The following is a 52,055-nucleotide window of genomic DNA, read 5'->3' on the forward strand; positions in this document are numbered from 1 at the left end:
GTCTCTGGGAAGCAGGCGTCACACAGTTCTGGTAACTTGTCAGACTTGCCTTGACTGGGGCAGAGCTAGTGATGATGGGCAGGACCCTTAGGACCAGGACTGTTTAACTGTACATGTTTCTTGCCTTCTATTTAAATCTGGATGGGCTGGGGGTGAGGGTAGGGTAGGAGTCCTCTTTTTCCCTCTCCCCAGTGTGGTCACATTGAATACATCTCCTTTCCCTTCTTTCTTTTTTTTGGGGGGGGCAGTGAGTGACACAGGGTCTCACTGTGTCTTAACTGGCCTGGAACTCAGACGTCTGCCTACCTCTGTCTCCCGAGTGCTGTGACACAGGTGTGCTCCACCATGCCTGGCTGTTTTCTTTTACTAAGTATTACTTTGTCTCTTAAGTTCAGGGCCTGGGCTCTGACCCTAACAACCACAGTGACTTTTGTAAATATTACGCAGTCAGACTGCTAATGTGTTTCTTTATCTTAAAGTGCATATATACTTCTAAATGTTTGTTTCAAGCCATAGAGATTTGGGGGTTTATTGTCATAGTATAATCCAGCAAAAACTGATGAATACAAGTGGCTAACGCTGCAGAGTCCCGTGAGACACCAGCCTGGGAGCCGAGCCAGCATGAAGAAATCAAGCACAAAGAATGATGGGACACTAACTCAAGTCCTATGATGATGCCTTGAAGCTACTGATTTAACCAGCCCTGACTCTGCTTGGCTTCTGAGTGTCTCATTCCATTACATAATAAATTCCTTGCAGTTTTAATGGTAATACTTGGGTTCAACTGAAGATTTCATAAAATCAAAAGTGTCTCTACAGACGGATGGCCCAGACAAAAGCAAAATCCTGACACATGGTACAGCATGCATAAGCCTAGAAGACATCATGCTGCATAATGAGAGCCCATTATTGCAGCACAAGTGCCTCAAGCTTTTGCTCAAAGATAGATAGATAGATAGACAGATAGACAAAATAATAATTATGGGGTGGAGGATTGCACTGGAGAGATGGCTCAGAGGTTAAGAGCATTAAACAATGCTCTTCCAAAGGACCCGGGTTCAATTCTCAGTTCACAACAGCAATTCAAAACTGTCTATTACTCCAGTTCCAGGAGATCTGACACCTCACACAAACATCCAGGCAGGCAAAGAACACCGATGCACATACAATAAGAATAAGTAAGTCATTAAAATGTTAAATAATGAAATGGTGTATATATGCAATATCTCTAGTATATACCATTTATATATAAATGTTTCTATATATGTTCATATTATGTCATTTCTGCTTGGATGTTGTCTGATGTCCATGTGTGTGGAAAGTTGGTCCTTAAAGGAGTACTACATATAGGCAAGCATGTATGTGAAGAAAGAAGCAGACATTGGATACAGTATGATTTTCTATCATTAAAGTCTTGGTCACATATATTCATCTCCCGTTTCATCCACAAGGGTGAATTTGCAGTATCTCCTGCTGCTTGCAGCATCATATGCAAATATGCCTGTCTAATCCAGAAGCTTCGAACATAGAAACAGTGCTATGTACTCTCTATCTAGTCCTATTGTGAAGTTTCTCAACTAAGATTGAGTGCCAGACTTGGTAGCGCATGCCTATAGGCCAGTGCCTTCCAGTACTTAGGAAGTAGAAACAGGAGGATCAGAAGTTCAAGGTTATTCTCTGCCACTTACTGATCTGAGGCCAGCCTGAGCGACATTTGTGCTTGGTGAGGAAGTATTGATCGATGGATTCAGTCTCCCCTTAGCTGGCCTCTGGTATCATTTTTTTTCAAGGCTCTTTACTTTCTCATCCTGAAGGGTTCTTTTATTCCAACCATGAACCTTGGCAATATCTGGAAAATCCTTGGAAGCCGAGTTATTGTCAGCCTTTTTCCTGCCCACAGAGACTTGAGAACACAAAGACTGTTCTTCAACAGCCATGGTGCCCCTTCACCCAGACCGGTGCTAGTTGATTGTACAACACTCTTGAGACCATGGATAGCCTCTGTGGTTCCAGGCAGCCCCACATGCCAGTCACCATATCTGTAATTCTGTTCTCTTCAGACATAATTAGTAAGGAAAGACCTACATTTCCTAAATTATTTTCTCCATGGGTCTGTCCTAAGACTAACTTTTACCTAGTTATGCATGCCTGTTACCCAATGCATTTCTCAATTTCCAGCCTTTCTTTGTCATAACCAAGCAATAGTTGAGTCTCCTAACCACAGACTTTTGGACTCTTTCTCTTCCCATCCCCTACTTATTTAGCCAGTTCTTTTTCAAGCTCATTTCTTGCTTATATTAAGAATCCTACTCAGTATAGTGACCCATGCCTCTCTAATCCCAGCACTCAGGAGGGAAAGGCAGAGGATCTCTGTGAGTTCCAAGCTAGCCAGAACTACAAAGACACTGTGTCAAAAATAAATAAACAAATCTTGTCACATGTATCTAAAAGTAGCCAAGAAAGACATAGTAACAAAATATCCTTGCCTTAAACTGTAAGCTACTTGGTGATTAATCTGACTTCTAATTGGCTGAAGGACTCAACAGCAGGTCCCAAAAGGAATGACACAATGTGTTGCTCCTAATACTATTACTTAGTCCATCTATTTTTCTTTTTTGTTCTTTTTTTTTAATGAATTTAAAAAATTTTGGAACTAAGATCTGGAACCGAGTCTGGCTGTGAACTCACTACATGAGTCAGAGAAGGGACTTGAACTCTGCTCCTCCCACCTCCAGTAAAACCACAGATGTGTACCACCGCGCCCATTTGTGCTTGTTTTGCATGCTAGAAAAACTCTTCACCAACCAAACCATGTCCATAGCCCATATTAGTCTGTTTTTAAAAATGTGTTGTAAGAGATACATTGTTCTTGTAACCAGGAGGCTGAGGCAGGTAATTTAAAAGTCTGTATATGAGTGTCTATGGGGGGTGTATGTGTGAGTGCAGCTGCTCACTAATGCCAGAAGAAGATACTGGATTTCCTGGAGCTGCTGGAGGGGATGCTGGGAAATGAACTTGAGTCCTCTGTAAGAATAATAGGTACTCTTAGCTGGGCAGTGGTAGTGCAAGACTTTAATCCCAGAACTCAGGAGGCAGAGGCTGGTGGATCTCTGTGAGTTTGAGGCCAGCCTGGTCTACAGAGTGAATTCCAGGATGGCTAAAGCTGCAGAGAGACCATGTCATGAAAAACAACAAACAGAATAGTAGGTATTCTTAACTGTAGAGCTGGGTCCCTTTAGTCTAGGCTTGCCTCAAACTCTATGTAGTTGAGGATGACCTTGAACCTCCATCCTCCAGTGTTCACATCCCCAGTAATGAGATGGTGAGTGAGCACCACCACTCCTGACTTCAGGCAAAGTTTTACTTTTAAATATTTTAATGATTATTGCTACATCATTATTTATGTATATACCTATGTGTCTTGTGAGTATAGGATGGCTGTGTGGGTGATAGAAGAGGCCAGAAGAGGGAATGAGATCCCCATCCCAACAGCTGGAGTTAGAGGCAGTTGTGCATCTCCTGAAATGGGTTGCTGGGAATTGAACTCAGGTCCTCTGGAAGAACATCAGGTGTTCTTAACCACCAAGCCACCCTCTAGCCCCTAGGCAATCTTTCAGATGATCTTTGCAGTATTCATGGTGTCTAATGACATAGCAGGCACATCAGGAAGTCAAGGCCTCCTTGGAATCAAGAAGCCTTAACTAGACACTAGATTCTTGAGAAGAGATCTGATGTACCCAGAGAGGATGGGAAACTGGAAAAAACAAAAAAAAATTAAGAGAGAGCTAGCCAATAAGAAGCCTGAGCCATCAGTCAAACAATTTATAATTAATATAAGCCTCTATGTGTTTATTTGGGACTAAAGGGCTGTGGGACTAGATGGAACAGAAACTTCATCTATAGAAAGTTTTTGCCACAATGTACTCTGAGAACACATTTCCTTGACTTTTATGTTTGACTGTGCCACCACACCTGACTAGTCTGCTGTTCTTCACACAACATCAAATCACCTGAATAATTACCTGTCTATGAGTAGACAGGCATAGTGGTTTGAATGAGAATGGCCCCCAAAGGCACATATATTTGAATGCTTAATCTCAAGTTGGTGCAACTGTTTGGGAAGGATTAGAAGCTATGGCCTTGTTGGAAGAAGTTTGTCACTAGGGGTGGGCTTTGAGATTTCAAAAGCAGATACCTATTCTAGTAGTCTAGTCTCTCTTCTCTCTCTCTTCTCTCTCTGTCTCTCTGTCTCTCTGTCTGTCTCTCTCTCTCTCTCTCTCTCTCTCTCTCTCTCTCTCTCTCTCTCTCTCTCTCTCTCTCTCTCTCTCTCTCCCCCTGTTACCTAGGGATCAGGATGTAAAACTCTCAGTTTCTGCCCAAGCTCCATGTCTTTTTGCCCCCCACCATGATGATCATGTACTAAACCTGAAAGCAAGTCCCCAGTTAGATGCTTTTCTTTGTAACAGTTGCCTTGGTCATGGTGTCTCCCTGCTGCAATAGAACAGAGACTGAGACAACAAGACAGCTTAGATAAAAATACTAGCAGGGGTGCCGGGCGTTGGTGGAGCATGCCTTTAATCCCAGCACTTGAGAGGCAGAGGCAGGCGGATCTCTGTGAGTTCGAGGCCAGCCTGGTCTACAGAGTGAGTTCCAGGACAGCCTCCAAAGCCACAGAGAAACCCTGTCTCAAAAAACCAAAAAAAAAAAAAATACTAGCAGGGTTCACCCAAAACTTAGTATCTGTTGAGTATTGATGGGGGTTGTGGGGGTGGGTGGTGGGTGGTGGGGGTGGGTGGGTGAGGATCATGAACTTCCCTACTTTCCAGTGGCAAAGGCAAAGGAGGAAAAAAAATCACAATATGGTGCAATCCTTCCCGTAGCAGGGTCCCATATGGTTAGTCAAAGAGGTTACGGGACAGCTTGAGGGGTATCAGAAATGGATTCCCGGAAACAGCCTAAAGTTAGTCTGAAGGGTTGAGTTAGACAACACATGGAGAGGAGGGTATGAGGCAGGGAGGTAAAAGCTCACAGTGGCATCAGGGACAGTGGGCTGCAGGGTGATGAAACTCATAGTCACTGGAGGAGGAGGCATCTGCAGGATCCAGATGAGAACTAAGGAGGTTGGCCAAGGCAATCAGGATGAGGAAGGTAAGTGCAGGAGACCTTGGAGAGAGAGAGAGCCAGTGCACCCTGAACTGGGCAGCTGGGGAGGGTGGGTCATTGGTAATGCTCCCAGTCACCTGCAACAGGAACCAAAGGCTTACTGGTGTAATGGAGCATGCAATTGATGTTGGATCCAAGCAGTCAGTCAGCCTGGAAGTCGGGCTGTGTCCACACCTCTGTTGTCTGCTGTACCAGTGTCACCCTGTTTTCCCAAGCGGTGGAGAATATGGCCACTGGCTGTTAGGACACAGGCCTACCCCTTTGAAAGCCCTGGTCACCTCTGAAAGACCACATCCTACAGCCTGGTTATATCAGGCCATGTCTGCATGGGTCTCTGTGGGACCAAGAATTAAGAAGCTATCTGTGTGGTGGCCTGGCAGTTGAAATTTCTGCTCTATTGACCTAACAAGCATCTGCCTGGCTCCTCTGTGCTCTCTGTCATATATGCTGTGTTGAACTCAATTGTGTGATGTGAAACTTCCTGCCAGCCTCCCCTCTCCCAACTTAGACAACTCTGATATTTCCTTTGTTTGGGAGATGGCTTCAGGATTTGCTCTGGAGAGGCTTCCCTGGCTCTTCCAGCCATCCCTCTCATAGCAACACTCTCTCCCTTTGATTCTCACTCTTAATGAAGCTTTTCTCCAGGTTTGGAAAGTTAAGCCTCTCTTTCCCATGAAGGCCATTTTTGTTTTTCATATATTATACCACTTTCTGTCTAATGCTTTCTTCCTCCCATCCCAAGGCTCAATCATTGCCATGAGGACTTTTAATAAACTTCATTTCTGAAGGGAATTATTTGTCATCTCTCTTTTCCTAGAATGCCCTCCGTTCCTTAATTATTTGTCATTATATTTAACAACAGTAATATCAGAATAATGTATTTGCTTGTGTGTACGTGTGCAGAAAGATACAGAGAAAATGAGTGTAGATACATCTCTCTTGTCATGACTTTCCCTAAGAGTGGGACATAGCCTGCCCTTATTGGCCCAAATGGAGTTAGATACCCATTTTGGAGCTATTCTGGGAATGCCATGATATCTATTCCTTTCTACAAGAGACCTTCCCTTCTTCACCTTTGGTTCATGGTCAATCTAGAATGGGAGAACAGGGCTGATTTAGCCAAACAGAGGCTCCTCCTGGAGTCCTACATCACACCCAGCCTCTGATCTATTCATCTGGGGAAGGAGGAAGCAGGCTGTGGAGAAGATGTACCCATGAGCATCATCAGGGTCAAGGTTTCACTTTGCATTTCCACTGTAGGTGTTACTGATGGTACCCACGGGCTCCTCATCTTCAGGGCGAAAGGTCATTGTTAGTAAAATTCCATAGCCATGCCTGAGTGAAGAAGAGAGGACCTTTTCTAGCATGACTTTCACAGAAGCAAGAGAATTTTCCCAGAAGCCTCCCTCACAACTCCCTTTGAGTCACATAACCACAGCCAAACTAGACATTAGCAAGAGGAATAGAGACATTGTGATTAAACTAGACTAATTAGGATTGTCCCCTGGACTTGGCACCGAGTTCCCAGAAGCACAAAGACGTGTGCAGGGGCAGGTGGATGCATCTCTAAAGAACAACAGTCCTGTTAGGAAGGAGGGGGAATGGTGAATGGGTGTTGGAGAGGGTGGGCTACCAGGATGAACCCAGAGAAAGGCAGGTGCAGCCTTGCCAAGGAGGAGGCTTTAAAGGAGACGTGGCGAGCGCACTCTTAGACTTACTAAAGATAAGATGCTCGCGAGCCTCCCAAGCAGGGAAGCCAGCTGTGCAGAGGGGTGACTGTCCCATTCTAAAATATGCACATCTCTTGGTTTAGCTCTTCCCTCTAGAGCACCCCTCAGATCCTTCTGTGGACATCTCTCCTCATGGCCTTCCAGAATACAGGGTCTCTTCAGGATTCTGTCCCCTGACCTCTGCCCTTCTCATTCTGTGCTGTTCCTATAAGTCAGTGGTTCTCAACCTGTGGGTGGCGACCCCTTTGGGAGTAAAATGACCCTTTCACAGGGGTCGCCTAAGACCATTAGAAAACACAGATATGTATATTACAATACATAACAGTAGCAAAATTACAGTTAAGAAGTAGCAATGAAAATAATTTTATGGTTGAGGAACTGTATAAAGAGCCTTGGCATTGAGAGGGTTGGGAATCTCTGGTCTCGGGGGCCTCACCTTCAGTTTCCACTGCCAAGGCAATGGCTCCAGCTTTGCTCTTCTGAGACCCAGGTCTCTAACCATTCAGCTTGGAACTTTGGGCCCTCCACATGCCTTTCTCTCTATAAAATCCTGGCCATAGTCATTGTAATCCTGGATCACTTTCTGTTTTATAACAACGGACTATAAAAATGCAACTTCATTTCTTTCTCTTTCCTCCCTTTACCGAATAAACTTCCTTCCCATGTTAAAAAAATGCAATTTCAAGTTGCCTTCTCTGACTCTACTGCTGTCCTGAGTCTGTTGTGTCTGATTCTATCCTCCCCTATATTTATGTGAGTATATATGTACATATGAAAGCATGTATGTACGTGTGCATGCATGTATGTACATGTGCATGCATGTATGTATGTGTGCATGCATGTATGGGGAGAGATATCCCTGTAGAATAGCTTTCTTGGACCCAGTGTGGTTTCCAGTGACATTTTAAATCTCCTCAATTGGGAGGCAGAGGCAGGCAGATCTCTGAGAGTTTAAGGCCAGGCCAGTCTACATGGTGAGTATCAGGCCAGCCCTGTCTCAAGCTTTCTCAAGGTCCTGTCAAAAGTAGCCAAGATTGGCCCGGTGTTGGTGGCACACGCCTTTAATCCCAGCACTCGGGAGGCAGAGGCAGGTGGATCTCTGTGAGTTCGAGGCCAGCCTGGTCTACAGAGTGAGTGCCAGGACAGGCTCCAAAGCAATACAGAGAAACCCTGTCTTGAAAAACAAAACAGATAAACAAAAAAAGCCAAGATTATGTTATTTCCCAGCATTCATGCTTGTTCCTGTATCAGCAGTGCGCATCCATCATTGCCCTACAGTTTTACAGTATCTTCTGCATCCATCATTGCCCTACAGTTTTACAGTATCTTCTGCATCCATCATTGCCCTACAGTTTTACAGTATCTTCTGCACATGGCTATGTTTCCCTGCTACTTTGACATTGAATCTGAGTGTGTGAATGGAAAGTGGGCACTTACCAATGTAGCTGGAAGCATTAAGAGCCACTATGTGCCCACTTGTGGAGGTGTAGCCTTTAATCTCAGCACTCTAGAGGCAGAGGCAGATGGATCTCTGTGAATTTAAGGCCAACTAAGGCTACATATATACATACATATATATACAATATATCATATAATCTATACACATTATATGTAGTATTTATATTGTATATATTATACTATAGTATACATATATAATATATATGAATTTGTATATGTATTATATGTGTATATTACATGTACACATTTGTATATATAATATATTATATATAGTATACACAATAAATATGCGATTATATATTGGAAAATATACAATTATATATAATATAATGTAATAATTATATACATTACAATATAATCAATATATAATATACAAAATATAATACACAAAATATAAGATATATATTTTGTATATTATATATTTTTGTATATAATACATACAATGTTTATATTACATACATAATGTAATAATTTATATATATATGTACTCTGATCACTTTGTTTTCTGCGACAAAATTAAGAGTGTGGTGAGTTTGCCAGGAGGAAGGTTGTTACAAGAACAATGTATCTCTTACAGCATTAGTGAGCAGCTGCACTCACACATACACCCTCCACAGACACACATATATACATACTTTTAAATCACCTGCCTCAGCCTCCTGGATGCTGGGAGTAAATGTGTGCATCGCCACACCCTGCCCCCACTTTCTAATCTTAAAAAAAATATCAAAGCAAACATGAGCCCACTGGACAGCAGTCTACAAATCCTGCCATTTTATTTGGGTTTCTGCTCTTAGGTGCTATGTGAACTTCCCAGCAATGCCCACACTCCACACCACTCAAGCTGGTTCCATCAAAATGGGCAACCTGCAGTTGTCTTAGAGGCCCCATTGCCTATTCTCCATCTTCTTGAAGGAGCTGACAGTTTTGCCTGAAAACTTTTCTCCGTGATGGAGACACAAAAGGAGAAAAACCACTGGTGGCACGGAACTAAAAAACAAGGCCTTCAGACCTTTTCACAACAAGTTTATTTTCTGTAAGTTATGGCAGAGGCGTCAGGATTATTTTCCAAAGGCCTGGTAAGGAGAACATAAAGGAGGTGATTATGCTGGTTGCAGAAGGGCTTGGTGGACCACCAGACAAACAAGGGGTCCTTCCCTGGGAGCCAGAACAGCAAAGAAGGTGTCTCAGTGTTTGGTAACTCTGACCTCTGCACAGAAGGGAAGGCAGCAGGGTATTGGGGATAGCAAACACTGCTCAAACACAGGATGATTTAATACTTCCATTGGCCATGCCGCAGATAAACTCCCTTCTCCAAATCACTAAGCTTGGGTTTTTCCACCTATATTTATTTTGTTGCCTGTACATGACAACGGCAACATTTGTTGGTGGCCAGATTCGAAGACCAGGCCATGGCAGCTAGCAAGGGAACACAAACAACAGGGCAGGATGTGACAGCCAGGCCAGGAGACTTCGCTCCTTCCGTGACCACTGGGCAAGGGAGCCGGGGCTCCCTGGAGGGCTTGCTGTGGTGTTGGATTGGATCAGGCTGTATTTGTACCTTGGACTGCTGGTGTTCCTCCCATCTCAAATCTTTGGGAGCCTTTGAGTGTGATGGCAACGTGGCTTGGGACCAAAGCAGCAGCCTGGAGCCTGTGGCTGGCTGGGGTTATTTTTAGGAATCAAAGCAAACCTCCATCAAGCCTCTTGTTTTAATTCTGAACCTCACTTTCTCAAATGTAGAGAAGGCAGGTCATGGCAGCCCAGGGGAGAAAGACCACGACTTGAGTCTCAGCTCTCTTTCCAGCGTTAAAGTTTAGCAACAGACACAGAGAGCACTTGGTACTTTGCATGCGGACATTTGTGGGTGCATGCAGGCAAGTGTGGTGTGTGTGTGTGTGTGTGTGTGTGGTGTGTGTATGTAGGTGTGTGTGTGTGTGTTTAGGTACATGTGTGCAACAGTGTACTTGTGGAGGTCAGAGGGCAACTTTGTGGAATCACTTATCTCCTTCTATGGTAGTTTCAGGACTTAAACTCAGGTCACCAGACGTGTGTAACAAGCCCCTTTACCCAGCAAGCCTTCTCACTGGCCCACACCTGCAATTGAAGAGGCACCAAATAAATGTTTTGAGTAGACCAGAAATGTAATTGCTAAAAGTCAGTGGCATTTGCTATATATTACCCCCTTATTCCCTTATTCTTCCCTCTCCTGTCTCATGGCCTGAAAACTATGAGCCAGAAAAACCGTTCCCTTCCTTCAGGTGCCTTGGTCAGATATTTTGTTAACAACAAGAAGTAACTTGTACAATATTTGGTTAGAATAAAAGAAATAAGGATGGCCAGTAGGCACATAAAAGGATACCCAACGTCACTAGTCATCAGGAGAACTTTAAGAACAGTAATCTTAACTGTTGGCAAAAGCACAGAACAATGGCAACTCATGTACACACTGTTGGTGAGAACAGAAAATGATAGCATGCCACCACTAGAAGACAGAAGTGTCATCTCCATGCATATCTCAGCACCCTCACTCCCTGTCCACCAAGAGAGCTGAAAGCATTTATGCATGGAAGGGTTTGTGTAGGAATGACCGCAATAGCATCTCTCATGATAGTCAACAACCCAAATGATGGTCATCTGATAAAGAGACAGATTGTGTTACTACACATACCACAATGGAGTACTACTCAGCAACAAAGTAAGTGCTACTCAGGAACAAATTAAGAAATGCCACGATGTGAGCAAACCTCAAAATCATCCTGTCAAATGAAAGAAGACATGCTGTTCACGGTCTTATTCCATATACATGACATTCTGAAATCAGATGGCTGGTTTTCTGGAACTGGAGGAGAAGGGCATGCATTGACTTATGGAGGGTTTTGGAAGGATGAAAGTATCTTCGGTGAAACAAATACACAACTGCTAAGATTCATCAAATGTTCATGGAAGAAGGGTGGATTTTAGCATATGTTATCCCTCCATAAGGGTGCTATGCTCACAAACCGAATGTGTGTCTCTCATAAAGTTGAAGTGCTTTGCCTTTTCTCTCTCTCTCTCTCTTTGCTTATCTATGGTTTGTGAAATTTCCACCATGCTTATACAGGGGCGCGTCTGTAAAGAAAGAAGCAGCCAACAATAATTGGGTTATTCAGCAAGGAATCTGTTTTGCTTCAACATTGTTTGCTTGTGATGAAGCTGCTGGTCACCTCTTTCTCATCTATCTTTTCTCAGTGGCACTTCTGAGAGGTGAGCTAAGGAAAAGGATGCAAAGAGGCCCAGAACTTAATAGCAATGCTTTGTCCTTCCAGCCCCGGGCCTGGCTCCCACCTGGATTCGGGATGAATGCACACTAGGTTAATGATAGGGGGCTCCTGGCTTCCTCTGCCAGCTCCACCTTCCATTCCAACCCAAGTCAGCCATGAACCCTCCAGGCCCCTAGAGAAAGTTGGCGGTCCAAGGCCAGCCAGTCTGTGGTTTGTGGGCCCTGGTGGGCACCGCCTTCCCTCACATTGGTCAGGTGTGTCTGCATGGTCTTCGGGAAGTCAAGAGCCCATTCATCCATTAAGACCAGCTTGGAGAATGACCACTCTGTAGCACATGGTACTGAAGGACACAGTGTCCCTCCGAGAGCCCCTCTGGGTAGAGTTCTCAATGTCCACAGGCCTCTGGCTCTCTTCCCCATCACAGGCTCTGTTCATCTCCAAACTTTCCACCCATGAAAGGGCGAGTCACCTCAGGAGACCTGACAAGTCACAAATAGAACATGGCTGCTCCAAGAGAGGTCTTCCTTGATTGTACTTGAGTGCTGTGGTCACACAAGATATACTCAGACCCAAGTGTCTGGACACAGAGATCTCATGACAAAGCTATGACTTACAAAAGCAGCATCATATAAATATCTTGTGAACAGAACATAGAATTTTTACTCACCCTAGCCAAGAAGTAACACAGGCGAGGGAAACTCAAAACAGCTGGTTGAGCACAGGGGGACAGAGATCTCAGCTGTCCTCTGCTCTGTCACTGCTAAGTGACAAGTTGAGAGAAGTGTTGGGGTCTCCGCCTTGGGGTTCACATAGGTACTATTTTCAGAATCTAGTTTTATTATCTAACACCCCCATGCATACACATGACTTATTATAACTGAACCAGCAACAAGAAGACACTGATGGAGAAGCAAGACATCATATAAATATACAATGGAATTGTAGTTGGCCACACAAGGAAATTCTGACCCATGTGACAACATGGATGAACCTTGAAAAGAGTTATATGATGTAAAAGTCACAAAAGGAAAAACAGAGTCGTTTCATTTGTAGGGAACCATAGAAATGTCAAATTCAGAGAGAAAGAACTGTGGCTTCTAGGAGTTGGGCAGAGCCAGGGATGGGGAGTTGGCGTCAATGGGTTTACACAGTTTCCATTTAGGATAATACAGTGCTGAAAAGAGTAGGTGGATAGTTACACAGCAACATGAATACTGAGTGCCACTGATCTGTACACTGGGGAAATTTGTACATTGGGTATATTTTAACACATGTACAAAGAAACAAGCTCCCTGCCTGCCACCCTGCCTGCTTGTCTATATCAAGTTGTGCCTATTAGCATTGAACCAAGTCTGGGGGACAGGCAGGTGTTGTCTCTGCTCTTACTTGAGTAATGACAAGAACAATAGAACAATGGAACACAGGGAATGCTACCTGTGGCAAGCATGCCATTTGGGCAGTCATGGACTCTCAAAGCAGGGAGTCTGAAGAAAATAAAGCAGAGGGCTTAGTGGACATGATTACTGAGGGGAGGCTGTATTTTTTGCCTCTGGGAGGCCATGCTGAAGAAGAAATACTCCAGGGTAGAGAGCCGACTGCAATTCACACGTCGGGACAGAGCTGACATGGCCCTTGGTCTGGTTTATTTTTAGAGCCTAGAGTCACAAGTCTTCCCAGTAAACAGCCAGCAATTCTCAGGCCAATGCACCAGCAATTTTCAGGCCACTGCGTCATTTGTGTGACACTAATACAACACCAACCAGCAAAAGCGTGGTGACTGGGTAGTGGTAGTGAGTGCCTTTAATCCCAGCAGTCAGAAGGCAGAGTCAGTGGGATGTCTGAGTTTGAGGCCAGCCTGGTCTATAAAGCAAGTTCTAGGACAGCCAGGGCTGTTATACAGAGAAACCCTGTGCTGAAAAATCAAAAACAAAAAATGCAGAGTGTCAGCTCAGGCGACCACACCTTATCTGCCTTTCCCACACACCGCTTCCCCAGACTCCCAGACCAGGCAGTGTTATGAAGGAGCTTGGCAGCCTCCTAAGCCTGGGGTTACAGATATTTGTTCAGAACAACTCTGGCCAGAAGTCAGAGGACAAGCACAATGGAGACATTTCCCTGCTCCAACCTGGATTCATTCCATGGGTGTTCCTTTTTGTCACCAGGCAGGGAGTTTCTAGCTCTCCGGAGATCCTGCTGCCATGCCCACCTTCTCCAGAAGGCAAGATGTGATCCAAGCTGTCTGAAGACAAGCCTTTCCAAATGCTGCTGTCTGTGGCCCCGTGACCCTGGCCCTAATGGGCCTCAGTCACTTTGTGAAATGGCAAGAACATTTAATGTTTCAGATGACAGTGTCCAGAGACATGCTGGGCCATGTACAACTATGAAGCAGTTTCTTCTGCCATTGTGGCCATTGCCTATGACGGACCTCAGAACAGTTAAGTGGCCAGTCAGTGTGTGTTAAGAGCTCAGAGCTCTGGATCCTGGAAATGGCCACTCAGTGTGTGTTAAGAACACAGTAAGAGCTCAGAGTCCTGGGTCCTGGAAATGGCCAATCAGTGTGTGATAAGAGCTCAACGCCCTGGATGCTGGGAATGTTTCTTCTTTTTATCCCTTAAATTTGTTTTAGCAAATGTGGAAATGGAGGAAAAGTGTCTGCTTAAGTGCAGATTATTGAAGATGCAGGAGAAATCAGCAGAGACAACCCATTTCCTCAGTTCCTGGGGAGAAGTGTCACTCTGTCAAGGTGATTGCATATATACTGGGTGACAGCTGGGGTGCGTACAGGGTTTCCTGGTCTCCTTTGCTTTTAGGGTTCATGAGTCACATACTGTGGAAGGGTTTGCATTTGTCTTTCAGGGGCTCTGCCCACCCCGACTGACCAACTTCTCCTTCCCATTAGGCATGGAAGAGAGGCCAGGAGAAAGGTATCAGGCTCACAGACCCAGTAAGATATTTCCACAGGGGAGAGTAGGCATTGTGCTGTCTTCCTCTCTGCATTGCCTGTCACCCATGAGCTGTCGGTCTTGTTGGACACTCTGCCTGGCTCTGGGTGATGGAGGTAGGGAGGGGTGCCTCCCTTAGGCTTAACCCAAAGTGTCCTGCAGGTTAAACAGATTCCCTAAGGCTCCTCTTGCAGCTGCCCAGTTGTGACATCCTGACGTGGAAATGGACTTGGACACTTCTTACAATAAAACAAACACATTGCAGCTGGCAGGAGGAGAGCATGGACTTCTCCCAGAAAGGGCCAAGGGGAGCTGTTTCAGCAACACAACACGAAGGACTCAATCACAGGGACTCTATGTAAGCGCAGAGGTCACCTCTTCCCAACTACCTAGGTAAAGGGACATATTTTCCTGAGCTCCATCCCAGAAGGCCTTGCGGGGGAGACCACTGGAAATGTAGATATCATAAAGACACACTGGAGTCTGGGTCAAGTGGGATTTCCAATGGAGAGACCCTGTCACTTCTCCCCCGGCCTCGGTGCCTCTGAGGGTAAGGGTTCTGAGATGTGGACAAGACAGACTCATCTGGATATGGCTCCAGAGCAGAGGGGGTTTGCGAGGTTGGAGGCTTCCTCTTATTTGCCATCAACCGATGCAGCAGGCCTGTTGAGAAACTGGAAATCAACACTGCTACCCAGTCTCGTTTTTTTATCAAGGATGCTCCTTGGCACCCTCTTCTAATACTATTCTTACATTCAGGCATCGCGGTTCAGAGTCACGCCCATGGGCCCACTGGATCTGCCCTCTTTGGACCACCTCAGATGTTCCAGGCTGGGATGGTGAGGGGCACATGGTTGCAGCTAGGTCCTTCCTGAGGGCCACCCTGGTTGGCCACACGCCCATTGCGCAACGGCAGGCGACCTGGCCCTAGGGCCCCGCTGCTGGGGCCAGACTCGGATGGCAGGCCCGAGTCGCTGGGCTGCACGTCCACCACCACCCGCCTGCGCAGGAGGCGGCCCGGCCTCTCGGAGTAGGCTTGTTTGTGGGCACCCCAGGGTGGCCGGCAGAGCTGTGCACGGAAGGCAGCCTGGAAGCCCCGACGGAAGTTCTCGTTGAAGTAGCCGTAGATGATGGGGTTGGCGCTGCTGTGGAAGAAGGCCAGCCAGTGTGCCAGGGGGAAGGCATAGACGGACAGCAGGTGCAGCTGCGGCTCGCTCAGCTGCCCGTAGTCGATGAGCAGCAGCAGCGCCCAGAGCGGCAGCCAGGACAACGTGAAGAAGAGCGCGACCATGACCAGCATGTGCACCACGCGAGCCCTGCGGCGCGACGCGCGGCCACCCTCAGCCACCGCCTCCTCCGTGTCGCGCGCTGGACCCGGGGCCTGGCACAGCTTGCGCGCAATGCGCGCGTACATTACCACGATGAGCGCCAGCGGCGCCAGGTAGATGTGAGCAAAGAGCACGGCGGTGTAGACTTTCCGCATGCCCTTCTCCGGCCAGGCCTCCCAGCACGAGTAGAGCGGGTAGGAGCGGTTGCGGGCGTCCAGCATGAAGTGATGTTCCTCGCGCGTGACTGTCAGAGTGACCGCCGAGGGACACATGATGAGCAGCGCCAGTGCCCAGATCACTGCGATGGTGAGCAACGCCTTCCGGAGAGTCAGCTTCTCGCGGAAAGGGTGAACGATGCAGCGGAACCTGCAGCCCCGGGGCGGGAGGAGAGGCAGAAGGGGTTGGAAAAGTTCCTGGAGGCCTAGTGGTTAGGGGCTGCTGTAAGAGGACACCTGACTTTCATCACCATGCTTGAGGCAGCATCCGGTGCTGCTGGAAGATACCTGGCATTCATCACTACACTTAAGGCAGCATCCGGTGACAGTTCAGGCACTAATCAGGTTAATTTACAAGTAAATTGGTTTGTCATTCACGAGAGTGGCAGCTCACTCAGCTAAATCTGTTCTGGAGCCCAGGCTGGATTTAAAGTAGGTGAGGAGGATTCAGTTTCCCACTAGATTTAGATCTTTATTTCGGGAAGGGTTAGCTGGTAGCAGGCATCACAGTCAGTCTGTGCTGAACATTCTGTGCTTGGGAAACCTGACTAGGTAAATACACAAATGTTTTTGAAAAAACATTTATCTTGTGCTCAGTTCTCCCTCTCTGTCTCCTTCTCTTCCTCTCCACACAAAAGAAAATTTATACCCTGTGGTCCTAGGTCTCCTTCTACCGTGTGGTCCTAGGGATTGAACTCAGGTCAACAGGAGGCTTGGTGAAACCACCTTTACCCATTGAAACATTTCCCTAGCACAATGTAACAATGTAACTAACAAATGTAACAAATGTAATTTCTAGCTCTTTACATATTCCCCCTGAAAACCCTAGGAGCTGGGTGGGTCAGTGGTAGGCCATCCCTGGGTCATCTTAACCACTATTTTGAAGTGAGAAAAACACAATTGCTAAATCCTGACCTGTCTTGGGCTAAAACTGAGGTCAGCCCAGCCCTCAGGCACTTACAGTACTACCTTTGCTAAGCTGCATTGTTCTGTTTCTGAATTTGCAAGACTTTCTGCTCCCTGATCAAATGAAAATACCATGGTGACACAAGTGTGCCCTGTTCTTGCTAAAATCTCATATCTTGTCCTGCTTGCTAGCGGCTATCACAGCTACACCAACGAGATGAACCACACTTGTGGTCCTTACTTTTATAAACCCCCTGCTCACTCAGCTAGAGGCTGCCTCTTTAGAGTCACAGGAGTGAGAGCTCCGAGCTGGGTCTGTGTGGCTCAATAGAAACTTCAGATTCATAAAGCGCTTCCCCATTCTGGTCTCCTCTTGGGTGACAACAGTCACAAGTATGACTTTCCTTGTTAGACCCACTCAGCAATGACTCCAGTTAAGCTCTTTTTTAAATTTATTTATCATTTTTGAGACACGGTTTCTATGCTGCACAGGCCTCAAACTCCCTATGTTACAGAGGGAGGCCTTGAACTGCCAACCCTTCTGTCCTGCTTTCACCCTGATTTATTTGAGGAAAGGCTCTCCACAGTGTGAAGCAACTGGCACAAGGTCGCACAGTCATCGAGGAGATGGCTTGTCATTTAAACCAGTAGCTGCAAAGCCCTCACTTTGTATAGACTCTCCTGAAATATAAAAGAAAAAAGAAGCCCCCTCCACTCTGAGGTTATGGGGGTGTATCGTCTTCTTTTCTGCATAGGTTGGGCTGACAGAGGTGAAGGAGGTGGAAGGTTCAAAGGTTGTTGCTCAACTGCATGCTCTCCAGCGTGAGCATCAAACAGGTTTATCAGTACAGAATGGATGACTAGAAGACCCAGTTGTTCAAAGATCTCCCTGGACCTTGGTTTCCTTATCTTAAAAATGGGGCCCCTAGCCTGGCAGTGGTGGCACATGCCTCTAATCTCAGCAATCAGGAGGCAGAGGAAGGCAGATCTCTGAGCCAATCTGGTCTACAGAGTGAATTCCAGGACAGACAGGGCTACACAAAGAAACCCTGTCTCTAAAAAGACACACACACACACACACACACACACACACACACAAAACAAAAATGGTACAGAGAAACCCTGTCTTGAAAAACCAAAACCAAACAAAACCAAACAAAAACCAAAAACAAAAATGGGACCCATAATCAACCCTCCTCTGTGGGGTGATGACGTTGAACTGAGACTGCCCCACTCTGGATGCTTAAGATTAAGGAAAAACCAAAACCAAAAACTACGTGGGCACCCGAGGCAGGATGATCAGGAGTTCAAGGTCATTCTTGACCACAGTTCAAGGTCAGCCTGGGTACTTGACAGACATCCTGTCTCAAAACCAACAAACAAAAAAAGCACATCAAGAAAAAGGAGGATTGCCTACTTCACAGAATGTCTCCCCTCATCCATCTATGGCAGAAAATAGAGTCACACCTTCTGGAGACTGTGGGATCAGGCTCAATCGTCTGAGTGGAAGGGAAGAAAGAGGTGGGCTCTCTTACAAGTCCACAGGGTTCTTTAGGGACAGAACTTGCTTAGAACACGGTATGGCACTGTCTGCTGTCCAGAGACCCTTTCTACTTCATCCACCCGTGTCCTGTCCTCCTACCTACTCCATTGTTCCAACCTGAAAGCACTTAATCACATTTCCACAGCCTAGTCAAGCCTCACTCTGAATGACCTTGGCTCTGGCTTCCGAGCATCAGACACTGGAGAACTCTCCAGAGAACAGATGACTCTGGAAGCCTGTGGTACTGTTATGAATTCAAAGGCAATCACTGGGATGATTTGGGAAGGCTTTGTGGGGGAGTGGAGCTTGATAAACTGTAAGGATAACTGGGAGGGGTTTTACATTCTCCTGTCATTCACCAAAACAAACAAATAACAACAACAACAAGAACACAAAGGTTGAGGGCTCCAGAGAAGACTCAGCCATTAAAAACTAAGACTCACAACTAAAAAGGCAAGTAAAAAAAGTTATAGGAGAAGAGAGCTCACATAGCCCAATTGTTTGGTGGCTTTGTAGGGAAGGGGATCCAGCCCCATCATGCCAGCTGCCTACATGACAGGGGTAGAGGTTTGAGACAGGGCATGTGGGGGTGCTTACTTAGCATGCACAAAGCCCTGGGCTTAATCCCAGCAACAAGTAAAACAGGGCATGATGGCATTTGCCTATAAGCCTAGGACTAGGCAGATGTAGAGAGGAAGATCAGAAGTTTAGGGTCATCCTCAACTACATGTGAGTTCAAGGCCAGCCTTACCAACAAAAAACAGAGTTTGGGCGGGCGGTGGTGGCACACGCCTTTAATCCCAGCACTCGGGAGGTAGAGGCAGGCCGATCTCTGTGAGTTCGAGGCCGGGCTGGACCAACAGCCTCCAAAACAATACAGAGAAACCCTGTCTCGAAAAAACAAAAACAAAAACAAAAAAAACAAAAAACAAAACAAAACAAAAAAACAGAGTTTGATGGGAAACAGAGGTGGGAAGGAGATGGACATGAGATTCCAAAAGGGGCAGAGTTGAAAAAGGTTGATGTTGGAGAGAGAGACCAGGAGGAGGATGTGGGTTGTTGTGGGGTATTTGTACACTGTGTGAAAGTGTGTTGCTGTGATTGCTGTAATAAAGAGCTGAATGGCCAATAGCTAGGCAGGAGGTATAGGCGGGATTTCTGGGGAGAGAAAGGAAGAAGAGGAAGAATCTAGGCTTGCAGGAGACACCAGAAGACATGGATAGGAAACAGAGGTACCAGATGGAAGAAGGGTAATGTCACACAGTAGAACGTAGATTAATATAAATGGGTTAATTTAAGTTATAAAAGCTAGTTAAGAACAAGCCTAAGCTATAGGCCAAGCTTTCATAATTAATGAGAAGTCTCCATGTCATTATTTGGGAGCTGACTGGTGGGACAGAAAAGGACTCACAGTGGGTATGTGAAGAAATCATGTTAGCAGCTGGTGTCTGGACTGTAGGTTAAGAACTGTCTATGAACTTTTCCAACCAAGTTGTCTGAAGCCTCCAGCCTCTTGTTAGGGCATTTACCATTTTACCAATACAGTTTGTCCCAAAGTAGTTAAATGAGTGGCCAACGTCACACAGTGGGACAGTGAAGAGGACAAAAGCGATCTCCAGCTGTTCTACCTACCTCCTAGTCCCTGGGGGGAAGGCTCCCACTCAGGAGTCCTCAGTGAGGAGCAGGGGGAGGGTCACACTGTGTGTTATGGGAAGGAAAGCTTAAGCGCTGGTCCAAAGCCTCATTGACCCAGGGCACCAACCCTGGCCACATGTACAGAACCATGCTTAGTCTAGACTCCATTGGTGTCTGAGGCCGAATGACCGGAACTGATGGACATGTAGATAGAGTAAGGCCTGGATTTCCAGGGACCAGCAAGTAGGAAATGGGACAATGGAACAAACAAAAAACAAAAAACCAAACCAAAAACCCTTTATTTCCAGCTATACTAAGCCCATCCACAGATAGACTCCCAGGGCTCAAACAAAGGAGATGTAGGATTCCTGATGCCCAGGATGCAAATTGCCTTGAGCTCCTAGCAGGCTCCAGAAATTACGATTGGACTTTGACAGGAGTGGCCTCCGCCTTCCAGAAGGGGTTAGAGTGGTACTCCCAGCAGGCCTTCTCCTTGGCCTTCCAGTTAGCCCAGTATCAAAGGTATGAGCTCTGAAAGTGTCAGCCCCAAGTTACCCAGGGAATGTCTCACCTTTCCACAGCGATGGCCACGAGCGTGAAAACGGATGCAGACACAGACATACCCTGCACCAAGCCACTCATCTTGCATGTGGCATTGTCAAAAGGCCAACCTGTAATGACAGAGGCCCCCACAGGGTGAAAGATGCTTATCTGACAAAATGCAGATCACCAGCTGGGTAAGCCAAGTCCCACCCCCCAAACATGGCTCATTTCTCCTTGTGCTGAAGGTCTCTGTGACCATAACTGAGGAGCCAAACGTTACATACCAATTCCGACACTGTGTTTAGGAAGATGGACTTTATGTTGACAAGTGATTGTCTTTATGACCTTTGGGTCCATCTAGCTCCCACTGGATCCTATTGTCCAGTCCAGGAGGGAGGCCATTCTTTCCTAACATTTCCTAACATAACAGCCCTTCTTTTATTATCCTATTATTATTATCACATATCCACAGTCTATATGTTATTATTACACATATGTATACTAAAGTTGACCAAACAAATAAGTAAATATGATATGATAACCAGATTCTTTTACGAGAACAAAGCTACAAATAAAGAAGTGGGTATTGTTAAAATAAATTTTCTGATGTTGTATTGGCATCTCAAGTATTAGGATGGACCACAGTTTCTGAAATGCAGGCAGATGGCTAGACACAGGAGTGAAGATGTAGTGGGGTCTGGTGGCTCATGCCTTTAATGCTAGCACCCGGGAGACAGAGGCAGACAGATCTCTGTGAGTTTCAGCCAACCTGGTCTATGTAGTGAGTTCCAGGCCAGCCAGGCCTATATGGTGAGATCCTGACTCAAAAAAAAAATACATGTGGCAATATACATGCATTTCACAGCATTTCAGAGGGTCTAGAATCAAGATACCTCAACATCGATCCTACATGGAAGTCAGACTTTTGTAAATATTATATTCCTTGGCCTGGGGAGATGGTGCAGCAGCTAAGACCACTTGTGACTCTTATAGAGGACTCTGGTTCAGTCCCCAGCACCCACATGGTGGCTCACAGCCATCCATAACTTTCCAGTTCCAGGAGATATAATGTCCTCTTCTGACTTCTGTGGGCACCAGATAGGCACGTAGTACACGTGTACATATGCAAGCAAAACCCTCATATGAATAAAATAAGAATAAATATACTCCAATCAGAGGGAGCAAGACTTTCTGAAGAACTCGATAATTCCAGGACCAATGCAAGGAAAACATGAGGTGACCCATAACAGTCTGTGGAGCTAGGAAGTAAGGAAATACTCTAAACACCATGGTTTCAGATGGGAGGGACACAGAAGCCAGCTGCAGTGAGCTCCCAATAGCCAGACCCAGAGCAGTTTAAGCAACAAAGTAAACAACAGTGTCGGATTAAAAGCCATGAAGCAGAGATCCAATTAGTTGAGCACAGAGGATAAAAACATCATTAATAGAGAACAGGCTGGGAAGCACTGTTGTGGGCAGCAACTGTCAAATCACTATTAAGTTAGTGCAAAGATATAATGAGCCATGACATTTGCACAGCCTCACTCTCTCCCTGTAGGGTACTTCATAATTAAAAAGCGGAAGTGGTTCCTCTGCAGCTGAGAGACAGCAGTTACCGAAGGAATCGAGCAAGCCGCACCGCTCTCATGTGCGCGTTCCCCATGTAGCCATGCTGCTCTCGCCTAATAGCTAAACTGAATCTAATCAAGGTCTCGGAAGCCGGGGAAGCATCGAGTATGTGAAGTTCTGAGTAAATGCGTACCATTGACATGGGCACAGCCATGTCAAGACTCCAAAGCTTAGACCTATGGGACATTGGCAAAGCCACTAGCCATATAAGCCAGGTTCAAGAGGAAAGACAAAGCAGGAATCAGAAAACCTGGGGGAGATGTTGTATTGATTGTTGGTACTAAGGATGCTTTCAGAAGACAGTGTGAGCCAGAGTGGGTAAGGAGAGGAAGATCTACCACACAAAACATGCATGAGAGCATGGGGTATGGGCCCTGTAATCACCACCGGATGCACCTAGGCATTCAAGTTCAGCTCAGGCTATATAAGATCTTTTCTCAAAAAACAATGGAAAAAGAACTGGGAATATTGCTCAGTGCCACCAAGCCTGACAGCCTGAGTTCGATTCCCAGGATCCACATAGTAGAAGGAGAGGATCTACACCACCCCCCATAAGTTGCCTGGTGGTGGCCACTTCAGAGGAATTGCAGTTGGCAATGGAGGGTATGGAGTATGGCCCACCAGTTAGCACAGCTCTGATGGGTGTACCCCAGAGAGGCAAAGTCCCAGGGGGGTTGTCTCCAGAATGCTTCTGCTTTGTCTTCTACTATTGCTGCTATTGCGAATTTACTATATTTGGCACAATGTGATGATGGAGAGGGAAAATGCCACTCTATATAGAAAAGTGTGATTGTTTCATGGGAAAATCCCACTCCACACCAGGTAATTTATATGCCGATCATAATGAAGATGATTTTTATAGAGCAATGGCACTTAGAGATGAGACTGGCCGAGGACAGAAAATAAAAACAAGGAAGTTTCACGCATTATAGAAAAACCCATGAATTCTGCCTGTGGCAAATCAGGCTGGTGATAAAGGAAAGCAATTATGTCCCTGCCCCCAAAGTTAGGTCTGAGTTCCCTGGTCATGTAGCTTACAGGATTCATCACAGGTTTTGGTGTGCACCTTGAAAGAACAAACTTGTAAGAGGAAATTAAATGACCCTATTGTGTGTAAAGAAAAAGGAAAAGTAGATGGTTAGTTAGGCCACTTGAATCAAGTTTTGTAGAACAGAATAAGGATAAAAATTTGCTACACTGGGTTGGAGAGATGGCTTAGCATTTAAGAGCATTGACTGCTCTTCCAGAGGAACCAGGTTCAATCCTCAGCACTCACGTGGCAGCTCACAACTGTTCATAACTCCTGTTTCAGGGGATCTTATACTCTCAAACAGACATACATGCAGGCAAAATAACACTGTACATAAAACACACATTAGTAAATTATTAAAAATATAAAAAGAATTTTCTGCACTAACACCTCAATGTCTGCCAGTACAAAGAAACTGGCTGAAATATACTTGGCTTGCTTAGAACTTTGTTAGTCAATAATAAAAGAATCATTGCTTTGGATGGGAAAATAATTCAAAGGAAAATGTTTTTGTTTCTTTGTGTGTTTTGTTTTGTTTTTTTTGTTTGTGTAGCCCTGGCTGTCCTGGAACTCACTTTGTAGACCAGGCTGTCCTTGAACTTACAGAGATCCACCTGCCTCTGCCTCCCGAGTACTGGTACTAAAGTTGTGTACCACTACTGCCCGGCTAAAGGAAAATGTTTATCTACATGTGGGCTCCTAAGAAAAACATGTAACTGTGATCATAACATGATTATGATGATTTTAATTTATTTTTGGAAAATATGTAATTTGCAGTCATGAGGTAAGTTCTTCTTCTTTTTCTTTTTCTTTTTTTTTTTTTTTTTTTTTTTTTTTTTTTTGGTTTTTCGAGACAGGGTTTCTCTATATTGTTTTGGAGGCTGTCCTGGAACTCACTCTGTAGACCAGGCTGGCCTCAAACTCACAGAGATCTGCCTGCCTCTGCCTCCCGAGTGCTGGGATTAAAGGCATGCACCACCAACGCCCGACGGTAAGTTCTTCTTTTGTAGAAATTTTTGTCTTAGGCGCTATAAAAAGGAATAGAGGAAAAACAAAGAGAGAATTAAGCTTTGCCCTCTCCAAAAAAAAATGTCTCCTGTGTGTGTGGAGGCACTGACTCCAAATCTCCTCTCCAGTTTCTCTGACCTACTGGAGCCGGACTCTGGCAGTTATCTTTTGACTTCTACATATGTGTGTCATGCTACACGCACTCCCATGCCTCTCAAAGCAGCAAATAAATATCATTTTAAAATTAAAAATACAAGAAACAAAACGAGTGAGAGCTGTAAAAGAAAGGAAAAGTTGCATTCTCCAAGGAGAGCCCTGCCCTTGAAGAATACAGGCAACTCTTTATTCACTGCAGTCCAAGACCTCAGCAGAGAACTGATGACGGTGGGAGTTGCCAGCCCTTAGGCATGACCTCTGTGCAACTGCCTACAATATATCCCCCAAGTACACATTTTCATATTTTTGTATGTTGATTTTTTTTGCTTTTTAAAGTTTACCTCCTCGTTATTTTACATTGTCAAACTTTTTTGAAAAAAAATTTATTAGCTGGGTGGTGGCGGCACACGCCTTTAATGCCAGCACTCAGGAGGCAGAGACAGGCCTTGAACTCTGTGAGTTCAAGGCTAGCCTGGTCTACTGAGAAAGTTCCAAGATAGCCTCCAAAGCTACAGAGAAACCCCGTCTCAAAAAACAAACAAAAAAGTCTTTTTATATATGCATGAGTGTTTTGCCTCTATGTATGTGTACCATGTGCATGTAGTACCTGGAGAAGCCAGAAGGGGGCGTTAGAGCCCCTGGAACTGGAGTCACAGGTTGTTGTGCGTCACCTCCATGTGGGTGATGGGAATTGAACCTGGGTCCTCTGCAAGGGGATCTTAACTCTTAACTGCTGAGCCATCTCTCCTGCCCTAACCAGCCTACCTACCTACCCTTCCTTACTTTTATCCTTCCTTTCTTCCTTCCTTCTTTCCCTCCTTCCTTTTTTTAATGGTTTTTCAAGACAGCGTTTCTCTGTGTAACAGTCCTGGCTGTCCTGGAACTCACTTTGTAGATCAGGCTGGCTTTGAACTCACTGAGATCTGCCTGCCTCTGCCTCCCAAGTGCTGGGTCTAAAGCCATGCGCCACCACTGCCCAGCTTAAGATGCCTCTCGTTTGTCTGTTTTTTTGAGGCAGGGTTTCTCTGTGTAACTAATTTGGCTGTCCTAGAACTCACTCTGGGGCTGGAGAGACGGCTCAGAGGTTAAGAGCACTGACTGCGCTTCCAAGGGTCCTGAGTTCAATTCCCAGCAACCACATGGTGGCTCACAACCATCTACAATTCAATCTAGTGTCCTCTTCTGGTATGTAGGCAGAACACTGTGTATGTAATAAATAAATAAATCTTTAAAAAAAAAAAAAGAACTCACTCTGTAGACAAAGGTGGCCTCAAACTCACAGAGATCCACCTGCCTCTGCCCCTGCCTCCTGAGTGCTAGGACTAAAGGCGTGTGCCACCACTGCCAGGTTTCAAGATGTCTTTTTTATGCCTGCATTTGTAAGAAATAAAAATCTCCAGGGTCTTCCCTCTTGGAGCCTCTGTCTATAAGTTAGACTGTATATAGTGATGACCTGTGATTGAGCCTGTCAAACATCCCAGAGCTCAGAAGGCAGAGTTGGGAGAATCACATATGACAGACCAGCCTGCTTGAATAGTTAGCTCCAGGGAACTACAGGGTTGAGATCTGACATCCTAGCCCCCCAAAAGACCGAGGTAGTCTGCCAGTATGCTAGTTTGAATATGAATGCCCCCTCATAGGCTCTTATATTTGAATGCTTGGTCACCAAGGAGTGGAACCCTTTGAAAGGGTTAGAAGACTAGTAAATGTGGCCCTGTTGGAGGAAGTGTGTCACTGGGGTGGGCTTTGAGGTTTTAAAAAGCCCACTCTAGGCCCAGTTCTCTTCTCTCTGCCTGTGGATCAGGAAGTAGCTCTTAGCTACTTCTCCGGTACCATGTGTGTTGCCACGCTCCCTGCCACAGTGATAATAGACTAAAGCTCTGGAGCTGTAAGCAAGCCCCCAATTAAATGCTTCCTTTCATAAGAGTTGCCTTGGTCACAGCGCCTTTTCACAGCAAGAACAGTGACTAAGACGGCCATGGTATTCCAGATGCCCACAGTTATAAAGTGGGGTGCACACAGTTACCAGCCACCACTTTGGGCCCATTATGAATAGATCCAACCTGCTCAGAACTGTTATATCCTCACAAATGTCATCTGGGCATTTGTATACCTGAGTGTTTATGCTTGCAAAAATATGTGCTACGATTGCCTGTTTTATTGTTCAAGTGGCCTTTGGAGTGGTCTGTTTTGTCGCTGTTATGGCGATGCCTTGTGGTTGACGTTTGTTTTCTCTTTGAGATGTGGTTTCACTGTGTATCTCAAGTTGGCCTCAAACAGGTGATCCTCCTGTCTTAGCCTCTTGAGCTCTAAGATGACAGACTGCTTTAGTTAGGTTTTCTATTGCTGTTGAAGAAGCACCACCACTGTGGCAACTCTTATAAAGGGAAACATTTAATTGGGATGCCTCACTTACAGTTCAGAGGTTCAGTCCGCTGTCACCATAGTGGGACATGGTAATGTGCACGCAGACATGGTGCTGGGAAGAACCTGAGAATCCTGCGTTTTGCAGGCAGCAGGAAGCGGTCTGGGAATACACCTGGGAATAACTTGCACATAGGAGCTCTCTAAGCCCGCCCCCACAGTGACACACTTCCTCCAATAAAGCCACACCTATACCAGCAAGGCCACCCCTTCCTACGGTGCCACTCCCTTTGGGGGCCACTTTTTTTCAAACCACCACCCAGATCATCACACCTGGCGACACCACTCAAGATTCAGGTTGTGTTTCTCAGAATTATGGCTCAGACTCCTAGGAAATGACATGCCTGGGAAACTGGTGAAAGTCAAGAGAACTCCACAGATGAGTTACAGTATTTGCAAGCTTCCTCCCGGCCTTGAGTTTTCTACTGTGGTTCTTGGGGGAGGCAAGCGAAGCGCGTGCAAGGAGTCTAGGCTAGCGCTGCTGTTTTTCTTTAAGTCTAAAATTGTTTCAAGGGGCTGGGAAGATGGCTCCGCGGCTGAGAGCACTTGATCTTCCAGAGGACCTGTGTTCGGCTCCCAGTACCCACATGACGGCTCAGAACCATCTGCAAGTCTAGTTCAAGGGGATCTGATACTTCTAGCCTTTGTAGACACCACCAGGGACACATGTGGTGCACATATATACATACAAGCAAACCACAGACACATTAAATAATATTGAGGAATTGTAAAAATAATGAAATAAAAATGACTAGAGTAGGCAAAACACTCACATTTAAAGGTAGCTAGCAGCAACACATTAAATAATATTGAGGAATTGTAAAAATAATAAAATAAAAATTACTAGAGTAGGCAAAACATTCACATTTAAAGGTAGCTAGCAGCAAAGACTCTCATCTGCACTCAGAGTTCTTCTTTTGGGAGGCCACCAACATTGCCATTTTTTCATGAAATTTTTAAAAGATTTCTCTTATTTTATTTATTTGCATATTCATGTATCTGTGTTTAGTTATGTACATGTGTGTGTAGGTTCACGTGAAGGCCAGAGGTGTTAGATCTCCTGGAGCTGCAGTTACAGTTAGTTGTAAGCTAACCAATGTCCTTCTTTATGCCGAGGAATATATGTTTCTCTTATTGGTTGATGAATAAACTGGCCTAAGTCTCAGGCTTCTTATTGGCTAGCTCTCTCTTAATTATTAACCCATTTCTATCAATCTGTGTATCTCTTGCTTCCTCAGCAGCTACATGGCATCTTCCTGACTCTGCCTACAACCTTTCTCTATCCCTGTTTGGATTTCCTGCCTGGCTAAATCCTGCCTGTCCATTGGCTGAAACAACTTTATTCATCACCCGATAAGAGAAACATACATCCCTCACCAAACCAGTGTGGGTGCTAAGAACGCAACTCAGGTCCTTTGGAGAGCTGTATATACTCTTCACCTCTGAGCCATCTCTCCACCCATCTTTTAAAAAAAATCATTGTGTGTGCATGCATGCATTCCTCTCTGTGTGTGTGTGTGTGTGTGTGTGTGTGTGTGTGTGTGCACGTGCGCACCACATTCTTTCAGGAGTAGATTTTTTTTCCTTCCACCATGAGCATCTCAGGAACAAAACCTGGGTGACCAACATGACAACAAGCACTCTCATCTGCCAAACCATCTTGCTGGCCCATCGTGTTTCTCCACACTTGAAAATAGACTATAAATATGAACATGTTTAACATTGAAATTATTTTCAACCAACAATAAAGCCCACTGTTTTTAGCACACAAATCCACAAGCTTGATGAACACATGGAGTCATGCGGCTTTAATCATATTCAAGATTTAATCATATTCAGGAAGCTCCCACTCATTCCTTTATTATTCCCTGATTCTGCCAATTTGCTTGCTCTAGAGACAGAAAATACAGTTTGGCCTTTGGAAATGTCATATACGTAATCATACAGTACACAGTCTTTGAGACCGGTGGACTAGAGTGCCCATGGGTGCTAGAAGAGGGATTCACAGTTTGTGCTCGGCATCTCTGCAGGGATCGGGACTCAGTGGTGAGTAAAGGCTCCACCAAGGCACACAGAAGGCTCTCCATGACTTCATTTTAGGGTTCAGGAACCTGAAAAACACGAGCTTCTCCTTCCTAGGCCTGAGTCATGAAAGCCACTACCAGGAGGGAAAGCGGACCAAGTAAGAGCCTCTGGGAACTTTGGGCAACCCTGAGAGCTGAGTAATCCCACTTAGACTTCTTGGTCACACCCTGCCTGGAGTCTCCAAAGCTGATATTAAGACAAGAAAAGCTGGTCACCAGAGAAGAGAGTGTGACATTTGGACAATCGTGGGCATGTAGAGGCACTCAGTCTAGTTCAGATTTAAAGATCTCCTACCAAAGCCCTGCTCAGTGGCCCGCCAGTCCCTACTTGGACACTTCCAACCACTGGGAAGCTCATTGCGTACAGAACAAGACCATCTTCTGTGGGGGAAGAGGCGGGAGGAGTGGGTTTCCAGGTCTTCCTGCAGAAGAAAGTCACCCATTTCCTACTTCTCCCACCTCTAGCTCTGCCCCACGAGAGGTCTCTCCAAGAGTGTGGCCAGAGGTCTGTGAGAACACTGGCCTTGACGCTGACAAGCTCTGTAATTACAGGCCAGTCCCTTAACTGCTCTGAGCGTGGCTCCTCATCCGTAAAATGAGGATAATAACAAAGCACGCTTGGTTGGATGGTTATGGGGATTAATTAAGATAACGTGCACATCCTATGTAACATCATGCCTGTCACAAAGAAGATGATTAGCCCATTAGACTTGTGATTCCTAGGCCAGTCCCTCGTCCACAACTCCGTCAGAGTTTGAGACATGGCGCTTTGGCCAAGAGGCCAGCTCAGTGACTTCTGTCCTCCTGGCTTCTGCTTCAGCCTTCTGCTGGGAAGTGGAAGTGAAGGGTGAGGGAGTTCCTGCCACCCCTTGGTCACACTTACCAGTGATGAGGTTGTCCACGAGGGTAGTGGGCATGCAGAAAATGCCCACCAGCAGATCGCTGACAGCCAGGTTGAGGATGAACATGTTGGTGACCGTGCGCATGTGGCGGTTCTTGAGCACAATGAAGCAGACCAGGGTGTTGCCCACCATGCAGAGGAGGAAGATGAGCACGTAGGCTACTATGAACATGGCTGCCACTGGAGAGGAGTGCTGGTAGTAGGAGGAGAAGGTGAGGTTGGCAGTCAGGGTAGCCTCAGCATCACTCCCATTCTGACTCAAGGGCCAGCTGACATTGGGAGGCTGGACAAGCTCGCCTAGGGACCAAAGGAACACAAGTGTCATGACCTAAGCAAGGAAGGGATGGCTGATGTCAACACTGAAGTCAACGTTTGAGTGGGGTTATAACTCAGAGTACTGGCCTAACTTTCATGAAGCTATGGGTTGATCCCCAGTACCACATAAAATAGGTGTAGTGGCACATGCCTTAAATTCCAAGCACTTGGAAGGTAGAGGCCAGAGGATCAGAAGTTCAAGGTCACCCTCATCTACTTAGAGTTTGAGACCATCCTCAGCCAAATGAGACCTTCAAAGAAAAGAAAGGAAAAGTTCATGTTTCTTTGTGTTCTATGTGCCCCACCCTAAGCCTACTCATTACTGTCCTCACTGTTCCAAGGACAGCTGGACACACAGATCAAGGGACTTATTTTTTTTAATTTTTAGATTTATTTTATGAGTGTTTTGCCTGAACACAGGTGCATGCACCGTGTGTATACCTGGTGCCTGTGGAAGTCAGAAGGCAGCAGATCTCCTAAACTGGAGTTAAGGATGGCTGTGAGTCATAGTGTGGTACTAGGAGCCATACTAGAAACAAGCAAGGGCTCTTAATCACTGAGCCATCCCCTAGCCTCTGATTAAGGACTTTCAATGAATCCTCAACTTGCACCTACACTGCCCAAGGCTCATTCTTCAACCATGCCGTTTTTCTCCATCAACATCTTCTATCTGCCTTCACTTCATCTTTTGGGCCTCATAAGACCTCTTTGTATGTGGGGGGGGAGGGATGACAATGTCTTATGTATCAGGCTAGCCTTGAACTCATCATGTAGCCAAGGATGACCTTGAACTTCTCATACTCCTGCCTCTACCTCCTGAGTGCTAAGACTGTGTCACCATGCCCGGTTTATATTCTAGAACCAAGGGCTTAGAGTGTGTTAGACAAATACACTATCCCCAGATCCAAGACTCTAACTTCTAAAGGACCCCATCCCACCAGCTCTGGTTAGACTCAGCCAGTGGGAGGCCCTGAAGGAGGTGGGAAGGCAAGATAGGAGTCAGGATTTGTTTCCTGGCTTCCTTCCTGCCTGGCCCAAGGCTATCAGAAGACACAGCTCTCCTCCTGTAGGAACACTCCAGTGTACCTTCGTGTCTAGATATTTTTAATTACCCCAAAACATGTGTCAATGATATTTGGAAGTGAGGCTTTTGAGAGACGATTGGAATTATGAGGTTAGAGGGTGGGGCCCTTGTGATATCATTGATGATTTGTAAGATGAGAAGAGTCCTGACATATTGTGCTTGCTCTATATTTATTTACTATTTAATATACAGTTTCTGTCTGCAAGTATGCCTGCAGGCCAGAAGAGGGCACCAGATCACATTACAGATGGTTGCGAGCCACCATGTTGTGGTTGCTGGGACTTGAACCCAGGACCTCTGGAAGAGCAGCCAGTGCTTTTAACCACTGAACCATCTCTCCAGTCCTTGCTCTATATTTCCTTACACACAGTGTGTGTGTGTGTGTGTGTGTGTGTGTGTGTGTGTGTCCACCCTTGAAGACCAGAAGAGGGCACAATATCTCCTGGGACAAGAGTTATATGTGAGCTGTTAGACACAGGTGCTGGGAACTGAACCTCTGTCTTCTGCAAAAACAGCAAGTGCTCTTAATGGCTGGGGCCTCTCTCCAGTCCCATGCTTGCTATAGTTTGCCATGCAATGCCTTTACTATGTTAGGATGCTGGGTAAAGGCCCTGAGCAGATGAGCCATGCTTTTGGACTTTTGGGCTTCCAGAATCATGAACTAAGCTAACTTTTTTTTTTTTTGGCAGAGAAGTTGAGACAGGGTTTTTGTCTGTGTAACTTTGGAACCTATCCTGGAGCTCCCTCTGTAGACAAGGCTGGCTTCAAACTCACAGACCTGCCTGCTTCTGCCTCCCAAGTGTTGGGATTAAAGGTGTGCGCCACCACTGCCCAGGTGCTAAACTAACTTCTATTCTTTATAAGTGACCCAACCCTGGATATTTTGGTATTGCAATAGAAAAATGGACTAAGAAGCTCCTGATCCATGCAATGGTAGCAACCTGTTCTTTCTCTTTGCACCAACAGCCCTGCAAGCAGCAATAGCATTCTGGTTTTGCCAGCCTGGTGGTAGGTATGCACGGACATGCTCTGCTCCACATATTTCTCATCAGGACCAGGCTAAGTATGTTTCTCCAGTTCTACTTTGGAGGGAACAGCCCAGTGTCCAACCATAGCTCTTCTGGGAAGTCATTAGCTGTGGTGAGTCATGGTGTTGTCTCAAATATTTTCCTTGTATCTTCCTCTGGGACTGGATGGGGCCCATTCTGGAGGATGGAGCACTTCTGAGGAGTCTTTCTGTGGAGCCCAGAGCTCAGCCACTGGCTAGGAGGCACCTGGGGGCCGGAGGCACCTGGGAGCAGTGGGCTGTTGAGCTGGCATCATCCAGGCTGCAGGGACCAGTGACCGAAGGAGGGTGTGGCAGGGGTGAGGGTCTGCTGATGGAGAAAGAACTTAGAGGGGATGGCATTGTTCCACCCTTAGATCTTTCAAAGACTCTAATAGCATTCAAACAGCTTTAATATAAAAAATTCACACATACGCATAAGAGAATATTATGCGGTACATATGCAAGAGTATAAAGTTTAATGAACCATCAGAGATGGAATGGTGGAAAGGACTCCTACGTGAATGCCGCGCACCTTCAACAACACCCACTCTCCTCTTCAGTTATTCTGAAGTGTCAGTCAACATTTCTTTCCACTGCAACATGGTTTTGTATCTTTAAAAAAAGACATCTAATTTTTTTAAAACGGGAGATCCAGGAGCTGGACAGGTTGCTCAGTTGGTAGAGTGCCTGACAAACATCCACAAAGTCCCAGGTTCCATCCCCGACAACAAGTCAGGTGTGGTACACCCATAAACCTAGAACCCCAGAGGCAGCATTCCAGGTTCAAGGTCATCCTTGGCTACATACTGAGTTTGAGGCCAGCCTTGCCTACATGAGGCCTTTTCACAAAACAAACAAAGCCAAACCAGGCCATCGGGATGGCTCAACAGGTAAGGTGCCTGCTGTCAAGCCTGATGACCTGAGTTTGAGCCCTGGGACCTACATGGTAGAAAGAAAGAGCCAGCTCCCACAAGTTGTCCTCTGATCTCCAGTCACATGCCAAGGTACGTGTGTCCCCACACTCACACACATCATACATACACATAATAAGTAAAAGTGTAAATAAAAATAAAATCTACCCTTCTTCTGCCACACTTAGTTGACATCACCTCTCAGTCTGTCAGGTCACAGGTTCCGCTCTTGTCTCTTCACCACCCATCAACCCTTGCAACTCATTTGTCCTGAAGGTTATGTGACTCTTCTGTGGGCTTGTCTGCGGGCTGGATGGTGCAGACGGCTCTCTCGTGGTATCATTTTTTACGCTCCACTCTCTGTGCTCTGGAGTTCTTGTAATCTGCAGCTAAAGCTAACGGTGTGATCCGAGGGTGCATCTGGGTAGCCTGCTGGCCTCGCTTGATCTCTCTTTTTTTTTTTTTGGTTTTACGAGACAGGGTTTCTCTGTATTGTTTTGGAGGTCGGTCCAGCCTGGCCTCGAACTCACAGAGATCCGCCTGCCTCTGGCTCCCGAGTGCTGGGATTAAAGGCGTGCGCCACCAATGCCCGGCGCTTGATCTCTTTTTTAAAAGGGTCTCATATCACCCACGGTGTTCATGAACTCACCATATGCCTGGAACTAGTCCTAAACTTTCCAAAAAGTTTTATTTTTTATTTTTATTTTGTGCATGCGAGTGCTTTTACTGCATTTATGTCTGTGTAGCACATGTATACAGTTCCCCCCCCATGCCAGAAGAGGGTGTCAAATCACCAGGAACTGGAGTTACAGATGGTTGTGAGCTGCCATGTGGGTGCTGGGAATCTAACACAAGTCCTTGCAAGTGCAGTAACTGCTCTCTCTCTCTCTCTCTCTCTCTCTCTCTCTCTCTCTCTCTCTCTCTCTCTCTCTCTCTCTTCTCTCTCTCTCTCCAGAATTTCTCTGTGTGGCCCTGGCTGTCCTGGAACCCAATTTGTAGACCAGACTGGTCTCAAACTCACAGAGATCCGCCTACCTCTGCCTCCCTAGTGCTGGGATTAAAGTCGTGCACCACCCAGCTAGTAAGTGCTCTTAACCACTGAGTCATCTATCTCTCCAGTCCTAAGCCTTGAACTCTCCATCTTCCTGACCCCACATCCTCTGCCTGTACCTCTAGGCTCAGCTCTCCTTAGCTCAGCCTTCAACACACAGCAGGCTCTGACCCCTGCTGATCTCTCCTTGGTCTTGAACAGCCCCTTTGCCCAGTAAGTTCTGACCACTCCCACATCCTCTTGTGTTTTCCAACCCCAGGGCCTTTGCTCTTCTCCCTCCCTCATTCCCCTCTCAATGCCTTCCTGGAGAAACCAAACTCGATGACTCCAGTTAAAGGAGGCGCCCCAACCATACCTCTCATTGGGTCTTGTTTGTGTTCTTGAATGATTTGATTTAAGGTTCACTGTCTTCTTCCCTGGACTTAAGAGTCAGCTCCTGAACTCTAGGGCCCTTCTCCATCTTACTGGGAAGTATCTGGTATCTTGTCAGTGCCTAGTCATAGTAAATGATTCAATAAACCAGTAATAATAGAGTGAACAAATAGGTCGAGGGAATTCCCAGAAACCTTTCAGGCTAGATCCTAGCCTGCTTCCTGTACTCCCCTTGCTCAGCCCTCAAATGCTCTCATTAGGCAGTCTTTCTCTGCAAATTGCCTGGAGGGACCTTGCCCACCTCTAATGTCTAAACACCTGGGTATTCATCCCAAGACTTAACCTAGCTCCCAGCACTGCATCACCCCAGAAGAAACCCTCCCTACTCCTGTCAATTTCCCCGGACCCAGAGCCCTCCTACCTCTACCATTCTGAGCCCCACGCCAGCAGCCAGAAGCTCATTAACACCCTTCACTCAGCCTTTCTGGGACCTGCCAGCTGCCCTTATGATTACATCCTGTGAACTTTTCATCCACTGAACCCAATTACATTCCCCAATTGGATGGGTTTCCCAGATAATGATGGCTGCCTCTAGGGTACCCTGATGAGCTTAGGGGGGGTCACACCTGCATCAGCAACAGCTGGGCTAGAGAGGCCGGAGCACAGCGTCTCTCAAAGTGTGCGTGTTAACTACAAGCATCACACAGAACTCCCCAGACGGTCTCAGGCCTTATCCCTGACCCAGAGAGCCAGAAACCCCGGTGGGAATGGGGGGAAATCAGCAATCTGTTTTGCTCATTTGTTTTTCATCCTGAGAAAAGATTCATTTTTTATTTTGTGTGTAAGAATATTTTGCCTGCATGTGTTCATGTATACCATGTATGTGCCTGGTGCCTGCGGAGGTCAGAGAAGGTGCCAGACCCTGGGGTTACAGATGGTCATGACCCATTGTGTGGGTGTTAGAAAATGAACCAGGGACCTCTGCAAGAGCAGCAAGTGCTCTTAATCACTGAGTCATCTCTCCAGTCTTCCCCTTTGTTAGCTGTTATTTTTATTTTTTGTGTGTATATGTGTTCATGTGTGTGTGTGTGCGCGCACTCACATATGTATGTACATAGGTTTGGAGGCCAGAGGTCACTGTCAGGTGTCTTCATCAACTGCTATCTACTCTCACTGAACCTGGAACTTGTCAATTTGGTGAGCCTGGCTGGCCAGCAAGCCCCAGAGGTCTTCCTGCTTTTGTTTCCCAAGCACTGAGATGGTTACAGGTGCATGCCACAGCGCTGGCTTTGACATGGTTCCAGCGGGTCGGACTCAGGTCCCCCCTCATGCTTGTAGCAAACACTTGTAACAAACCTGTTGGACCATCTCCCCAGTCCGTATTTCTATTTGCTACTTTGCAGTGCTGAGAATTGAACATAGGGTCTCATGCTTGTTAGGCAAGTGCTCTATCACTGAGTCCCAGCTCCCAGCCATCTGTTTTACATTTTAAAGCATTAGATAGAGGTATGGTTCGGTGGTGGAGTACTTCCTTATCACGCATAGGGTCCTGGAAATCCCCAGCTCTGTCAAAACAAAACAAGCAAACAAAAAAACGAAAGCATTTCCTGGCTATGGCCTGGGGGTAGATCATGCTACTTCTAGGAACCAGATCCTTGTTACTATAATAGGCAGAGGTCATAGGTCAAGATCGCATTGATGCAAGGTACTCTGGTGGCAGTCCAGTAGCAGCGAAAGACCTGTGAACAAGAGGCAAAGCCCAGGTGAAGGAGCCCAAGTCTAGGTGTGTCCCCGAGTTCACAGCCGTCTCAGCAACGACAGCATCGTTGGCGCCACCTTCTGGTTTGTCCTGGTTACACAAGGGAGTTCAGCCACAGACCCATTCAATATCACCTCCGAGAGCCTATCTGTGAACCCTGACACCGGAACCTCTGAAGAACACCACACTAGGGGCTGCCAAAGGCACAGGGCACAACACAGGGCAGGTGGCTAATAACCACACGAAACAAGAAGTTCAAACTCATTGGTAATGTGGGAGATGCCCTTTAGAAAAGAATTCAGTGTAACCTTTTCATCAGTCAGACTGGCAGAGACAGCGGTGCTCTGAGGAGGTGAAGTGCGGCTGCGCAAACCAGTGAGGGCGCCTTCAGATGGATGCGGATCTGGCCAGTGCCTCTATGAGTGAGTGACTAGTTCCCAGACCCGCCATTCCACTTGGGAGGTGGGGACTACCATGATGTTCAAAGGAGGTCTTGCGGCATGGGGAAAACATGGACCTAGTTTTGTAATGGTCACAAAGCAGTATAAACATGCACCCTATAAAATTCCATATAAAATGTGTGTATGAAAATCGCGGATTATTATTATTTTACTGACAGTGTTTGTCCATAGCGGGGCGGCGTTTCCTCAGATGACTTTTTGGTTTCCTTCATCCAACTTTTGGTTTTGACTTTTCTGATCACGGAAACATGGGATAAAACACCGATGATGTCAGTGGCTCTCCAGCGCACACCACAATCACCCTGATTTTAGGGAGGCATTTCTGTGTCTCTCCCTCCCCCATGGGTCAGGATCTGGAGCTGGCATAGGGGATACTTTCTTTAAAAGCTCCTCTGATGAGTCCCTCGTGATTTGAGAGCCACTGACTGGGCCATCTCTGCTCTCCAGCACCAAGTTTTAGTGAGGCTTAACACTTGGGGGGTCACCAGCGTCTTTGATGTGCTTTGATGCATTTTTGCACAGGCTTTCTGGGGCTTTCTCTTGATCTGGCATGAAATGATTCCTGTCCAGAAGGCAATTATGGTCCGCGAATGTGTTGGATCCTCTCTAAACAGAGCACACCCTTTCAGGGGACCAGTGTGAACGGACGGGTGCCAACCACTCTATCTCCGTTCCCCCCAATTCCTGGAGCACGGTGAGTTGTCCCTTGAGGAGCCAGCCCTTCTCCCTGCCTGCAGAAGTGTGTCCTCATCCCTGGTCAAATGACAGCCAGTGAGAGTTAGCTTGCTTTAGATCCGATTGTGGGTCCTCGTGACCCAGCTTTCCTGTTCACTGGATGACCATCCAACCCCCTTCCTATGAGATTCTAGTTGGCCAGGTTCACTGACACCGGCGTCTGGTTAATACCAGGGACTTAAGTTAACCATCCTGGGCCTCTGAGGGGACTGCAGAGTCCAGTTCAGCCTCCCATGGGTAGGGCCAGGCAGGAAGAACACAGTAGTCCTTTGTGGGTTCTGTCCTCTCATCCCATCACCTCTCAACAGGCCGGGTGCTCTTCCAAAGAGGTAAAGATACTGATCAGGTGTAGTGGGTATTCACCCCACCCATGACCTTGGGCTGCCTGGCCTGATAGAGGTGGAGCTTCTTGTTTGCTTAAAAAGGAAGAGGGGAGCAGTCTCCCCTCCCTTGTGTAGTGGTCAGAGATCTGATCGCAGCTTCCAGCCCCTGGGCAGAAGACCAAAGCGACTCTCTACCTTACTGACATTCATGAGTGTTCCCCAAATACATATTTGATGTCCCCTTATTTCAGGCTCTTGTGGACTCACCTACCAATTGTTTACAATTAGGGATTAGAGAATTTGGCCTGAGATCTGGTAGCCATTGGTTGCTACCCACTGTAAGAGGACTGGAGGTGGTGGTGGTAGTGGAGAGATGGCTCAGAGGTTAAGAGCACTGACTGCTCTTCCAGAGGTCCTGAGTTCAATTCCCAGCAATGACATAGTGGCTCACAACCATCTACAATTCAATCTGGTGCCCTCTTCTGGCAGAACACTGTATATGTAATAAATAAATCTTAAAAAAAAAAAAAAGGACTGGGGGACAGCAACCTGGTTTGAAGAGGGGGCTTGGGACTATATCCTACAGCTAATTTAAAAATGTTTCTTAGCTGGGCATAGTGGCTGAGTGCTGGCCTTTAATCCCAGCACTCAGGAGGCAGAGGCAGGTGGATCTCAGTGAGTTTGAGGTGCCAGGGACTAGTGTATTGCTGTGATAGGCCTGACCATGCTTTTGCTTCAAGTAATGTGGACTTTGGGACTGTGGTTTAGGAAGGTAGCGGAACGCTTTAAGCACTGCTTAATGGGCATGGTAGTAGGAACGTGGAAGACAGCGGTGCTGAGGGTGAAAAACTCAAGAGGCTTCAGAGGAGAATTTTAGTATGTTGCTCAGAGCTGGTTCTTCTGTTATTTTGGTGAAGTGGCTGCCTTTTACCCTTTCCAAAAAGTTTGCCTGAGGCTAAAGTGAAGAGTTTTGAATTAATTGCATTGACAAAGGAAATTTCAAAACAGCCTAATATAGACTCTGTCATGTGGTACCGTGATTTACTCACTTTTGTTTATTGAGACAGGATTTCTCTGTATGGTCCTGGCTGTCCAGGAACTCACTCTGTAGACAAGGCTGGCTTCAAACTCACAGAGATTTGCCTGCCTCTGTCTCCTGAGTGCTGGGACTAAAGGCTTGCACCACCACCACCAGGCAGTACCATGATTTATGATGGAATATTTATAATGAAAAAGAATAAACTAAGCAAGAAAAATACAAAATGTACAATTTGAGGAGGAAATGGGCACCAGGAAGAGGATTGGAAATAAGTCTTAAAGGAGGTAAACAGATAAGAAATGGGGAAAGATTCCACCCAGCTAAGCTTCCAACTTGTGAAAAGGAAAGCTTAGATCCAAGCATGGTGGTGCACACCTCTAATCCCAGCATTTGGGGGACAGAGGTAAGCAGATCTCTGAGTTCAAGGCCAGTCTGGTCTACAGAGCAAGTTCCAGGACAGCCAAGCTTAGGTAGTGAAGAAACCATGGGAAAGAGAAAGCTGGTGGAGATAAAATTGAATGAGGGGGAGGTGGCATATTCCAGCTCCAGCAAGGAGCAGAACTTGGCAGCTTCAGCCATGTGCTTCTGCCTTCAGGGTTAAGGATGCAAGAAAGGGGTTATGGACTCTTCCTCTAAGACTAAGGAAAGCCACTGAGGCCAGGTGTGGCAGGGGTGTCCCTGCATGGAGGTCCAGAGAGGCCACTGTGTGAAGCTGTGAACGTGAAGCCTGGATTACCTTGGAGACCCCATGATGCTGGAGATGCCAGAGTCATGGGATACCTACTGAGGAAAGCTGCTAACAGGGAGTGAACCAGCCCAGGAGAAAGAAGTGTGTGCAGTCACCAAAGCTGAAAGGAACTGGAGATCGGGAAAGTGCTTTGACATCAGACACGGAGATGCAGAGTTTGAGGTTTGACCCGCTGGTTTTTGGTCTTGCGTTGGGCCAGTATTTCCTCACTATGCTCGCTTCCCTACCTTTTGGATTGGTGATGTGTATCCTGTGCCATGATATGTTGGAAGTATATGATCTGTTTCAGGTTTTTTTTTAATTATTTTATAGGGGATTGCAGTTAAGAGATTGCATGAATCTCAGAAGAGACTTTAAACTTTGGACTTTTAAACATTTTGTTGAGACTGTGACAAACTATGAGGACTTTTGAAGTTGGACTAAATGCATTTTGCCTTATGTTATGGTTACAAACCTAGGGGGTCAGGGAGTGGATTGAATGTGGTGGTTTGAATAGGTCTGACCCCCATGGACTCATGTGTTTGGATGTGTGGACCATAGGGAGGGCACTATTAAAAGGTGTGGCCTTGTTGGAGTAGGTGTGGCCTTGTTGAAGTGTGTCATTGTGGGGGTGGGCTTTAAGGTCTCATATATGCTCAAGCCACGCCCAGTGTGACAGCTCACTTCCTGTTATCTACAGATCCAGACGTAGAACTCTCAGCTCCTTCTCCAGCACTGTGCCGGCCTGCATGCTGCCATGTTTCCCACCATGATGACAATGGACTAAACCTCTGAAACTGTAAGCGGTCCCAATGAAACGTTTTTCTTTATAAGAGTTGCCATGGCCATGGTGTCTCTTCACAGCCATAGAAACCCTAACTAAGACAGTAAATAAGAGCGAGTGAGCCTTCCAGAACTCTTGGAGTTGACAAACCTGAGCAGTTAACTGGAGCACCATACCAAAAGTGTGTGTATTTTGCCTGCCTATGTGTCTGTGCACCACTTTAGTGCCTGGTGCCTGCAGAGGCCAGAAGAGGGCGCCCTCTCCCCACTGTTGTTACAGATGGGCATAAGCTGGAGCAACCAATGCTTTTAACCACTGAGCCATCTCTTTAGCCCCAAACAAGCCTTATTATCTCCTAAGTGTTTGTTGCACCAGAACGATCAAGCCCCGCCCCCTCCAGCTGACCAACCCCTGTTGAGCATTCTGGTGGAGGGACAGGGGTGATTAACCATGTCTGCCCCAAGCCCAGTCCCTAGCTATTGCAGCTGTAACAAGGCCTTGTAAGCGAATGGTCCTTAAGTGCCTTCAAGTTCCAATACACCCAAATCATGCACTCCCCCATGGCAAAGCCATGTATCATTCTAGGGCATCTGCCCCCTCCAGTGAAGATATAAAAGCGCTTCCCTTAGTTCCCTAGACACACGCCTTCCCAGAGCTGACGCCCCATCTAGTGGCTGAGGTGAATATAGAACCCAGTTCATCTGAAATGGGCTTTGCCGACCCATCAACCAGCTCTTTCTCACCTGCTGCTTCTCTGCTAACACTGGGACTCTGTCTCTGTCTCTGTCTCTGTCTCTGTCTGTCTCTGTCTCTGTCTGTCACTGTCTCTCTCTCTCTGTCTCTGTCTCTCTGTCTCTGTCTCTCTCTCTCCCTCTCCCTCTCCCTCTCCGTCTCTCCCTTTTTGAAACAGGGTTTCTTTCTGTAGCCCTGGCTGTCCTGGAAGTTACTCTATAGACCAGATAGGCCTCAAACTCACAGAGATCCTGCTTCCTCTGACTCCCGGGTGCTGGGACTACAGGCGTGTGCCACCACTGCCCGACTACACCTGGCCTTTCCATTTCTCTCTCTCTCTCTCTCTCTCTCTCTCTCTCTCTCTCTCTCTCTCTCTCTCTCTCTCTCTCTCTCTCTCTCTCTCTCTCTCAGCAACTCTGTGGTGTGTGTGTTTGCTGTTTCACCCATAAACACCTGCAGTCTGAAACTCTCCCCTTTCTTCTCCTGGAGACTGAACTGCTCTAGCTCACATATTAAGCGTATTCCCTCAGCCCCTTGAGAGGGATTCCAAGCAATAGGAGCACTTGCTGCTCTTGGAGAGGATCTGGTTTGGTTCTCAACCATCTGCAACTCCAGTTCTAGGGCATCTGTTGCATATTCTGGCTTCCATGGACACCAGGCACACACATGGTACACACACATGCAGGTACTCACATAAAGTTAAAAAGAAAAAAATCATTTTTAAAAAGGTAAGTGGAGGTGGAGTACATACCTGTGATCTCACCACTTGGGGGAGGTGAAGGCAGGAGACAGAGACTGCCATCCTCTGGCTTGCTCTAGGCCAGGCTGAACATGTTCTGTAGTCTCCTGTCTGTCTATAGTTTCCTGTCTAGGCTCTGTGGTGGCTGCTTCTTCCGGGTCAGCCTGCTCAATCTCCAATACCAGGCTGCTCACCCCATTCCACTTCCTCTACACTGGACACATCCTAGAGGAAGCTGCCATGCCTCATTTGGCTTCATACGCTACCACTATCTAGTGTATGGCCTGGAACACAGAATTGGGGAATGAATGTTGGTGCCTAGTTCTAAGGGCAATTAATTTTCCTCCAAGCAATGCTGTAGCGGCTCTACATAAGCTCTGTTCTCTGTTCTTTTCATGGTTATTGGCACTTTTAAGAAGTGAAGGGGTGGTCTTGTGCAACCTAGGCTACCCTAGGCTTGCCTAGGCTCCTGCCGCCACATTCCAAGGGCTGGTTACATGTGTACATCACCTTGCCCGTTTTTCAACATATGTCTTCCGCATATCAAACTATCTCTGACCGGGAAAGAAGCATCCTTTCCATTTCACAGAAAAAAGTCAAAGCTCAAAGAAAAGGAGGCTCAGAATACAGGGTGGAACCGTGATTCTGCCCCGACTTGACCTCAGGATTCGTGGTCCCATCAAGTAAGCTGAGGGACATGTTTCAAGTTTGAGCCTCCCCTCAGTCTCAGCCATATTTTTCTCATCCTCTTTGAGTCCATTAGGCCACCTCTAAAGCCCTCAAGTGTCCAGTTAGGGCTCTTATTAATCAGGAGAGGGCACTGGACTTCCGAAAGCCCTGCATGTCTGACGTGGTGAATACCACAAGGATCATTTAAAATATCACTCAAGTAAGGTGAGGTGGGGCATACCCGTGATCTCACCACTGGGGAGGTGAAGGCAGAAGGGTCCAGGGTTCAAGGTCATCCTCAGCTACATAGTGAGTTTGAGGGCAGCCTGGGCCACACACCTTGTTTCAAAACGAACAAACGATAACGCTGCCTGAAGAAATGCATACAATGGTCAGAGGCACAACCTGAGCCACTCTGGGCTCAGCTAAGGAGCAAAGGAAGAAACCTTGCTCTTTGGGATCCATTCTGTTTTTTTTTTTTCCTTCTTTCTTTTGGGTGTGGTGGGTGTTTTGAGACAGGGTTTCTCTGTGGCTTTGGAGGCTGTCCTGGATCTAGCTCTTGTAGACCAGGTTGGTCTGGAACTCACAGAAATCCACCTGCCTCTGGGATTAAAGGTGGGCATCACCACCGTCCAGTGGCATTCATTCTTTTTTTTTAATTATTTAACTTTATTTTATGTGCATTGATATAAAGGCATCAGATTCCCTGGAACTAGAGTGACAGATGTTTATGAGCCACCATGTGCTGCTGGAAATTGAACCCTGGTCCTCTGGAAGAGCAGCCAATTGTCTTAACCACTGAGCCATCTGTCTGGCCCCTGGGATCCATCCCTTACCACATGTCAGCACCCAGCGCTTCAGTGTCCCTGTGGGTTTCTTCTCCCTCACTTCTCAGCAGGATCTTGTTTAGGAAAGACTTGGATGGAGCTGGAGAGAGAGATGGCTCAGCAGTGGGCAGCAGTGTGAGAACTTGTATTAGGTTCCCAATACCCATCTGGGGCTGAGGGCGGGGCTCACAACTAATGGCTTGGAGCTGCAGTTCCAGGGTACCTGGCGCCACCCTCTTTTGGCATGGGAGTGGGGGCATCTGCCTTCATATGTGCATAGCCACACACATAATTAATTAAAAACAAAGACATCAGGCCATGGTAGCACATGCCGTTAGTCCCAGCACTTGGGAGACAAAAGCAGGGCTGTTCTACTTGAGTTCGACACCAGCCTGGTCTACAGAGTGAGTTGCAGGACAGCCAAGGTCTACACAGAAAAATCCTGTCTCAAAATAAAACAAAATAATAAAAATAAAAAAATATTTTTTAAAAAGACTTTGATAAACTTGTTCCCAGGATGAGGAAATGACTAGGTTCTCCAGGCTGTCTCTGAACCATTTGCATTTCAAAAGAAGTCAACCCTTAAATCTGAAAGTGCACCACTCCTGAAGCAATTTCAGTAGCTAATGAGAACAGCAAAAGGCTTTGCTAAGACTGAGCTTGTGTCTTTCATGTTTGTGTCAAATAAGCAGAACTGGTAGAAACTAACCATGTTTAGCTGATCACATGCTCAGTTTGTTCCCTCAATCAGCACTGGACAGCTCTTTCCCGGACCCCTCCAGGCTCTCAGAGCTAGGGCCTTTGGAGTTGCTTGTTTTGGAGCCAACTACCTGGCTGAAATACATTCTGTCTCTCTCTGACAGCCTCATGTGGTCAAGTTGGTGTCAAACTCTGTATGTAGCAAAGAATGACCTTGAGCTTCTGGTCTCTCTGCTTCCAGAATTGGGATTGCGGGTGTGTGCCATGAAGCCCAGTTTTGTTCTCAGCACTAGGAACTGAACCCAGAGCTTCATGAATGCTAGGAAGTACTCCTACATACTGAGCTACAAGCTCAGTGTCTCAGTTCACTCAGGCTAGCTGTGAAGGCTGCCAGCGGCTCCTAGGAGAAAAACCACTGCAGTCAGAGTGGGATGCACTCTCTCCTCCCATTCAGTCTTCTTCAGGCCCCCTCCAGTGGCAGCAGGAAGGAAGCCGGGGCTGATGCAGATTGCAGTGTCTGTCTTCAGGGTTAGGAGGAAGTTTCTGAGGCCTCAGAGTCCCCTCTAGGTCATAGTTCTGATCTGGCGACTCAAGAATTCCACCTCTGGGGCCTGCAGGCTGGGTCAGCAGCAAAGGGCACTTGCACACAAGGCTGGCAACCTGAGTTCATCTCCAGAACCCAGATCAAAGTAAACAGGGAAAGCTGCGTGTGGTAGTTCACACATTTAACGCTAGCACTTGGGGGTGGGGGCAGAGGCAGGCAGATCTCTGTGTTCGAAGCCAGCCTGGTCTACATAGCAAGTTCTAGGACAGCTAGGGCTACATAGAGATACTAACCCTGTTACAAAAAAAAAAAAAAGTAGACAATGAGAACTGATTCTACAAAGTTGTCCTCTGACCTCCATATACAGTTGTGTCATGCAAACATGCACAAGACATTTAAAAAAAAAACCTCCTCAGTCTAGCCAGGAATCAGACCCATGGAGGCCCGAGTTTAGCTTTGGGTATCTTCCTCTATCTACCAATTTCCTTTCATTTTTGAGACAGAATTTCATGATGTAGCCTTGGCAGTCTTTGGAACTTGCTATGTAGCTCAGGCTGGACTGGAGCTCATGGACCTCCTAGAGATCTGCTTGTTTCCATCTCCTGAGTGCTGTGATTAAAGGCACCACCACACCTGGTTCCCACCTCATTTTTTTTTCAGACAGGTCTCACACTGAACCCGGAGCTTGCCCTTTCAGATCTGGCCAGCAAGCCCACCTTCCTCCCTCCTCCTGGAAGTGAGATTAGACACGTACCTCTGCCCCTAGCTTTTATGTGGGTATCAAGGTCTGAACTGGGGTGCTTGGACTTGTGTCATAAGCCCCTTACCCACTGAGCCATTTCCCCAGACCCCAGCCTGAAATCCTGACTGTCTGCCTTACGGCTGTTTGGGCTCCTAGCTACAGATGCGCCAAGCATGCTTCTGCTTTCCCCTCTCAGGCACCCGGAGACTGCTGCCAAGGTTTTAATGACACCCCTTGCTGTCAGCCCTCTAGTCCTCTAGTCAATGCTGAGTGTTGCACGAAGTTCACGCAACACTGCTATAATCCGTCTGTTTACCTCCCGAGACAGGAAATTTGGTGTGATTTGCTCTTACATCGGCTCCTAATGAACATTAGATTATTTCCTTTTTTCCCCCTCCCCCTGGAAATGTGTGCTTGCTTTGCTGAGCTGGAGCTCAGACCTCGAGCCTGAGGCATGCCAGGCAAGTGCTTGACTGCTGAATCCCAGCCCCAGCTCCGAAAGTATTCTTGTAGTTCTTGCCATTTTGCTTTTAGTCCTTAAAAGACATGCATGGTTCCGACCACACAAAAGACAGAGGGGAAGTCTCTGAACAGGAATACCCTGGGATACACCTTCTAGGACAATGCATTTGATTGCTTTACACCATATCCCCTTAGCCCAGGGATGTCAGCTGGGGCAATGGGTTCCTCATATTGTCAATGCTCCATCCTGTCTGCACCTAGGGTCTCTCTACTTTGCTTTTTGAAGTCATAGCAGGAACAAACCAGGACTTATGGAATGGAATAACCTTTAACCGACAGAGAGGGGCAAGCAGCAGCTAGAGATCCTTCTAATATAGCTCAGGCTGGCCTCGAACTTGCTATGTAGCCTCTGCCTCCAAATGCTGGGATTACAGGTATTCACTAACAAGTCCAGTTAATGAGTTTCTGGAGGATAGAACCCAGAGCTTCCTCCATCTAGGCAAGCACTCTACCAACTGGCCTATGCCCCCTGCCCTTTTCTTTCTGCTGTCTCCACACGCCTCACCTCTGCTTCCCTGAGGGAACTCACAAACGAACTCTCTATTCCTAAGTCTTTGTCTTAGGAGATGCCTCAGGAACCAGGGAATCCAAAGAAGATGCTAGTGACTCTCATTGTATAGGAATTTCATTCATAGATTGATAGATGATAGATATAGGTAGATGATAGATAGATAGATCCAGTAATAAAACTATGTAACTTTGCATAAGGGGATTATTTTGCATGTATTCTAAACTCTGCTTTTTTAATAGTTGTTCAATGTATTCATAATATAAACTCACATAACAATCAATCCACAGTAGATGATGAACACGTTTCTGTGTCAGTAAATAGAATCCTAAGCACAATCTGTCTCCCCACCTCCCTGAGCTAGGAACTGAACTCATGGCCACTCATGTGCTACTTAGCCCCACCCCCAAGCCCTAAGTGCCTTCTTTCATGATGTCACTGCAGGTACGCCATATCTTTGACTTAATTTATTTAGTTTATAGTGTCTAGGCGAACACACGCAGACTTTGTAGGTGTGCAGAGTGGTTTCCTCTGCAAAACACCGAAGCTGTGCTCTTGCTTCCTTGTCTCTCAAATGTTCACTGTGCATTCAATAATTTTTCTGGCATACTCAGAGGCCAGCATTTCACTTGAGCAGTTTAGTGGGTTTCAGAAATTATCTTTCCACTTTTTTTTTTCAAAATCAGGACAGGTGCCCATCTTCAGGGATTTTTTTTTCTCATTTGCTGTAATTTCCTCTACAGCCATGATTATATCTGCAACTGCCTCTGGGTCCCTGGGAAGCCACGTGCCCAGGTTTTGAAGGGTGAGCTTGGTGCAGGTGGCTCAGTGCTCTCTGTCCACCACACCCTTCCCGGTTTTAGTCCTCTTCTACCCTGAGCTCTCGGAAGCCCCAAAGCCCCCAGCCCCGGGCAGATCGCCCCGCTTTTCTTTGCTCTTTGCTCTGTCTGCTTCTGGTCTCTGGGGTTTCTGCACTTTGCTAACCATCGTTCTCACAGATCCTACGAATCTTCCAGCTTCATCAACCGGTTGCACATTCCCCCCGCATCTCTTCCTAGCTCTTTGGAAAGCTGCCAGTGCACCTAGCAGGACTACCTATAAACCTTCCTTTTTATTCCCCATGGTGACCCTTGTAATCACTCATTGGAATCCCAAGGCTTCCAACAGCTTTCACTTACCAGTATGAATATGTTCAAGACAGTTTATCTTCACAACTCCCCCTGTGAAGCCCTACTGCGTGTAAGTTCCTTCGTCCATCAGCTGGGTAACCTCTGGTACAGAAAAGCTTGGGCACCATCTCAGTGACACCCAGCAAGTTGGTGGACCAGCCGCCAGCCCTCTAGTTTCCTAATCTATATATAACTCCCTTTGTCCACATGGACCCAGATGGAGGTCTACATCCTCATCTGATATGACTGACCGTCAGGCTACGCCTGCGCTATTATTCCTCCTAGGCTCTGAGTTGAGGTCCTTTCTTAGGGGAATCATGGAAGCTGCCTCCTCTAGGAGTCTATCCTTCTCCCTCACCCAGCAAGCCTGCTAAGTTGGCAACAGTTCCCTAAAGCCAGTACCTAAACTATCCTCACTGGTCACAAAAGAGCCTCTGTTTAGGGATTAGAGATGGTGTACACATGAATACATGTACGCAGAGGCACAGGCGCCCTCCTACCCCTACACACACGCACATACCATGGACATAGAGGCATCCCACACCACTCTATCATCAGTCTCTGCGTCTCTGTGTCTCTGTCACTCTCTTGGTGTCTCTGTCTCCCCGTCTCTGTCTTTCAGTCTCTCTCTCACGCACATACACAAGTCTTTCCCCTCCCAACCCCATGAACACAGATCTGTCTGTCCCTCTCTCAGGATCTTTGCATCTTTGGGCATGTTGTCTGTCTGTCTGTCTGCCTGTCTCTGTCTCTCTGTGTCTCTGTCTCTGCCTCTCTGTCTCTGTCTCTGTCTCTGTCTCTCTCTCTCTCACACACACACACACAGGAGTATCAGGTATCAGTGTCTGTCAGGGTGGTCAGTCTCTCTGCCTGCCCCCCACCCCTGGCCCCTGCTCTCGGGTCTGTAGCCTATCCCACCCTGACCCCAGACCCCAGTGTCACTCACCCTCCATACTGTCTGCTCCGGGACACTCTTCAACGGAGGCGAGCACCTTCGGGCGGATGGGCTGGGACAGAGAGGTACAAGGGGTCTGGGTGGCCTACCCTCCACCCCGCTTCACCGGGTTGCTTGCAGGCGGGCAGGGGGCGCTCACTCCCTGGGGTCCGGGGTGCAGCGCCCTCGCAGCAGAGCTGCGGTCCGCCGGACTCTGCCGCACGCCCCGCGCCTCTCGGGTCTCAGGGAAGGAGGGGGCTGGCGCGGCGCCGTCTCCATGGCACCCGGCACACCTGTGCGGCCGAGCGAGGGCGCCCTGTGCACCTCCCCCGCGAACTCTCCCTAGGACCCGCACCCTCCAAAGTGCGGGCGGTGCCCGCTGCAGCCCTAGCGGACACACACCAGCCCTCTGTCCCCACTCTGGAGCTCAGCCTGTCCGCACTCACCCACCATGTTGTCCAGGACTCTGCACCTCCTGAAGAGGCTAGGAGGTCGTTGTCACTACATAGGAGCGACCTCCAGAGAGAAGCGGGTGAGCTCTTCCCAGTGAACCGGGCACAAGATGTCTGATGGATGACCCTGGCTTCCGAATCTCGTAGTCCAGGCAAATGTCTTATCTGCAATAAGCCTGAGTTTCTGCATCTCTGGTTCGGAGGGAAGCAGATGTGTACCCTTCTGCTCAGAATATAATAGATACTCAATTAATGACCCCCTTACTAGACTGGAGAACACTGCTCTGGCCATCCCTAGGTCCTGACCCAGCAGACAACACTGTATATCTGCCCTGTGGATGAAGATGCCCAGGTTCTAGGCCAATGAAACAAAGTAAATGATCACTCCTTCCTTTATCAAGAGTCCAGTTTTGTTATCTTTTATGACTTCCCAAATATCTAGGGACCAGCACTCAATCCATCTCTCACAGAAGAATGACAAAGGAGGAAACTGTAAGTACCAGCAATTAGCTGGGAGTGGTGGTGCATACCTCTTTAAATCCCAGCACTTAGGAGGCAGACAAACTGAATTGGAGGCAAGTCTAGCCTACACAGCAAGTTCCAGGACAGTCTGGGCCACAAAGTAAAACCCAACCTCTAAAACAACAAACAAACCAACAAAAGATGTTCCTACCTGTGGTTCACTCACCAGATGAAACCCTTGATCCTTAAATGGTGAATGTCACTGTGCCCCATCTTGCTCCCATCTCCCCAGCGAGATTTTACCAGCTGATGTAAAGCTGACCACTTCTTTTTATGACCCTATCCCTCCATTTTTCCACCTCTAACCCTGCCTCTGCCTCCCATCACAGACACATGCCTCTCACTGAGCATCTGGCTCCTCTCCGTTCCTCTGCCTGCCCCTCTGCTGTGCACCCTGCCTAATATTCCTGTGCACCTCTCTCACCTGCCTATCAGCTACCCATTGTCCCATCCTCTGCTCTCAGGTCTCAAGTCTCCTGCACATCCCTTAGGCTGTGGTTCCTAAACTTTCCCTGAACTTTGGGAGCCACCAGAAGACTTTGATAGTCACCTTCTCCCTCGCTCGGATGACACCTATTCCAATTAAATCGGAAAGTCTGGGTGGTAAGGGGTGTGTGAAGCTCCCTGGCAATCCCAGCTACAGCAGAACGAGAACCGTTGCCGGTGACACCGCAGTCATTGTCCCTCTCTGTGCCTGTCTCCCCAGCTGCTCTGTGGTCCCTCTCCCCTTTGGTCCTCTCCACAGACTTGAGTAACAAAATGCCACAGGCTGGATGGCTTCACAGTGGAAATATATTTCATAGTGTTCTGGAACCTGGTAAAGCCAAGATAAAGATTGCAGGGCATTTGGTGTCTCCAGGGGGCAGTCTTCCTGACTTCTCAGGACTCTCTGCCTTCTCACTGTACATACACACACACACACACACACACACACACACACACACACACACACACACACACTGCCTGCCTGCCTCCCCACTGCCCCTTTTTTGTATGTGTGTGTTAAAAGGAGCTTTCTTAAACTGGGCATGGTGGCACACACCTTCAATCCCAGCAGTCAGGAGACAGAGGCAGGCAGATCTTTTTGAGTTCCAGGCCAGCCTGGTCTACAAAGTGAGTTCCAGGATAACAGAGCTGTTACACAGAGAAACCCTGTCTCAAAAGACAAAAGGGGGGTCCTTTCTTGTGTTTTATTTTAATTTTTATTGTTTTGCAACAAGGTTTTATATAACCCAGTTGATCTCGACCTCAATATGTAGCCTTGAGGACCTACCTCAATATGAAGGCTTTAGTTTCTAATCCTTCCATCTCCCTAGTGCTAGGATTTTAGGTGTGCTCTTACATACCTGGTTTATGTCTTGGAACCCAGGGCTTCCTGTTAGGCAAGCACTCCACTAACTGAGCTATATCACCAGCTCTTTTTACATTTTTTCTTCGTTTTGGGAACAAAAATCCCACTGTATAGTCCAGGCTAACTTCAAATTTAAGATCCACCTGCCTCAGCCTCCCAAGTGTTGGGATTACAGATGTTGTTTATACTGTTTTCATCCGTAGGGAATCAGGACACTATCCTAAATCAAGCCCCACAGGCCCTATCTTCAAATATAGGCAGTTGGGGTTAGGAGGGTGGGACCCATACTCACTGAGTGTGTAGCATCCTCTAAGGACAGAAGAGTCCCCTTGTCATAGTGTGTGCTATCTATCCCAACATCCATCCAGCTGAAGACCCTCGCTGGTATTGCTGGACCACACAAAGTCTGGGCTGGATTGGCACGGATACTCCTTCTCTCTCAGCAGGGTTGGAAGTGTGTTCTGAGATGCCCAGTGGAGTTGGTAAGCGCCCAGGAGAAGAACTGGCATGATGCCAAAGAGTGCCTTGTGGGGCAGCTCTCCTGCAGAGGGGAAGTCAGGTATCTCCAGTGGGACACTCCTCTCTCTCCCTGACTGGAAATGTACAGGGGCCCTTGGAGCAAAGAAGGCTACCGGGGAAAGCTGCCCTTTTTGAAAAGGCTCAGAATTCTTAGGGGAGGGGAAAGAGATCTCTCTGGATGGTTAGAATGTGGCTGCTGGGAATCAGACCCCACACTGCCGATTTTATTGGTGTTTGTTTGATGGAAGAGGGAGGCGTCCTTCCCACAGTGAGGCCAGGGTAGCAGCAGAGAGGCTAAGTAAGGCCCAGGCAGGAGTGGGATGTCTTCCCAGAGCCTAGAAACAGCCTCCTAGGAGCGTTTCACTCTAAAAGCCTTAAAATGCTTATTAGCAAGCTCTCCCCAAGGAAGCAGGTCAGCGCCATTCTCTGCATTTATAAATGACAATAGACAGCTCAGATGGCTGACTCCATCCAGCTGCAGAGCTGGAGAGAATCCACCAAGAGAGACAGAAAAGCTAGAGAAGTCTCCAACAGGCCTCAGAATCCCAGAGCTAGAAAC

The 52,055-nt window shown here is 47.0% G+C and overlaps 1 protein-coding gene across 1 annotated transcript; it reads right to left on the reverse strand.

Annotated features, from left to right (window-relative positions):
* Positions 1 to 9,360: 9,360 nt before the first annotated feature.
* Npffr1 (neuropeptide FF receptor 1) lies at positions 9,361 to 30,424 on the reverse strand. The gene is made up of 3 exons (XM_005070909.4): positions 29,941 to 30,424; positions 20,755 to 20,854; positions 9,361 to 16,250 (listed from the first exon to the last, which is right to left on the reverse strand). The coding sequence occupies exons 1-3, from the start codon at positions 30,281 to 30,283 to the stop codon at positions 15,374 to 15,376; spliced, it is 1,320 nt and encodes a 439-aa protein (XP_005070966.4). The 5' UTR covers positions 30,284 to 30,424; the 3' UTR covers positions 9,361 to 15,373.
* Positions 30,425 to 52,055: the final 21,631 nt, after the last annotated feature.

Source organism: Mesocricetus auratus, unplaced genomic scaffold (genome assembly GCF_017639785.1).
Source record: "Mesocricetus auratus isolate SY011 unplaced genomic scaffold, BCM_Maur_2.0 Super-Scaffold_100027, whole genome shotgun sequence".
Taxonomy (NCBI): domain Eukaryota; kingdom Metazoa; phylum Chordata; class Mammalia; order Rodentia; family Cricetidae; genus Mesocricetus; species Mesocricetus auratus.

Excerpts from the sequence above, each read along its gene's own strand:
- Npffr1 (XM_005070909.4), bottom strand. The coding sequence starts at position 30,283 with ATGACACTTGTGTTCCTTTGGTCCCTAGGCGAGCTTGTCCAGCCTCCC. Across the intron at positions 20,855-29,940 it reads CGTGGACAACCTCATCACTG|GTTGGCCTTTTGACAATGCC; the intron begins GTAAGTGTGACC and ends CTGTCATTACAG. Across the intron at positions 16,251-20,754 it reads GTGGCCATCGCTGTGGAAAG|GTTCCGCTGCATCGTTCACC; the intron begins GTGAGACATTCC and ends CCGGGGCTGCAG.